This window comes from Micrasema longulum, unplaced genomic scaffold, assembly GCF_059751315.1.
Source record: "Micrasema longulum isolate JH-2025_06_02 unplaced genomic scaffold, ASM5975131v1 h1tg002336l, whole genome shotgun sequence".
NCBI lineage: Eukaryota > Metazoa > Arthropoda > Insecta > Trichoptera > Brachycentridae > Micrasema > Micrasema longulum.
In genome coordinates, this window is record NW_028279486.1 from 39,570 (window position 1) to 111,658 (window position 72,089).

Below are 72,089 nucleotides of genomic sequence, written 5' to 3' on the forward strand. Positions count from 1 at the left end.
ATTACAAATGTAATAAAGTCAATTCGAATTTGTATTTTTAACAATGAACGTTTGTAGAAACTAAGCAGCTGCCTACGTAAAATCATGTTAATTAGATATATTGACAAAATATTGATAAATCTCTTACCGTCTCGTTTTAATACGGGTCTCGCTATAGACGCTGTAAATAACCGTTTATGACGCAAAAAAATGTTGATTGAAAACACGAGTTATCTATTAGCTATAAAGTTGTAAGTTCCATGCTTCGGAAATGTAAATGAATTATTCGCTATGGGTTATTTGGTCGGGAAACACTTAGTCGAACTCCCGAATAGCGTTTTGGAGTTATCCTTTTGACAAGACGAAACTCTTGGCGAACTAATAATACCCGTTTCTTCAAAAGTCGAGTTGGCTGCGCACCAATTCTCCGGTTATTCTGTACTATACGCGATACTCTAGTAAACACGGGAAAATTTAATAACGCTTTTCACTCAAATACTCGGAAAGCTAATTTCACACACATACTCAGTTCATCAAACGTGAAAGTGTAAAGTGGGTTCAAACTTCAAACGTTTATGCAATTGAACATATTAGATATGGCAAATTAGAATATAATTGATATGCAAGATAATACATTTAACAATACGCGTATAAATAAAACTGAGCTTTAGATTGGTACCACTTTCTTGAATTAGTAATCGAAGCATAGAATCGATTTAAAATGACAACATCGAACTACTGAAAAATTAATTCGTTTGAAATCTTCTCTCTTTCTATTGCTATTATGTATACCCTATACAGCGCCATTTTCGTAATATAACACCTCAAGAGCGCTTTACAAAGTGATTCTGATTAATAAATTTAATTGAAGCTTTTAAATATGTAATTTCATTAAAACAATTTATTTTGTTATCACATGCTACGGATTTATTCAAATGATTTAAAGAACAAGTTGGTTTTGATTTTTTTCCGAAACATTACTTCACTCTCACAGCTTCGCACCTCTGTTGGGAGAGTATTCCATGCCATAGGACCGGCGCGGCGACCGCAAATGCGCGTTCAATAACTATATTAACTTTTTTCCTGTCGAAGACATAGCTGATCTAAGTGTAAGACGCCTGTGAGCTAGTTCATCTGGAACGCATAGTTCCCCTTGTTCCATCTCTCCGAGGATACCAAATAGAGCTCTTCGTTACTATGCGAGGCCCTTTTATAGGACATTTTGGATATATGTTCTAGTAGTGAAGTGATCCTTTACACTGAAATATTTCACTGACACTTAAGACTGATCACCTAACCTTACCGTATCTCATAAATTTGGCTGTTTTGAGTAATAAATGCAGTTTAACCACATTCTTTTCTATTTCTTAGAACACTCACGTATCTCTCGAGGCTCGAGGTGTAGCACTTACCTCAGTATTCTTTGAAATCAATCAAGTAATATACCGAGAACACTGCCGTAATTATGATACTACAGTGTTCTTCTCATATTTTGACAGTTAAATAAGCAAATGTCACAAAAAATACTTGGCATTATGACGTCGAGATGCATTAAGTTACGAGCAATTATAAACTCTAAAAAGGTTGTTTTTGCTTTCCTGCACAGCGTATTTCAGCGGGTGCGACATGATCAAGGTACGCTGCGACTAAGTTTCCAATGCGGTGTCATTTGCTTCACCAGATGCGGATTAGACGAAGACGATAAATTACACACATGTATTCTACCTGAGTATCTTGAAAATATTTCAATGTAATTAACCTTTTTTACAGTTTGCCCACCACATACCGCACATCGCATCTGAGGACATAAATTTCATTGGCGTGGTCTACATACATGGAAAAGTTGCTCGTTGCCGAACTAGAAAAGATCCCCGAAAGAGCTCTCTGTAATCTGGTAGCCTTAGCATCTTTGAGCTGAAAGAAAGTAATCCAGAAGTACAAAATATGCAGTTCATTGGATTGAGAAAAGAGGGAAGCGAATTCTTCACTGAATGGGATTAAATTGATTGGACATGATCAATTCGCCGAAATAGTTACATAACTTTTTAAAAGCCCCGAAATTCTTTTTGGAAGCCACCAGATCTGTATACCTGACATGACCTATAACAAGGCCACGGATAGTAGCGAGAAGCCCCATTCGGTAATCACAGAGAGGAGGAACGGGACAAGTCCAAGGAGGTGTTCAGAAGACTGATTAGGATATCCGCAGCAGTACGAAAGGGAATCAACAATATTGAAAGAAAATAATTCGTCATTAAATTTACCATGACTTGTTAAAAACTGCGTAGTCCAGTGATCAGGGATAACCCAAGAAGATTTTAAGCGCTGACGGATTGAAGAAAAACAAAGAAAGGTAACCCTCCCTGAAGGGGAAGATTCCCATCGCGATTGTCAATGATCAAGAAGAGCATTTAAAGTCTTTTAAAAAATATTCGATTGAGACATTCCTTAAGTTGGGAGTAGACGGACGCCACCAATAACAGAGGAACGCTTTCTTTTCAAGTGGAAATTTGCGGATCGTCGCTGGACCTCCAAATCCAAAATAAACAAGCCCGTTAGAGCCTAGAGTACATCCGTCGAGCATGTCCTATATGTTCTAGAAAGAGCAAGGAGAGGTCGCCTCTGTCCGCTTAAAATAATTCGCCTGAAATATTGCAACTCACATCGATACCTAGGAAAATGGATTGGATATAATAGACCGTTGAAGTTTCAAAAGACAACCCCCAGCTGGCTCTGGCCAAGCGTTCAACTTTGTGGAAAGCCATCTTTCCCAAATTCACAGCTTTCCTAGCATTTGAAGTATAAGACAAATTTCTTTTAAGAATTACACCGAGGTTTGAAACCGAATTTGAAGCTCGAATAGAAATGCCCAGGAATTTGATAGAAGGAGGACACTCAAGATTGCCTTTTAAAAGTAAGAATCTTTTTTTTAGAATTAAAAATAAACAAAAATTTAGGTCTAAATACATTTTAACACAATATCCTGTTTACATTATGTTCATCTTTTTAGGTACCGGGGTATTATTAATTTTGCGAATACTGAAACAATGAAACAAAAATTCATCACGGAAATTAGCATACAACGTAATATATTTCCATTTTTCCTCTCCATTTCATCATTGTAATTCAAATAAACATTTTGTTTTCCCGCCTCAATCCTTTATTGCCAAATACACAAAAAATTCACAAGAGGGCCACATTTCCTGGATGAATATTCATAAGCCTTTCATCTCTTAATTTATGGCCGACATTGGTAGGTACTCCATGGAAATACGTTTTAAGGCATCAGCTTCCGTTTTACAAGAATGTATTGAATGACTGCAATTTCCATTTCAAAAGTGGTGGTCCCTGATCCCTACGCTATTCACTTACCGAGCTTGATGAAGAGCCCATTGATCATTCAAAGGATGATTATAAAATTGATCTTTAAAAAAAAGTAAATCATTATCATCATTCTCTTTTCGCACCCAGTGGTGCATGGGCACTGCATTTGCGAACCAATTGCAGTGAGTGTATTTCGATCATTTGTTACATGAAGGTAAGATGTTCAGTCCTACGCTTCAGATCCAGGAACAATGAAATTTTACAGTTTAAACAACTTATAAAATAAATATTTCACGTCCACCCTGCCAGGAATCGAACCCAGGGCCCGTATTATGATGGCAAGTTAACACTTATCTTTAATTTTATCTGCAACGTGAAATTATGTTTCCTGTATGAAAAAAAGAATATGTGAATAATATTTTTTTCTAAAAATCTTCAATTACAGGTTAACAACGAAGATACTTTAAATTTTCATGCAAAAATGTACATTTTTATACATAAATATAGATTTCACTTTATACCGTCTCGATATGTACCGACAAAGATAGCGGTTGTGATCGCGGCCCTGCGCTGCTATTCCAAACGCTCTCGCGGCCGTAGAAAACACTTTTATAGCGCTAAAAAATTCATTTTTACCTCCTAATTTCACCGGTCGCAAGTTTAAAAAGGTTGGGAAACGTTGCAATAAAATACATAATATGATCCCATTTTTTCCCACGAATAGCATTCAGTTAAAACTGCTTTGCCATATTTTCATTGTTAACTACAACAAACAAAAATGGTTTGGGATTCTGTATCCTTATGCTGTAACTAATTCGCTTCGTAAATTCATTCGTATCGTATGAGAGGGAGCGAGAGCGAAATATGGTTTTGATTGCGTTAGTATGAAATGGATAAATGACGAACGAACGAACTTACGAAATGAAATTGTGACAGTCTAAGCCTGCTGAAGCCTTTTCAACCATTTAATCGTCGGGGTCGTAGAACAACGATGGATGTGTGAAAAATTCGACATCACACATAAAGGCTTTATTTTCCAGGTTTGAAAAAAAACAAATAGATTTAACTAATCCAGGTGTAATGATATACTTTTGTACTTTTCAAGTTGTGACACAAAGTTTAAAAAAAAAAACTGCTCTTACATAAAGTTGAAGTAAATCACATGCGTCGTTGTTATACGATCATGACGAAACAAGTTAAAAAAATATTTTTTCGTTCTGCCCAGATAAAGGTTAATTGTACGGCGAAGTTTCTCGAAAATGTACGAAAAAATTTTTTTTTTAATATTTTTTTTTTTATTGGAAGTTCAACAAAGATTCATAAAATACATACATTTTTTAAGTAAGCATTACTAACATTCTTTATATATATCCTCAATAATAGAACTCCACCATCTTTCATAAATTATATAAAATAAGTGTGTAAAATCAATTTAAGTATTAATAAAGATTAAGTTTAGTGAAATATAAGGATAAAGATTGAGTTAAACATAAGAAACTACATTTTTTTTAAGAAAAGAAAAGAGAAAATAAAAACAATAAGATGTAATAAGATAGACTAAAATTAATTTACATCCACAAAAATAAGGACTAGGCATTTGATTTAAGACACATAGTCATAATATATATATATTTTTAATCAATAAATTTGAACTACTTTCTTCCGAACCAATCAAAGATAATGTTGTGATAGGGTTCCGGTTTTCGTGAAGCCAACTCACCAATCAGCAGAACTCACCAATAACAGCTTGTGACGTCACGGGTGGAGTGATTTCAAAATTACAAAGTTTTAAGAAATCATAGCGCTGATCACATTAAATTTTTGGCTTAGTTTAATAGTCTATTAACAAATAAATAAAAAATGTAAAAAACCACACTTCCTTAATAATAGTATTTAATTTCAAGGCTAAATGCCGTGAAAACCGCATAAAATGTACTTTTAAACGCAATTAAAATCGTAATAACGCTTTATAAATATGAAAATTAAACACCTGTGTGCATTCTCTCCGGTAATCCGCTACTCTAATGAAATACATAATGGACAGAAATAAAATCGTCTGATAAACTGATGTGACTTGGCGGCAAACATCAAAGGGGAAAAGTGAGAGGGAAAGGAGACTTGATTCTCGGCGGGAGGAGGGAGGCTAATCGGCGGCAAAACTTCAAAGAGAAAAGAGAATGAAAAAAGTATTCCCTTCTTTTCTTAAGGCGGCTTTACACGCTGGTCAATACGTTCGCCAGTACGCTGGCAAATACGTGTTGGCACACGTGCAGAGGGGGGTATTTGTGGCTGACAGAGCTGCCACACGTGCTGGCATATGCACTGGCGCGAGACCCGAATACTGTCGGTTTTTCAACACAGGTCAAATTCAAATCCAAATGAATTTATTTTACCAAAATAACATAAAATATTTTAGCCGTTATATTGGGACAACATATCAAACCAGGAGCCCTTGAGCAATGGTTCGACATTATTAAGTATAATACTCTACAACAGCAAAAATATATGCCTCTTAATCCTAGTGAATTGATGATGTGAAAGATGTCTATCTTCAAAGTAATAATGTTCAGCTGCCTGACTGCTCTTCCAATCAGCATAAACAAAGGCAGGTTGGTTCTGGAAACCGGGAAGTTAAACTGTTGGAGATAACAATCCGGAACATCAAAATTGATACTCTCTAAAATGGTCGATTTCTCGATAAAACCTCTTATCAGTCTCGTCTGAGTTGAAAACTGTTGGTCATAAGCATGCCCAAGAGAAATGTAGTGGGATATAGCAACGGATAACTAGTAGAGGTGAGCCAAATGAGTAAATTATACATTCGTTCAATTGAACTACTTAAAAGATTCGGTCAATTCGGTGTTGCAGATCGAGTGATACGTATCCTCTCGGTGACAGGGTCTTACCCACGTCTAATAACTACCATACACCCTTGTGTAGAGACATCTCAGAATTTTATACTGAACCCTCTCCAACATGATAGAATATCTCGCCTCGTGCGGACTCCATCTCACCGAGGCAATCTCTAGTCTGGTGCGAACCAACAAATTTTACAGGATTCTGAGTACTGGAATTCTAGAAAACCCTCCCAGTTTGGAGAATAAAACCCAACACCTTCAGTGCAAGGTCATATGTTCTCTCGACGTCAAAGGGCGCTGGCTGAACAGTTGTCAATGCGTTCACACGTTGGTCTAGCTTTAAGTACTTTATAAACTACCGAAGCACGAAAAGGGCACACGTGATTTTTTGTGCACTTTTGACGTCCGCACATTGGTTCGCAACATATTGGCTAGCGTGTGAAGCCACCTTTAGGTTGGTGGGGTTATACTGGTAAGAGTGTGGGGGTCATAGTCTACACACACGTGCAATGATTTCACCTAAAATATCGAGCAACGACCGATAAAGCAAGTCATAATTTTATATTGAATACAATACCTTATATTCTGCAAGACTAACAATATTGCACATAAAACATCCGTCAAGATAAGAGCATTGTCCTGCAGTACATTCATGCCATAGAGACATGAAGAACAAAGGAACGTAACCTATAAAGAGACACAGGGCGTGGTAACGCCCAGAAAGCCCGAAAAATTAGCCCAAGCAAGTCAGCTCTGTCGTACAGCAAATCATTTCCAGCATGTAGTTCAAGTGCAGCCAGGTTAACCCTCATTGCCATTATTCTCAAGCTTTACAACAAAGTGTCGTAACTTATTCAACATGCAATAAACACCACACCCAGCAAAAGGCCAAAATCAAACAAGAATATGGGCGCTTCTGCACACTGGATAATATGTCAGCTAGTACGCCAGCCTGCGTATTGGCAACGAAATCGCTAAACTACCTACTTGTTGGCGAGTCATTCAGTATCTGTAAGTGCGAACCTAAACTAAAGTGCACAAAAAATCGCGCGCGCCCTCTCCGGTAGTTCGTAACGTACTAAAAGCTAGGCTAATGTGCGGATGTGATGACCAGCGCATGACCCATGCCCTTCAATGGGCCTGCCACACACTCGACAAGTGGCATGGAGAGTAGCGAGGAAAGGAGGCAGATACGTAGTGTGGCAACAACGTCATGCCGCACATCATGCTCCTCGTCGTGCCCACCGCTCCCTATTTTGTCGACCGGAAATATGAGCGCGAGTGGTTGGCCACATAATCGCTCGGTCGCAGTACGCACGTGGTACGCATCGAGCGCTCACACAAGACACACGCGTCATTTTTTAATGATGTATATTTCTTTGTATGACATTGATATAATTAGCTGTACTTAAAATGCATAGCGCGCACGCTGTCACAGTTTCATCATCCGTTGTATAGAAAGACAAATGACATGTGCGGAGCGTCGCGATTAATTGCGCGAGTAGAGCAGTGTGTGGGTGAAGAGGGCAACATCGGGCGAAAAGGTGGCAGCGCGAGGAGCAAAGTGAGGAGCAGCGCAAGGACCGTAGTGTGGCGGGGCTATAATGTTCGTCGAAAATCCGACAACAGACGGATCGCGTGAGCGCATGAGCCAGCGTGTGTGCCAGCTCTGCCAGCCTCGAATAGCGTATTGGCCAACGTATTGGTTAGCGTATAGAGGTGCTTTAACAGAATTCACCGTCCCAAAAGAAATAAAATTACGGTTCATTTTTATATTATACGCCTCGCGGTGTAATCATTATACCTACATGCGTCTCGTGTTGCTGGGTAGTGTATAGCGCATATGGCCACCATGCGTGAGAGCCCACAAATATGATTCCCAGGTTATAGTCATCATTATCATTTCCCTATCCGCACCCAGTGGTGCATACGGTGCTGCATTGGAATCGGAAGGTCTGAGAGGTTGTCATGGACAATTGAACTGAATTGAATTAAAGAAATCAGCCAGCCACAGAAAAGTGAAACTGAGATAGTAGCACTTTTGTGAAAGGAGTGAATAATCAAATCTACGCAACATTTAGAATGTTTTTTACTTTTAAAAATGATAAATAATGCAAACATTCGTTTACTTTATAATGCAAAAAATAATTTAATGACATATTTGACCAGTTTTAATGATTTTTAAAGTCTGGCTGACCACAAAACTTAGGATTTGCATTTTGAAGGAACTAGACAGCCCTAGTAAAACTCTGACGATGTTTTCATTAGGGCACTTAATTGTAAATCACTCAATTAATTTTCTATACTTACTTAAAAAAAATGTATTAAAAGAATTTTATTGACAGCCGTCGTAACGTCGACTAGAGAGTGGTTTCCTAGTGAAACTGTGTTAAATGGTGTTGATAACACCGTTTTCCTAGGAAACCACACTCTAGTCACCGTTACGATGGTTATCCACCGCATCACCGTTCACTAAGGCCGTTAAAATACGGGCACCGCTGTCCTAGGAAACCCTAGCTTTATCTTTATTATTATTATAATTATTTTTTTTTTTTTACCTAAGTATGTTAAGTATTTAAATCCCAAAGTTATTATATAGAACAATGTATAAAACAACTGTGTAATATGTATAGTGTATAGATATATTGTTATTATTTCTTTGGTAACAAGTTGTGTTCTTTCAAACGATCACTGAATCAAATTAAATTATAAATACCTCTCTCCCGCTTCCACTCCCACAAAGTCTACTATATACCATTGAGTCTTTCTACTTTTTAAAAAATTCTTTTCTATGAATAAATCAATTATAAATGCATTAATGTTTTTTTTTTTTTTTAATTTATTTATTTATTTAGGAAACGTACAGTACAGTTACAAAGTTTAATATTTTACACAGTTAGACTTAACTCTAATGGACCAGTGAAGTTTCCATATTTTAAAGCAATTATATGTAAGCTTATTAATGAAAGTATAGAAAAGAGAAGGAAAAAAAACATAAATGGAAGTTGTTTAAAAATTTTAATTTAAGTAAAAAAAGATATTTTAAAGTTTATAGTTTGTAGTGAGTATTTACAAATGGAAATCATATTAAAAATGAAGAAAATTTGTAAGAGTAATTAAAAGTTAAGAATTAAAATAAAGAACGAAAAACATGCTCAGATGTAAAAATAAAATAAAATAGTAATATCATTTTAAAAAAAAAGGAAAAACATAAATTTACACATTTATATTTTAAGGGATTCAAAGAAACGATGAGAAGAATAAATGAAATATAAGACAATAAATTTAAGTCAATTAAAAAACTTTATGTTTAATTTAATTTTATGTTAACAAAAGGCATTTGTGCCGTGTACACACTAATAAATGACGTCACTAGTTCTTTCGAATCAACAAATGATAATAGGTTTCCGGTTTACGGTAAGTCAAATGACAAATCTGCAAAACTAATCAAGAAGAAAGGGAAGAGAACTTGAGACCTCACTCAATTTAATAAAATACAAAACTTAAAAAAATCATAGCTTAATTTTTGGCTTAATTTAATAGTACATTGACAAATAATAAATATTTAAAAACCACTGAACTTCCTCATTAGGGTGAAGGATCAATGGTGCTATGACGAAAGAGAATTTCGGAACAGTCAGGGTTTAGCAAGTATTGTTTTGGTAATTTGATTAACATCTGTGCTTTGGAATGCGGATTTTTTATTTTTTGGCTTGAGTGCTGTAGTATTAAGCGATTTTGTGTAGTGGTTTATTTCGATTATATTAATTACTACGTTCTTCTTCTTCCACGAACTATATCCCTTGTTGTCATGCGGAGAAACTGGAATAAGGTTAAAGCGATCGATTACAATGGGAAGTAAACATAGTTATCTTTTTTTAATTTATTTCAACAGAGAGGGTTTTTTTTTTTGAGAAGGGAATATGGAAGTCTAGGCATTTACAGGGCTTATGACCTGTCATTGGCTGGTTTAAGTGGCCACTTTACACACTGTGTAACATTCACCATTCTGCCCATGTTTGAACATCCTTATTTCCTCAACTCTTCCATCTGTTGACTTTTGTGAAGTAAAAGAGCTGAAACGAGAAAAAAAAGAGTGAATGTTACACAGTGTGTAAAGTGGCTACTTAAACCAGCCAATGACAGGTCATTAGCCCTGTAAATGCCTAGACTTACATATTACCTTCTCAATTTTTTTTTCTCTCTGTTGAAATAAATTTAAATATGAACAACTCCCTAGGGAGGAAATCCAGCCAGTCTGCAAGCATTTAGACATAATCAAACATTGTAGAGTTATCTTTGACTGTCTATAAGGAAAAACCGATATTTGTGTACGAAAATGAGTATAATTGCATGAACATTTAAAGCATCTTCGTCAGTAACCTATAATTGAACATGTTTAAAAGAAAAAATGTATATATTAATGTATATTCTGCTTTTCATACAGAAAACTTAATTCTACTTTGTAGATAAAATTAAAGATAAATGTTAACTTCCCATTGTCGCTCATGTGTATTTGATTGACCACAAATTGAAAATACTGCTTAAGCTTTGAAAGTTGCTGTGTTTAGTTATTTTCTGGGTTTGATTGTAAAGAGATATTGCATTTTAATTCAACAAGTTAAAATAAAATTAATAGCGAATATGCGAATCTCAAGAAATACATTAGTCTTTATGAACAGTTTCGGGAAAGGCGTGGGCGCTTTCATTGGGTCGTTTTTGTTACATGGAAGGTAAGGTGATCAGTTTTACAATTCAGGTGCCAGTCTAGGAACAATGAATTATCGGAGCTTAGCTCTACTTATAAAAAAAATATTTTATGTCAACCATATCGAGAATAGAATTGGAGACCTTTTTCATGGTAGGCAAACGCGGTAACCATTTGACCACGTCGCGGAAATTTATACTAACCGTATTTTATTTCATGCTAATTAAAAAGTACGTAAAAAATAGATAGGCAATGAATAGTCCCAAAACCTGGCGAAATAAAAAAAAATATTTACAAAGTTATCAATATTATGTATCTTTTTTGGGTGATACCGTGTATGTTGGATTTGATGCGACGTTTCGGCTACCATTGCTGGAGCCATCTTCAGGGAAAACTGTGTGTTTTATAGAGAAATGTATGTGTTTATGTACTAGTAATTTGTACCGTGTCACAGCCAGCAGTAGGCACATTTCTAGTTTTGTAGGAAAGAATAATTATCACTCAAAAAAGATACATAATATTGATAACAGTGACCGTGAAAACCTTCGCACCTATTTATTAATAAATTTGTTTTTAAACAGCTATTTTATCTAATTAACTTTAAAATTTGTAAAATAAAATGTGTTAAACAAACGTTTAAATTCAAAATTACCAAATATAAATTAGATTGCTTTTACAATTTTTACACAAAAAATAAAACTGCTGTTCGCATCAATAAAGGTTTTAGCTCTTTAACTTCACAAAAATCAACAGCAGGAATAATTAGAGAAATATCTTTTGTCTAATGCAGGCAAAACGTTGAATGGTATACGGTGTGTAAAGTGGTCAAATAAACCAGCTATTACAGATTATAAGCCCTGTAAGTGTGAGTGCCTCGACTTATATATTACCTTCTCTAAAATGTTCTCCATATCTGTTGAAATAGTTAAAACAATATATTCTATAGTGAGTGAATAGATAAGTTATTAAACAACCCTTTGACTTGATCATACCTGAGCATTATTATTATGGGTGGGAGTAGGAAGGGTTGCCTGTAATTATTCCACGGTTCCCCATAATTAGAGAATTGTTGTTACATGTCCGCGCATATAACTTGTCCAAATAGGAGCTTCGTAACAGTAGACAAGTGTCTGCATACGATGTGCAGTATGCGGTGGATGACCACATTAAAACGCGTCGATACTACATAACTACCAAATTTACATAGTCAAATCTCGTCTTTTTAACAACAGACAGAAAATGTGCAATGAGTATATCTGAAAAAAATATAAACTATAATGCAACCTTTACGGAAATTCAAAAATAATTAAATACACACTAAAACTTACTGAACTTAACTGAAACAAAGAAGTAAAATTGAAATAAATATTATGTTTACGTTTATATTACATTTCCTAATATTACAATAAATAAATATTAAACTCCTCGATTCAAAGCACTGAGTTTGCTCACAGCGCTCACAAAAGATTTTGTGCAGAAATTAATTAAATTTTTAGGGTTACGCCCTTTTACCCATAAACGGTTTATATTATGTAATGCTTCTACCTCGTCCTGACTCCCTGACTGGCTATTGTTAATAATGATTTACACATACATAAGTCATTAATGCAATGCATGGAGCATTAAGATTTAAATTAATCAAAGATTAAATCTTGTGTACATTAAATAAGAATATTACACTTCTGTTTGGTATAGGTGCATAATAGAAAATATAAATCCTACTGGGAAGTCGACTACATGTTGAATTAAATTTTCTTTTCGTGTACTATCTATCGATAATAATTTATTATATGATTTGATCAGACAGTTATTATTTTTAAATTATAAAAAAAAAAAATTTAAAAAAAACTTTACATCAGGTATGTTCCTGGAAAAGAATTCTAAGGAATTTTTGGCCACAATCAACGGAGTTTTAAATTTTTAATGCTCAGAAGGTTTCAACATATTTGCAAGCGAATTATTATTATTTTTATTTCGATTATTCATTTGGTCTAAATTTAATTTAATTAATATATCTATTTTTGTGTAATGTTTATCAAAGTAGGGCCGATTCTCAGTCAAATGATCAGCGCGTTTGCCTACCATGCAAGAGGTCTCGGGTTCTATTCCCAAAATGGTTAATATTAAAAAAAAGTTTCTGTACTTGAATATTTCGTAGTTCTTGGACTGGCACCTGAAGCGTAAAACCGATCGTCTTATCTTCATGTATCAAAATTATCACGACGCGCTACGTTTGGAGTAGGTAATTATGAAAACTAAACGTGATAACTAAGATGCTAACGGGGGTGCTGGTAGTGATGGAGTGCCTCCATATTTTATTGTAAAATGCGCGAAATAACTATGTTCCCCTTTAAATATAATATTTAATATTTCTCTCAAGCAGGGATATTTCCCTCTCAAATGGAAAGAGGCTCATATTTTACCTATTCATAAAAAAGGTTCTAAAATTAAAATTATCAACTACAGGGGTATTTCCATTCTTAATACGTTTAGTAAGGTATTCGAAAAAATTGTTTATAAAAGCATTTATCCCATTATTGTTAAAGGAATTCCTCCACATCAGCACGGTTTTCTCAAAGGCAAATCAACCGCGTCTAACTTAATTGAGTTTACGAACTTTGTACTTCGTTGTATGGATAAATGTGAACAGGTGGATGTGGTCTACACTGATTTTGAAAAGGCATTCGATCGTGTGGATCATATCATCCTTCTGAGAAAAATTCTTAACCTTGGAATACGAGGTGACGTATATCGATGGATATCATCCTACGTAAGCAACAGGAGCCAAGCTGTCGTACTCGGAGGTTTTCGATCCAATTTTATAGATATTACATCGGGAGTTCCTCAGGGTTCACACTTGGGTCCTTTGCTCTATAATGCTTACCTTTATGATATATATGCAGTCATCCATAATTCAAATTTCTTGATGTATGCTGACGATAAAAAAATATATTTGAATATTAAAGATACTAGTGACTGCTATAATCTCCAAGACGATCTTCACCGATTAACAGATTACTATGAAAAAAATTTCATAAATGTAAATGTCTCAAAATGTTTACTCATTTCTTTTTCACGTAGCTCCAATCCTATTTCACATCAATATTTTTTAAGTAATCAAGCTATACAACGAGTTGAAAGTGTTCGTGATCTTGGTGTGATTCTAGATAAAAAACTTACGTATGAAAACCACATCGAAAATATAGTGAACCGGGCACACAGAAACTTAGGTTTTGTTATCCGCACTTGCCAAGTTTTTAATGATATTGGTAGCATCAAATTAATTTATTTCGCTTACGTTCGTAGTCTCCTTGAATATGCCTCCTCTGTGTGGTCTCCCCAGTATTCCATACACAAGATAAGGCTTGAAAATATTCAGAAAACATTTTTGAGACATCTCAATTGGAGATCCAGATTTACGGACCTTAACTATAAAACTTCTTGTCATAAACATAATATACTTAGTCTTGAGGATCGTCGTTTGTTATTAGATATGGGTATTTTACATGACATTCTTAATGGACGTCTTGATAGTCCTGTTCTGGTTTCTGAGTTGGCCCTTAACGTACCTGGCTACCGCACCCGTCACACGAATCTATCTCTTTTCCATGTACCCACAGTTCGCACCAACTATGCTCAGAACTCTCCTCTGATTCGCTTGACGCGTAATTATAATTTATTTTTCAATAACATAGACATATTTAATTACAGTAAACTCACTGTTAAAACCAAAATTAAAAAACTATTATTTAAAAAAAATTATGTTTCGTTATAAAAAAAAATATATTTATATTTTTACATTATAATTTTAAATTGTTTCTATTCACTCATATCAAATACACACTTACCCTGTCCTTAAACCTACCCTCACACCCATATACAATCACACACATATTCACATACCTACCAAAACCACACTCCACTTTTTTACACACGCATCCTCACACACAAAAAAAAACTCGCACACATGCACTTCTATAAATTATATTTAACTGAACTGGATTTTTATAATTGTATTTATGTGAAAAACTGATTTGGCTTTATTTTATGTTTTTTTTATTATGTTGTGTATATTTCTTTGTATTGCTGTTGTTTTTCTTAATAAACAAAATAAAAAATAAATAAAAAATAGTACGTCTGCGTCAATGTAGGATATTCTAATATATTTTTGTTTATGATTTGAAATAATATATATGGTTCCGTGGGTAGTGTCTCGGTCTCTGGAGTAGAAAGTCGAACAAAATGTGCAGTTTTATTTTTTTGAATTCACATTCAAAACACACCGACACTATTGAAAATTGAAGCATAAATATAAATGAGAAAATATATAGTAATGTACAATTTAAAAAAATTATGTGAGCTTTTATAATAAAATCCTCTTTTTAATGTTTGGAAAACTTGGAAACATATATAATGATCGGACGTTGGTCTGGTAGAGTAGTGCGTACGTAATGAGTACATAAATATAATATATTTAATAAATAAAATGGGAGGCCCCGAGATCAGAGCGGCCCCTGGCCTTTAATTTCGTGTCCATTAAGCGGTCGCCGATACAAAAAGTAGTTTACAAAATGGAGATAGGAAAATAAAATTCAAATATCACGAGATGAAAAAGCCGACAGGGGCTTAGAAAATTTCATTATTAATAATTATTATTACCTATTATTACTACCAATTTTGATAGTTCATCAACAAACTGATACGTTCCATACCTTTATACAATCAAAAAACATTATGGCTGTTTGAGTCAATTTGTCACAACAAAGCGTTTTATTAGGCAACGCTTAAAAATATTTTTCAACTTCACAAACCTCAAAAGTTAAAAGAAAGTTCACAGTTGACTATCAAAAAAAGCCAAAAAAAATTTTTTTTTACGTATTGTACTATCAGTGCTTTGATTTTTGAAAGTATTGTATTATTTATTTTATTCCCCTTGTGACTTCTCAAGCTCTCATCCCCTTGTTCTCGGCGAGTTCTGCTGATTGGTCAGTTGACATACCGTTAACCGAAAATCTATCACAATTCTCTTATCATTGGTTGATTCGGAAAAACTAGTGACGTCATGCGTTCGTTTTTATTAAAATTTTATTTTATTTTTTTACCATTTTCAAGAAACTTTGCAGTACAAGTTAATGCTTTAATTTTTACTGCGCGCAAGATTATATTTGTATTATATCTAATTTCCTCTAAGGCTGAACGTCCTCATTTGGATGTCCAAACATTGCAGATTTTACACAGTGTGTTAAGTGGTCACTAAAGTGGCTGGCGCCAGTGACAGGCCATAAGCCTTGTAAATGCCCAAACTTCCAGAATGCCTTCTCTAAAGTGCATGCTATCTCTGTGGTAATATGTACGAGTATATCTTAAAAATTCCAAAGGAGGTTAAATCTATTCTTCGTCTTCTGCTGAACTAATAAATAACTAATAAAAATCACTAATAAAATTTAGAATACCCAGGTTTAATGGTAGACTCAGTCATCTTTTTTCAAAATCTCTTCAACAATCGAATCTGGGTAAAAATGAATACATTTATCGAGTATGCTCGTTATATGATAAAAAATTAAGCGCAATAGATCTTTTTAACGAAAAAAATACTGTTTTAAAAAATATTTCAAAATTACGATAGACGTCATAAGAGCAAAATTTTTAAGTTAATATTTTTTTATCTTTTAACTTATTAGTGTTTATTATTTTATTATTAATTATATATATGTACGCGAAATTAGGTGCATTAGTGTATGAGTATATGTTCATGAGTGTATGTATGTGTATATATATATATATGCATGTTCATGTGTGTATATGTATATATGTGTGTACATATGTATTTATGTGTATATATGTATGTGTACGTATATATGTGTATGTATGTATATATGCACATATATATATATATATATATGTATGCATATATATGGATGTGTGTGTATGTATATGTATGTATGTTGTATGTGTACATTTATATGAATTCTTATTTCTTTTTTCATCGTTTTATATTTACTTACTATTTCTACTTCTTCTCTATTTCTACTACTTCTCTTCCTTCCCTATTTTCCCATCCCACGTTCTTTCACCCCTAGCGAACTATACGTTTGTTTCTTTATATTTTTGTTCCTATATGAACAATTGGTCTTGTTTTTTGTTGTTTTTCTTTATGTATTGTTTATTACCATGACTGTGTTGGTTTCAAAAATAAAATAATAAAAAGTAAAAACAACAACATTTGTTAAATTAATATACACATTTAAAAATTAAAATGCTTTAATTGATTTGTATTGATGACTTAACCAGTATAATAATAATGTTTGGATAACTTATATAGCGCCATTTTTGTGAAAATCACCTCCTTTGTACCTAAATAATAAGTCATTTAGTTTTTAGATTTATGTTACTCATCTTTTCGTGTTGATTCCATTTTTGTTTTATGTGAATTATACGTATACATATATTATATTTTGTGTATAGGAAAAACACATCTGTAATTATAAGTATTTACTGGGGGAAGGACCGCCATGAAAGAGGACTCTGAAGCAGAAAACGTCCCTTATAGTATTTACGTTTAGCTTTGAGCTCTATGTCCCCAAAGGCTTTACACTTCCCTTTTGAAGGCCTTTGTTTCCTGAGAGAGAAGGTTTTTATCGTTTACCTTTTAGGACACAAAAGTGAAGTTATGTGAAAGAATGCACCATAATTATATTTTTTCCTTCTATTTATGATTTTTTGTCATTTTAGTTTAGTGGTTAGTGCACTACAATACCACACAAATTACCGGGATAAATCTTAATTTTTAATAAACTTTTAATATGCTACAGTACATAAAATTATAGGACCTTTTTTGCGCATTTGCGCTATCTATTTAGGTTCTAAACAATTATTCATTAACATTGGTATTCTTATGTTTGTATTTTAAGTGTATTCACAGATATAAAAAATATATATTAATTGCATATGACAAAAACAAAGTAATACTGCACACGTGAATAAAAGACATCACTTCTTAAATTAAAACATTTAAGTTTGTAAGTGAAAATTCTTGATGGAAGTTCATTGTAATTTATTATATAAATAAAAGACAAGTGATACTTTAATCCATACTTTAATCCATTTGACCAGTCTAGAAGATTTCGCGAAAGCAATGAAACCGGTCACTGGATTTTCCGAATTTGTGGATTAAAGTAGCGCTCGTCTTTTATTTACATAATAAACTTCTTAAATTAATTATTCTGAATCAAAAACCTGCTATTAAATGTTTAATTTAAACAAACATAATATTATTTATAAATTTTATATTTGAAGCACTAACTTTGTGGTTATTCATTATAATAAAATAAATAAAACATAACTGTTTTTTAACAACTAATTTTTATTTTTCACCTACCGGTTTCAAAGCTTGTTTGATTTGGTTCGGTCATGTGGAGCGAATGAATGATGAAAGAACGGCTAAAAAGATTTATGATGCGAATGTGTCTGGTTGTAGAAGTCGAGGAAGGCCGAGAAAGACATGGCATGATCAAGTACAACAAATTCTCGAAAGTGGTCATGTGAAAAGTCGGAATAATCGACGTGCGTGCATGAGAAGATGTATGAATGTGAAGGAAGCAAAGGAAGTGTGCCAGGACAGAAGGGTGTGGCGTTCTATCCTCTCTGCCTACCCCTCTGGGGAAATGGCGTGATGGTTAGTTAGTTAGTTAGTAATATTATTTAATTTAATTCGTATTTTTCTATGGTAAAAACCTTAAAAACTGTACTCAAGTATGAGTGTTTCATAAAATGTCCTAATATAGAATATTTGGAACAATAAACCATTATTCAAGTTCTATCAAACGCAAATAAAGTTCCTGTAAAAGCTCTGATAAAAAGTTCCTTTGTTTTTTATTCGACTTCTCCGCTTGTTGTGAACAGCTAAGCTTTGTCTTCGAACGACAGAAAAATAACTGTTTTATTGATCACCGGAAAAGAAGAAATAAAGGAAAGAAAAATCTGGGAAAAAGTTAAGAACAAGAACAATAAAACGAGCATTCATTTTTTTATTACAAGTATAAAAAATAAAATAGTTTATATTGTTTTATAGATTATTATTTCCCTCTTTCCCTGCATGTATGTTTTGACCATAAATGGCTCGACTACCACGTTCCCGTACTCCTTTATCGCGATCACGATAATTATTTTTGGGCAATGGATTATGAAAAAAATTAACTAGTCCTGTTGACTTTAAGGGACGATTTATTGAAATACGCTCTAAGAAATAAGGACTATCGATAAAATTGTTTGAAATTTTGAAGAGAAAAGACAGATCAGAAATGCATTTATGTTTAAAAAGGAAAGTTAAACTATGAAAAGAAAAGTCTTCGTATGAGTCAAAGTAAATGGGAGATTTGCGATCCAGAAGTTTAAGGAATCTATTCTGCATCTGTATCCTAACTATTTGTGATATATACATTGTATATCGAGGATTCTAAACAACAGAAGCAAACTCAAGATGGCTGCGAACGTATGCATTATATAAAATTTTGAGGGATGCGGTTGTTTTGAATGGTTAAATGCGAAAAATGTCCTGTCTATCGAGTGTTCCGCTATTTCAGATTTTTAAGGGTGCCCAAGTTTATATGCTCTTTTATGTTCTTTAATTATTTTCTGTTCATATTCATTTTTTAATGTTTTTTTATGGTTTTAATACAATGACTAATATGACCATTAATTTTGTTTGTAGACTATTTTTAGTTTTTTGTAGGCTATTTAAAGTCTCTCAAGTCCGGGGTAACAAATTTATTTATGTTAAATTTTAGAACGAAATCACATTCAAATACCGCTTTAAAACACAAATATTCAATTGAAAAATTTTAGAAAAAGGTTTCTTAAAAAAATGGACCTAATTATTCTGACGTTATTAGTAGCTATTACAAAACCGGACGGAATAAAAGAAAATGCTACACAAGAATTGAAAAATATTTGATCAGTAACGTGTTTACATTGTACGAGTAGGTACGATAATTTTTTATTACGACAAATTACGATTTAAATTTTTTAAAAACAACGGGGTTAGTATAAAACGAAATAGATTTTTGTAGTTAAAAATATATTATTACATTTAGTACCAGATAATAACAATTTTTTCTGTATTTTTTCTCTCGCAATATAATTCTTAAACTTTCCTCTATTTTGAAAAATGTTTTTCTTTTTTGCTTTTTCTCTTCGTTATTTATGTGTATTAACTTGTTATCATGGTTAAAGTTATGCAATTTTATCATTTTTATTATATATGTTTATAAATTATATATGTATATATGTATATATTATATATGTTTATATTATATATGAACATAAATATAAGGAAAAAAATACATGCGTAGGTATCTACCTACGCATGTATTTTTTTCCTTATATTTATGTTCAATAAATAGTTACAATAAAAAATAACCACGAATTCATTAATACTTATTAAAAGGTCAATCCCATCTCAACACAGGACCTTTTGTCCCATGGAGTTGAGACTTGTGTCTCAAATAATGTTCAATAAACTTATGTATGTAAATAAATAAATTCAATAAATTCACAGTTTATAGTTTAAACAATCTTTATATTTGCTCATTATTAAAAATATGAAATCAAACCGTATGTACTCGTATATTCGATTTATGTTGTAATTTCAATGTAATTACTTGAATATCAATTAAAATACTTGGTAAGTTTGTAACGGGGTGAGTAGTTATATTTTTTATCACTTATTTCCCTTTAGAACTTTCTCAAACAAGAGTTTAATTTGAATTTGGGCCTACGCAATTTTACGCAGGAAATTAAAAATAATTTATTTTTGATTTGTGTATTTGTAACCCACATCCACATGTCATCCTCGAATTATATTCAGCAATATAATTTAACTGCTTTGTTTGATTATGTAAACTTGCTTCATAAATAGGAAGGTGGAGATTTCAGTATTCGGGTCTGTTTTTACCGCACGGGGGTAGGCTTAGTGGTACGCGTAATCGGAAATTTCAATCGATTATTTTCTCACATGTTTATTCGAATATATCACAGGTATACTAAAGTAGTCAGTGGCCCCTCATCTCGGGATATTATAAGGAAGTAAAGCGCTTAAAAACGAATTATTAAGACTAGTTACAAAGCAATCGCTAATTATTCGGTTATTTGAAATGTTGTGCTTCTTAAATTAATTGAATAATACGAAAACATAAAAATAACAAAAATAAATCTGCGTCCACCAACATTCGCTTAAATCCTTCAGCCGTTCTTTTGTTGTTAATTCGTTCTTCATTTCCAAACAAAAGCGGTATTCCTTTATTGATTTTGTCGATAGCACGAATCTCAGCCTAACATAATGTACGGATCTCAATATTTGTGCACCTGTCGTGCATAGTTTTACTACATTCGCCTGAGCGATCGCATTTCGACCGCAATCGTCAACTTTCATTCTTGTTTTTCCAATTCTATACTTCGCTACCATACATCAAGATCGGCACCAGGGCTCCATTGTGAACTGCTAATTTTGTCTCCCGCGACAAACATTTACTTGTCGGAGTTAATTTGAGTGCACCGTTCGCTCTGTTTCCGGCACTCACCCTCCTTTCAATATCGTTCTCAGTAGTTTTATCCTTAGTAAGCATACTTCCCAGATGCACAAACATCTCTACGCGTTTCAGTATACCCCATTTACAGTGATATTACGTTTAGTCATACTTTCATTTCTTTCAAAAAACATCACATTCGATTTTTTGAAATTCATCAGCAAATTGCTCCCTTTGCATACATCGTACACTTTTGTCACCAAGAATTGCAGTTTGTTCCTAGCAAGGAGCACGGTATCATTAGCATACAAAGGACAGTTTTCAGTTAAATCACCCATTTTTGCTTTCATTGAGGCGGTATGGGAAATTAATAATAATAAGGAATTAGTGGGACTAATTTAAACTTCTAATAACACGACATTTAATACGATTGGAAATATTTAAAGGCTTTCAATTTCTTCAGTTCTTCATTGTACAATTCAAACCCTTGTGCAATGAGTTTTGAGAATCTGTTGTTCTCCTCATTGATATTTTTACCTTCTTTATCTTAAATTTTGTATGTAAAGCATTGTTGGTTAGTTTTATTGACTTCTTCCTTCTTTTTCCACATCCGCTCCTAAGTGGAGCATGTGGACATCACTAGACGCCTCCAGAAGACCCCATCGCTAGCCAGCACTTTCCCCTCCTCCCACGTAAATCTCACGTCTCTTAGTTTGCCTGAATAAAGCCGAGAGATCTTCATCGACGGCTTTCGTAAAAAGCAACTTGTTAAGGCTCTTCCAAGGCATTTGCAGCACGTATCCAAGCTAGGTCCACTGCCGTACTCTCAAAATGCTCTTTATAGGAGGCTGTTGCGTTCGTTTTCGGACTTCAATGTTATATATGAAATTAAACGTCCTTATGCCTATTATTCTTCTCACGCAATGACTGTATATTTTTATTGAACCCTTAATTATGATAATCTTGTGTTTATTTTAACAATTGATAACAATTTGTTTGGCAACCTCGGATTATCAATTGACAAACGGATATTTTCTCAGATTATTCGATTGAATTTATCGACATCGTAGTTATGCTCATCCCTACTTCGGAGCTACTAAGGGTTGCTGGTTGCCGGTCGCCTCTCGTTATGTAATATACATGACCAATGCGTCGGCCGGTGACAATAAAAGATGGAGGATACCGCTGGGATAATTAAACAGATTATAAAAAATAAAACAGTCGCATATCGTAAAACTTTGTTTTTACGATCGCCGCCATGAGTTTACGAGACAGCTTGACATTTCACATAAAACGAGATTCGAGGAACAAACGTTTCCCGTTAATACGAAATGTATTAATCTAGTCAAAATGTCCGCCGAATACGTAACATCCAGAGAACAGAGAATATTGTAATAGACGTAACAACACTAATGACAGTAATAACTTAATAAACAAATTGAAGCACATGACTAAGAAATTCTAAAACACAAACTTACTTACACTTAATGAAAAAAAATACAATATTATTCATTTTGAATCTAGAAAAAAAGTCATAAAGTAGATGCTTACACAAATAATGAACGACTTACAGAAATTGAACATGTTAAATACTTAGGACTAACAATAGACAGACAATTGACATGGACAATTCATATCAACAATTTAATTAGCAAAGTGGCGACATTATCGAGTCTTTTTTTAAAAATCAAAAACTTTGTTCCAAAAACAGAAAAAATTCTAATGTATGAAGCCCATGTAAAAACTAAAATATGTTATACGCAACTACTATGAGGAGCAGGATATCAAAATGACATAAACAGACTACGAAGACAACAAAATAAAATATTAAAGTTAGTATATGACCTTCCCTATCTAACTGCAACTAGATAACTTTTTAAACAAACTAAGCAATTAAATATAACTGAACTCTTTCAACTAGAATCATTAAAATTTATCCATAAATTAGCCATTAATGTAATTGTAGACGAAGAACTAAAACTTGTAAAAAATTGTAGTCAACATGGACATAATACGAGAATATCAGACAAATACCATATACAACTTTCTAAAACAAAACAAGGACAATCAAGACTAATGAACCAGGGACTGAAATTATACAATAAACTACCAGACAAAACTAAACAAAAGACTCAGACAAACTTTTCAAAAGATGTAAAAAATATTATTTTGAACAACAGAGTATATACCCAGAGCCTAGGCGGATGAAGAATTTTTGAGAAAATTTGAATAATAATTTGAAATAGAACTGCAGTAGACTTTTTTGACTCAACGGCTACTCTCAAGTTCTTCGGTAATTCTCCTGGGAAAATGAAATCGAGTGGAGAAAAGCCCGCCTAGCAGTGTAGTGGTTTTCTGTTCCTGTTCTCTTAATCATTTAAATAAACCCGCAACATGTGATGACAAAATAAATTGTTTTATTGAAAAGTTTTACTAAATTTTTCATATAAGTCAAATTAATATCAACATTCGTAGGATCACCTTGTAAGGAGTATTTTCGGGAATTATATTACCAAAACTGTGCTGAATGAGTTATACATAAAAATAATAGTAATAATTGAACGTAGTTAAGCAGAAAGCAGCCAGCCATAGAAAAGTGAAGCTGAGATAAAAGCACCTTTGTGAAAAGAGTGAATAAACAAATCTACACAACAGTTGGAATGTTTTTGGCTTCAACAAATGATAATCAATGAATGTTTAAGTTTGTAGGTGAAAATTCTCGATGGAAGTTCATTGTTATTTATTATATAAATGAAAGACGAGTGATACTTTAATCCACAAATTTGGAATATCCAGTGACCGGTTTTATCGTTTTCGCGACATCTTCGAGACTGGTATCTTTATTAAGGAGTTCAATGTACTTATACAAGATTAAAGTATCACTCGTCTTTTATTTATATAATTTGAAAAAAAAAAAAATATTAGTTTTTTTTATAATACAAACAAGAATTTTATTATGTATTTGACTAGTTTTTATTGTTTTGAAAATACGTTAAGATTTTTCTAGTGCTTTGGGTGTTTTTTGCAAATTGAGAAATGCCGTTTTTGTGATGGACACCATTTTCAGAGGGTGATTAAAACAATTTTTTGTACGAAAACGGTCTTGCTGTTTTTAAAAAAACATAGAATCGACTTTACTGCATCCGATATCATTTATATTTATATTTTTCAAAATTGTGAACTGGCTGCTTTCTGCATAACTAAGTTCAATTATTACCCTTGGACTAGTACCTAAAGCTTGTAAGACTGATGACGATGGTTGTGGCAGTTCGGTCGTTGTTTTCAAAATGTTCTACCCAGATCTCCTACTTCTCTACCATATCATAATATGTACATGATGCGAGTATCCAATCTACGAGCGTCGTCTTGCGGCTTCCAGGAAGCAGTTTAGTACAACCCACGGACTAACTGGAAACTGAAACCTGGAACTAAAGATAAACAGCGCCCTGCTGTTTTGTTTGAAAAAACTTTAAAGTTTCTTCATAGAGGTTTACCATCGCGACCACCTTTTTAAAACCACGGATTCTCAACGTGAAAAATACGTTTTAAGATTATTGCTTTATTGTTTATTTCACATATTAATCTCAATTCAATAGAGTAGGTACCTATTGTTTAACCCCTAATTATTTGGTTATTATAATATTATGTTTTTTTTCATCTATTGATATATTTTACATACCCCTTAATTTATTTAAAAATAAATTAAGACTTATTATTTCTGGCTGCGATACGATTCCACTTACTTTACTTATTAATGATGCACACTCCTGAACACTTACTCCCACACTAATACACATTAACACACATCTACACTTACTCTCATACAAATACACACAAACACATCCTTTTGTTGTAACACAATTTAATAATATGTATGATTTTTATTTAGAAAATTTGCTGGTCTGTCTTTAAACTGTATTTTAAAAAAATGTTATTATATCATTGTCGACTGTTTGTTTCTTTAAAATAAATAAATAATATCATTATTACAGTAATTGTAATATTTATAATTTGACAAGACACTTCATTATAAAGCTGTATAGTCAATAATTGTGAGATAAATTTCTAAACAAAATCTTACCTTCTTTGATCATTTTTTTTTTCAACGAGCGTATTGTTAGTAGGCGTCTTTACCAGTATTGAAGTTGTCTACTAGGTCCAAAGCCTTACAAGCTCTTCATTTGGTCAATAAATTATATCATGAATTAATGATGTAATAACTTATATTTATATAAAAGTTACCAATCAAAAATACTTGACGCACTTCCACTTATTTATTCGACCAAGTCCAGTCTGAAGATGCCTATTAATAATAATAATAATGTATGGATAATTTATATAGCGCCATTTTTGTGAAAATCACCCCAAGGAAGCTGTACAATAAATAAATATCCCAACACGTCTTGCAGCTACAGAGCGCATGGACGGTTGGGATTCTAGTTCCTCGTCTCCAATTATGATATATAACAATTATGATATATATATGAGCTAGATAACAGAACGTTTTGCAGCTACAAAGCGCATGGACAATATAATTATATTTTTATTTTGAAATTTTTTATTTGACAATGAAGTTTAGAGTTTAAGTGATATTTTAAAATCGAAATAAAAATCTAATTTATAAAGTTGGAAGTTAGATAGCAACAAGTCTTGCAGCTACTGAGCGCATGGACGGTTGAAATTCTATACCCCATTTACTAAATTTAGATATTTGATAGTTGATAACATTTACATAATATGATAGTTAACATCACAAAAAGTCTTGCAGCTTCAAAACGCATCGACAAATGGAATTTCAACAACAAAATAATGATTTTAAAAAGTTAATAATAAGAAATAATTTTAAAAAACGCAATAATAATACATTGAGCAAAGAACTAGTAAGTATGGCAATTAAGTGAACACGTAACAGCATAAAAAGTAAAATGTAAAAAACTAAACAAAGATAGCATTCCTTAACTTATTATTAAGGTTAACAACAGGATTACAGAATGAAAGCGACAGTTGGTCGAATAAATAAGTGGAACCGTACCAAGTATTTTTAATAGGTAACTTAAATGTAAATATATGTTATTGCATCATTACAATGCAATTCATCAAGAATTGTCAGTAAATAACTTAAATCATTATTATGAAGCGCAGAAAACAGTTATGAGGCTCTAGTAACAGCTAAACTCTACAGACTGCTCACGTTTTACTTATTAATTAAACTAAGTACTGACTTTCTCACACAAGAGATTGTCTCTTTTTTGGAGTGGTATTTCATTTCGTTCTTTCGCCTTACTGTGTATTACTTATTTAAAAATGTATTTGTTTGTAAAAAATATTAAATTAATAATAATAAAGAAATAAAAAATCTTTAGTTTCACAGTCATGAATAAAATTCATGTATTATCTTATTTGTTATGCGAAATAGTGAAGTAGGTACTTTAATAGTTTTTAATACTTACCTAATTTCTTATTTTTTTATTATTATTTATTTTCTTAACACAATGGCTACGATATCACACGTCAAACTTATCTATGTATATTCACTTTGCATGCAAAATATTTTTTATGAATTTAATGAATACAAAATAGTTTTGATGAATTTATTGCATAGAAAATTGTGAGTTTTTTCAGTATATTAAAATAACAGCCTTTTTTTACATGGGTAAGATATTTTTAATAAAGAATATACAAAATTAAATGAGAAGTAAAAAAAAGCATGTTTTTTTGTTTTTGCTGGTGATACATCTAAACTACTTAACTATGGATAGCTTCCCCGTTTCAAAACAGTAAATATATATATTTTTATAGAATAATGTTATTTTTGTAATAAATATTATCCACTTTAATTATTTAAAACCCCCTTTGGTAGTGTTCTATCTAATATGTAAAAGGAAATTAAATGATTACATAATGTAAAATAACAAATAATAAACCATTACAACAGAGATGAAGAACATTTAAGAAAAGGTAATATAGAAGTCTAGGCATCTACAGGGCTTATGACCTGTCAATGACTGGTTTAAGTGGCCACTTTACACACTGTGTAACATTCACCATTCTGCCTATATTTGAACATCTATATTCCTTCAATTCTTTCATCTGTTGATGTTTGTGAAGTTAAGCCATTGACAGGTCATAAGCCCTGTAAATGCCTAGACTTCTATATTACCTTTTCTTAAATGTTCTTAATCTCTGTCGTAATGTGTTAATATAAACAGCTCCCCAGGGAGTTGAATCCAGTCCTTGTCTACAAAAATTTGGACAGACTCAAAATATTGTTAAATAATAAACCGTTATAAATTTTAATATAATTGTATAGAATAACTTAGGCAAAGGATCATTCGTATCATATCAAAATTCAGACTTAAAGTTAAGACACATGTGTTCAATTATTTACAAATGAGATTTATGTTTGTATAATCTATATTTTTTTTTTTTTAAATTTTTTTTTAAGGAATAACCCGCTAAGCCTCTATTGTGTGGCTTGTCTGCAGTTGGGATAGAGAAGATATGGAAGGAGGTAATGAAAAATACACCACAACACCCAGAACAATTGAGAAAAAAATCTTTCTTGGATTTTTTTCTTTTAACTGGTGGGAATCGAACCCGCGACGCTAGTTTTAAAGTTGGCCGACTAACCAAATGCGCCACGGCGCCTTTCAGATTTATGTTATGATTTAAATTTATGTTTACATAAGAATATGCTTATTTCTTATTTTTAATTCTGGGTTCTCTAATAATATGTACAGTCCAAGAATGATTTCTCTGAAGTCTAAAAAAAATACCCTTGAATTTTGAATTACCTCAACTTGAGAAGCTTTGGCCAGTCTGAAAAGTGAAATAAAGAAGATTGACGAAGGCGGACTCGGCGTCAAGTTGAGAGTGATTTTTGAGAGAAGTATTTTTGTGATTGAATTCTAAAGAAATATTTAATGACCGGGTTACATTGTCGTAAATAATAATAAAATAGCCAAACTAAATTTTAAATAGATAAATAACGACCAACCGCCGCAGAGGGAGACATTTTGAGAAAAAATATCAAAATAACATAACATGCGTATGGAGTCCGCAATATCAAAATCATAAAAAAACTTAAAAGAATCTATTAAAAAAAAAGTACCTTTTGTAAGTCCCAAATTTCTAACCCACATTCAAATTCAAATTACGAGCAACTTCTAACTCTTTTTCATTTTGATGCCCTGATCGATATAAAATATTAAACTATGAAGAAGATACCAACCTCCTCAATAAAATGCACATAAATGAAGGATCGCGAACATTCAGACATCGAGACATATTCAATCTGACTTTATTTTTTAAACAAAGCTACATACCGCTCACGTTTGGCCCGCATGTGTCGGGAATATAACAAAACATACTTATTGTTATTCTATTGCATCACATGTTATTTAAAATTATACTAATTAATTTTACCATGTATTTTTCATTGTTAATTATTATGGTTGGACACGGGCACAGCCTCAAAAACCTTAATAGTTTCATTGATATTAAAACGAGTGTAATTTTGAATGAATAAATAAATACTGTCAAAATAACAAAATCGACGTATTTCGTAATACTCTCCCAACTTTCAACGAATAATCTCTTGGATATAAAATTTATTTTGTTCAACAAATTAAAATATATATATATTTTTTTGTATTTCTATAGTGGAAGAGGGAGTGGAGTGGAAGTGGAGAATGCATGTGAAACTGAATCGACTTATATCTACAAATTATACGTTTTCAATTACTTATGTATCTTTGTTAATTTATCCTATAAAATAAAATAAACCGAAAATCAGGATCTCCATATTTAATTATTCGTTTATTTTCGGAAAAATATTTTTTTTATAAAACTATTTTCTTCATGAATTAATGTTGACACACAGGGATGGATAACCTATTAAATTATGGTTAAACTTCATTTATGTTTTAATCCAGTGTATACTCATATTCAATGATTTGGAAGTACTAAAAATACTGACGAGCCTATATTTAAACAAAAATAATACCCATCTAAGAACAAGAGAGGCGTCGAAAGACCTCAAAAAATATGGTACGACGTCAAAGCCGCTGTGGGGGGTAAAAATTGGCTGCAAACAGCAACTGACCGAAAGAAATGGAAGGATATGCAAAAGGCCTATATCCAGCAGTGGAGGACAGAACGCATAGGCAGGTTTGAGCATAGGACCATGATCCGTGAGTCCGCAACGCTACCACGAGACCACAGCCCGTTCCTGTAATTACAGTCGTATTTATGTTAACTGATTTTTAATGATAGACTTGTTTAATATCCAAATCACCCAAGATGAAAGTCCACCGTTCAAGGAGATACATTTTATGCGATTTAATGGAAGTTTATATGAACCGTTAGGGTATTTTAATGCCTTCATTAAAAACAGATTAAACCGGTTACACATTGAGAATATTTTCAGTTGGCTTACTTAGAAAATCACGGGTAATGATTCGAGTAAAATATATTTGACTTAAGGTTGAGATGGGCCGGGCACGTACAAAGAATGCCAAATGCGCAAGTAACTAAGGAAGTTATCCAGAGAGTAAAAGAAGAATTGCAAGACCCAGACTGAGATGGGAGGATGACGTAAAAAAGCAGCACATCTTTTTCAAGTTGCTAATTGGAAAATGACTGCTGAGGACAGGAGGAGTTGAAAGCAAAAATTTAAAGGAGGCCATGGCTCGATTTAGGCCGTAACGCCATCGAAGAAGATTTTCATCTATTCAACTCTGAACTACTCTAAATGCCAAGTTTAATGCTTTTTTTTACAGAATATGATTTTCTGTGAAATTTCCTTCCTTTTTTTATAATCTTAAATGCCAAATCTGCAATGCTTTTAAAATAATTTCCGTTTATCCTAAACGTCAAGCATTCATTTAAATCCAAACTATCCTAAACCGCTAGGATACTCTTGAAAATTGTTATTCTTTGAATTCTTCATGGGATTTTCTCAATTTTACATTAACATGGCGCTTACAGTATTCTGGAACGTACCGTTCGTAAAAATGAAAAAGTTGCTCTCCAGCACATTTTGTTTTGGCGTTCGGGATAGTTTAGAATTGGATAGAAGTTTTTTTCTTTGAGATAAAAAATGCGTCCTTTAACAGTTAAAATCTTTTAGGTTACAATGATACCTAATAATAAATTACAGTCTGAATTACGTGATGTGCAATGCAGACTTCAATTGAACGTAGTTATGCGGAAAGCAGCCAGTCCACTGTTTTTAATAAATGAGATATTAGTGTTATCGGCTGCCGTAAAGTCAATTATTTGTTCTGCTAAAAACAGCCAGGCCGCTTTTACAAGAAACTGCAATAATCACTTTCTTATTATTTATGTTCAATAACACCATGCTGTACATTATACTGTTGTATTGGGTGTTAAAGAAAGTTCTGTCCTCAGGGTAATAATTATTCACTATATAAGCCATTTGGCTCTATTTTATCTATTGCATAGAACAAAGGCGTTCCAAATGTTTGGTTTGGTTTTTAGTTTAACAACAAACGCGTAACGGACAGTTTCGGTTTGCGCTTGCAATTTCTCGATCCGAAAAGCTACCACCCGTTGTATTGCTTTAATCTGTAGCTAACTTTTTGGTTAATAATCATAGAATCGTTTTTCTCCGTATTAGCCAGATGCGCGATATTAGTCTAAGGTTGTGTCCCTTTATTTCCAAATGTAGAGAACTAGAGGATACAACAAATCAGTGCATGATTCACAACATCTTCACCGCACATTGCGCTAATATCGCGAGCAGCTTTGGCAGCTCCATTCCCTAGATTGAACGCGAACAGAAGAGGTGTCATAAATGCTTCCTTTCATCTACTTGACATTCCATTTTGAAGGCTTGTAATCAAATAAAATAATACATATATGTAACGTAAAAGCAGAAAATTTTCTTTCGAACGACGTATTTCTTAAAGGAAAACTGCTTATTTTATTTATTTACTTAAACGCCTTTTAGGCTTTAACATGTTTTACATACTAATTTACAAATAAAGACAGACATGGATTTTACAAAGAAGTAGCAAAAAATATATAAATGATTTTTAGAAGAAAAAGAAAAATATCAAAAATATCATCTTTACATATTAGTATAAAAGTGGAAAGAACAGAAGTGCATTTTTAAATATGAAGACAGAAATGCATTTTACACAAAGAAAGGAGCAAACATAAAAATGAATTAAGAAGAGAAAGAAAAATAAAAATTAAATAAAAAAAATAAAAAAATCATTACATATTAGTTGAAAATATATGAGGATACATAATAATACATACATGTATTGCAGTCGAGAACAGGAGTACATTTTTGCGTATAAGTTGTATTAAAATGATCTTAAAATTAGAAGAAGTTAGAAAAATACTTATTTAGAATACATATATAAGTCAATAAATATATGATCTTATAAAATCTTCATATTCTTTAATCCTTCGGAAAAAGATTTGACGCATATTGAATGACGAAGAAACGTTTTACTGAAATTAATATTATCATCTACCTACCAACTATACTCAATGAATGGTTGTATTTCAACCGTTGATGAAGTTTTTCCATACCAAATATGGCCGCCGAATTGGGTGGATTATTTGCTTAGTCATGAAAATAGTAAATTGAGACGGAAATTGATTTGTTCCGTCGGAATGTGTTACGTAGAGCACCTTTTTTATCTTTAGAGGTTCTGATTCAATTCAATATCCCCCCGGCAAATTTCTTGGGAAAGCGTTGGCTTAAATCATTTATAAAAACGAAATAATTCAGTGAAGTCATTGTTTGACTCAAGTTTTCCAATTTGGCGTTTTTTTACGCGAAATTGCGTACCACAGCTTGTTTCTGGGAATATTCGAGAACGTTGAGAATGCAATTACGCCATACATTTTCTCTATTGGTAAAGTTTGTCATTTGTAGTTTTGGTTGTAAATTGTAAATATACCTTTGCATACTGGATACCAAAACGTTACACCTGTGAGGCAAAAGCTACTGAAACAGAAATATGTTTTTTAAAAATAAAAACTAATATTAATTGGAAAATACTTAATCGTGATTTCCTTTTCGCACCCAGTTGTGCTTAGGGTACTGTATTTTCAGTTTAGTGCCGAAAATCAGAGTTTATTATAGTCAATATTATAATATGTTTTGTTTGCAAAATAGTGAAAAAGTGTACATTTTTTTTGTAAACAAAATGCAACGTATTCTGATCATCTGTTACATGGAGAAAAGGTGATCAGTTCTACGCTTCAGGTGCCAGTCCAGCAACAGCTAGCCCACCACATACCGCACACCGCATCTGAGGACATTAGTATCTTTGGTATCCACATACACTGAAAAATTGTTCGTCGCCGATCGAAAAAAGCTGCCCGAAAGAGCTGTAATCTAATACCCTTAACATTTTTGTGATGAAAGAAGGTAATCCAGAAGCACATAATATGCACTTCCAATATGCAGAAAAGAGGGAAGTGAATTCTTAACTGACTGGGATTAAATTGATTGGACATAATCAATTCGCTGAAATGATTACAAAACTTCCAGCCCAGTCCGAAAGTCTAGGAACAATAAAATATTGCAGCAAACCCTACCATTAATTGCATGCATCCATGATTGCATTTCATATCCACCCTGCGAGGAATCGAACCCAGGTCTCAAGAATAGTAGGTGAACGCGCCAATCACTACACAACAATGCGGAATTAACATATCTACTCGATTTCTTTACTTAAGATTTTTATCTAAGAGCATCGAGTCAAAAACGCTCGTTCAGGGTTCTGGTTCCAAAAAAACACATGATCAAATATTTTTAATGCAGCTACAGGTGCATAAGTTCTCCAGTATATATGTGAAGAGCGAAGAAAGCGAGGAAAGAAAATAACGTAAGCAGTTATATTATATCCTTATGTTTTATTATTAATCACTTTCCTGGGTAATAAGGTTTTGTGGTACATTTTTGATAAAAATATGTAAGCACCTCAGTAACACAAGATGCCAGTTTTATAAGGAATGTGTGAAAAAATAAACCGCGATTAAGTGTAATTTACGAGTATCGGGGCTAAAAATAATAACCACGTCGCACCTATAATTTTTCATAATTTTCATTAATGTTGCTCAATAAGACGCGATGTATCAAGTAGGCCGGTAGGCCGGTACGCGGCGGTTAGGAACCTTCTCGTAGCCCGAAGGGAGGAAAAAATAGCTTATAAAATACTTCGACAGCTTTCGATCCGCCTCCGCGGCCAATTTCGTTCATCCCCAAATCAAGATGTTACATCCCCTTGTTAGTATCGAACATCTGCCAAGAGAGGCGAAATATGGCGCCAATCATTATTCAGACATAATTCAGGTGTTATAATCGGAGGCCATTGTGCGGGCTGAAGGCAATCCCACAAGCGGACACGAAAGGGGAATTAGACAGTATTGGACAACACCTCTAATTACTCGCTCTCACCTTACAGCGCAGTTGGTACAGCTTACTGTACCCAATACCACAAAGGTAGGGTTGCCATAAATTACAAACCGGCTTTGAAGACCTGACAGATAAATGTAAAATGACAAACGTAGCGTTAATCTTGCAAGACCAACTATAACAAAACATATAATAAGGAATGATATGTTTTGCTATATTAGATCTTAACATAAGTTGTGCCCGTTATTTTCAAATTTAAAAATTTACATCTAAAGTAAAACAAAATGGTAAAAGTTATACGTCATTCCAAAGAAAAAATTCTGCTCATAAAAATATTATGTTTGCTTTTACGTTACATGTAATCATAGAATTAAGAATAGTCCCAGAAGGAGCGTAGAATCATATTTGAATATATCGGACTGTGTCCAATAATTTCTCCAATATGCTCTACTTTCGCCGCGTGCATTCGTGAGGTCGCAATGTAATGTTGCTTGATGGGAAAAAAAAAATCAAAACACAAATGTAAGGTAAAAAAAAGCAATCTGTTAATTTCTCTAAAATTTTATTGTGCACGCGGAAATATTGATTTACTCAACAGAGTAGATAAGTAAAGGGTCATTTAATAAGAGTAATTGAATTAATGAACTTTAAACTTAACATATAAAACAAGTTTTATTTTACACAAAACGGATATTTTTATATCATGTCAAATAATATTTGATGTTTTGAAGATAATGTCAGTCAAACGTCCATCACAGAGTTGTTTAATCCGAGATCCAATTTTCATTAATTCTCTCATTGGATGAGCAAAGTAGGGTAAAACAAATTACTACCCTGGCAACACTAACGAAATTTCCATTTTGTTTCTTCGACAATCTGACAGATGGAAAAATGATTCAATTTTTAAGTAATGCATTTGTTGTATACGCATTCGTTTGCTAATTACACATAAAATGTGATTGCATCCTGTTTTTTTAAGATCTTAGCAGTATTTCTACACTTTAAAAGGACACAACACGGCATAGTTGAATTCAAATAAGGAGTTGCGTACTGAGCGACGTCTACAAATAAACTAATGGGTCAAAACGTAAACCTACTCATTTATGAGTAGTTGAGTCGCCTTCTGTTTGATGTGCGTATGCGGTTTCTGGACTATTCTTAATTATATGCATGTAATATTTAATTTTATTTCAAGCCTTCAAAATGGAATGCCAAGATGATGAAAATGAGCATTTTTGACACCTCGATCTGTTCGCGTTCGAATGTCGTGTAACCTTTTATCATTTTGTTTTACTTTTGTTGCTCACTTTTATATTCGAAAAAAAATGCACCCAATTTATGTTAACACCCAATGCATCTAACCAATTGTTTAATAACGTAAAAAGCACAAAACACGTATAACATGATATCTTTTCATAAATCTAATGGCATAATGCAGTAATATATTTGAAAACAAAACGTTATTTAATTTAGCATCTATGATTAGAACAAGAATATGTTGGGAACCAAATAAACTTATATTTGAATTTTAAAATTAATTTTACTTAAAACAACTGGCCGTAAAAACATTATAATTCTTGTCAAAGAGGTCGGCAATTAAAAAGATTTATATTTGCATATGCATATGCATACGACGCGACGTGTAAAAGTTTAAATATTTATTGTGGCTTAGTTTAAAAAAAAACCGCGTTTATATTGTTCACTTTTAGTGCCTTGTATGGAGTAAAAATAAAAAAAGAGAAAGATATTATCCTCACTCATAAAACAGGGTACAGAAAAAAAGAAGCTTTGAAGAATATTTGAAGTGTCTCAAAGGTAACACATAACTTGTATTTCAAAAGCGTAGATTCTCATATTCGTTTCAAAATTCGTTTTCGGCCAATTTCTCTCGAATTCCTTTATTCCGCCCGAGAGAACAACAAAATGTCGTAAAAAAGAAACCTCTTCACACGTATTACGTAATTTTCTCATTTTTGGTGCTCAATTTCTTTAAAAATACTGTCGAGTTCGAGGCGGAACAAGAGTGTGATATACGGTGACACGGGAACCGTAAATACGAGACGTAGGTACGGGAAATGGCAACCCTGGCCAAGTAATGGCGGTATCATTTGGTAGCCCATTACGTGATAATGTTAGATAATCTGCAGGGAAATCGCCAACCCATGGCACCTTGTTAGGAGGGAGTTATTCTCAAATCATCGGCTTTCGGTAATTAGAGGTTTCACTGTAACACCATTACATGTGTGCTAGTTAGTTCGGGCAGATGTCTATTGGGAAAACCTTTTGATGTCCCGAATACTGAATAGCATGACATGTGTCTTACTACAAGTTAGAATCGATACTTTTATTAAGCAAAATTATACTGTTCTTTCAAAAACACACGGTGCTATTAAGTCCAAGCGATGTTTTAAAATCGTTCAAGTGGAAAAAATAAGATTAATTATTTAATTTAGGCACAAGCAAAATGAGCACACGTGAAATTATCTTATCACTCTGATGGTCGATTTTTATCGCATAAATTATTTTCACCGTTTATAATTTGTATGAAACTACGATACAACGAAAAACGTAATCGTAGCAGGATAAACAAAGTTGGATACTTAACATTTGACAATTAGTTACCAAAAAAATTAACAAAATGGGAAAGGGTACGTACGAATTGAAGTCTAGAAATTTAAGTAAATGCGCAAATTAAAATTATTAAAGTAAACTTTGAAAATAAGTCTAATTCTTAGTCTTTCAGCAAGTGACCGCGATATTTAGAGAAAAAATTCCACCTGTTGTAATGCGTATGATGTTATAAATTATTTTAATATAGCAAAACAACTGTCCGGCTGTGAAATAGCGTAAATTTTAGGAATGAATTATTTCATTTATTTTTAAACGTGGCGCAAAAAAGAAGTCACTTCTTACCATTCCATAATAAACTTCTAAATATGTACTTACGAGTATGTATCTATTTTAATTTGTTCGAACTCACAACTAAATTAAACAATATACTCTGGACTCCGTAGAATTTTGTACACCTCGACAAACGAACAATTGCATCCGAAATCAGATGGCACAGGTAAATTCTCCATATATTTTAACATTCACGTATCTTGAATTTTTTAACCTCTATCATAAATATTATGCTATACATCCACATTCAAAGATACACAAAGTCATTGCCGTCAGTCACCTGTTGATTTTTTAAAAAACAATCTTCACATTTCTTACATTAAAAATCTATTAGCCGAGATTATTTATATATATATTTTTTAATTTTTAATTTTTTTATTTTTTTATTTGTTTGACTTTTTGTACATAATTTTATTTGTACATTGGCGAGCTTATTGCCAAATGGCAATTTCTTCCAACCAAGCAATAAAATAAAAGTTTTATTTTTATAATTCAAGTTACATAACATATTCAATAGAAAAAAAATATTAAAAAGCTAAAGATATATAAAAATAATCGTAATAAATTACCTTAAATCAAAACTATTACTCAATGAATAAAAGGAAAAAAGAGGAAAGAGGAAAGGAGGAGCGATTAAGGAAGAGAAAGGAGATGTTTCTTCAGAGGTGATTTAAACAGAGATAATGTAGTAACATCCTTGATGGTGGATGGGAGATGATTCCACAGTCGAGCCGCATGGACACTATATGAGTTAGAGAAGAAAGAGGAATTGTGGATGAGTAGTAAGAGAGCGCCTTGAGAATTAGAACGAAGAGGTAAACCATGACCTGATAAGCGTTGAAATTTTTTACGCAGGTATATAGGAGCGTTAGGACTATGAAGTACATTGAGCAGAAGTGAGAGGGTATACCTTGATAAAATACGTTGATGAAGTGGTGGATTACATCTATTTGTCTACAAGGATTTAGACATTGAAATGTTGTGGTTAAAACAGTAACTGTAAGATCTTGATCGTTGGTTAAATGAAAATAAGCTTTAATTATGTAAACGGTATAGCCTAATCCAAGATTTAAAAATAATATTTCATAAGAAAGCTTAATCTTTTAGTTTCAATATCCGGGATTGATTTGCAGCAAAACACCTGCATTTCCTACATCGACGGGGGCGGATCCGTCTACAGTTCACACTATCACTGTTGAAGGCCGTTTACACGTGGACAATACAATATTGTTTTGTCCCAGGACTCGACAATTGTCCACGTGTAAACAGCAATTTGTAGGACAAAATATTGTTCCGAAACATGTTACAGAGATAGACGGGCAAGCTATCTCCGCGGAAAAACGATTCCCCCACCACCGTGCGCGGATGCATTGTCTTTGTATGAACGCGTAGGACAGGACTTTATGACAGTAGCGATTTTCTCGATATGTACGTGTCGCTCCCACACATTTTTTCTGCTGAAAATGGAGGGAGAAAAAATATTTCAAAAAAAATTTAGTTCGTCCTTCCATACATCTTTCATGTCCTAATTTCAATACATCTTTGGATAAAATAAATGACAAAAATAAATTCCATCGTGTATTTATTTTCGCAGCGCTCACGTGAGAACTGCGGATGAATTTTCGTATTATCCCAGCGTTCTGTCCTGCACGGTAGAAGCTGTTCACGAGGCTGGGACAAGACAATATTGTCATATCTATTGTATTGCCCACATGTAAACGATACTAAGATATTTTCGTGGTATAAAATCTGTCCAATCCATCTGGTGCGTCTTTTTGATGAAATATATTGTATTTATCTTATCCTAACCTTTACCTAATTCGTGTAGTTCTTTTCTCTACGTGATTCCTATTAGAACCCTTCGTTAGAACCACACTTCTTTACACATCTCTCTGCTTTCGAAGCATCAAATCCACATGATTTGATTGAAAATTCAGGAATCTTTAATTTTCATAAATTCTGTAAGTTAGATAACCTATTCATGAGTAATAGAACTTTTAAATGTAATATTCACTGATAAACATCACTTAATTTCTTAATGCCCATAATATTTTATGTAAATAAGTAAATACAGTGTAAAGGTATATAAAAAATAATTAATATTCATCGCAGGAATCTAATTTGAACGCATAGAAATCAATGATAATTAAATTATAAATTTTGATATAATAAAACGAAGCTAGCGTGCATTCTTTTATATTCATTTAATATGTTGGCTTAAAGTTGTTTCTAGCAGTGGCGTGCATTATTTAAGCATCAAAATGAAAAGTTTTGTAGATTTATTATGGTAAAATATACATTACGTTAAACTACAATTGAATGTAGTTATCCAGAAAGCAGCCAGTCCACAAAAAAAATATATTAAGTAAGGTCAATTCTATGTTTTTCTAAAAGCAGCAAGACCGGTTTCATACTGGTTGCGCCGATATTATATACTTATGTATTGGTATTTATAATTTTATATATATTTATATTAACCACATTAACATTATTATTATCACACGCACTTGTACCTGTCCCTCACCGCCCAGTAGTAGTTTAGTTAAGAATTGAGCACCGAGTCGTCTAGATCGCTGCCGCTTACCGCTTACTGCTCCGCACCGCGTAGCAGCCCCGCTACCGCATTACGCAAAACCACCTCGAATTAAGTGAGAAGTGAAGTATCCCAGAGCCATCTCCAGCCTCTAGTCAAACCACAAGATAGATCCGGAAGGTAGGAGATTCTTATAACTTTCTGCTGGGATCCAAACCCATCTCCTTAGTTCCTTTTCACCGCACCGCTCCGCATGGCCACATGGCCACTCCATTATTTTTGGTCTTCTCACGGATAAACCATCTCCTTAAAAAATACAGTCCACTTCCCGCATAATATTATTTTTATTTTCTCATAAAATATACAAAAATATCATATTCTATAACATTCAATCATCATCATCATCATTCCCTTTCCGTACCTATGGTGCATAGGGCACTACATTGGTACACCAATCGCAGCGTATCTTAATTATTTTTATTTGTTTTACATGAAGGTAAGGTGATCAGTCTTACGCTTCAGGTACCAGTTCAGGGACTAAGAAATATTCTAGTGTAAAAACACCTTTTTAAATAATATTTCATATCAACCATGTCGGGAATCGAACCCGAGACCTCTTGCATGGTAGGCAAATGCGCTGACCACTACACCACGAGGCCGACAATAAAAATTATGAATGCGAATTGATGTTAGTTTTAAAGGTGGTTCTACCATGCAATATTTTATAGTTCCTGCACCGGTACCTAAAGCGTAAGACTGATCGCATTATACGGGTCATAGTCCACTGATTGATGACACACAGACGTACAATCATTTCACCTGAAATAGAGCAATGACCAATAAAACTAGCCATAATTTTATATTGAATAAAATACAACATATTCTGTAAGACTAACTACATAAGAGCAACGTCCTAGAGTATATTAACTTCATTCCATGGATCCACTACCATGGAGATATGAAAAACAAAGGAGCGTGGCCTATAAAGAGACCACAAGGTGTGGTAACGTCAGTCAGCCCAATCAGGTCAGCTCAACCCAGTCACTCAGTTTCAGCATGTAGCCCTAGTGTAGTCACTTCAACTGGTGTTTATTAAAAGTTGCGTATATTTATTTGCCATGTAATACACCTTAGAACACCAACATCGTGTTTTCTGTCTATCTTTAACTAGGGTAGGAGCTCCGATCCTCGACTACAGCAAAATCCTACAACCCTACCTCCATGTAACAGATAATGTAAATACGTTGGAATTTGGTTTACCAATGCCGTGGTATAACACTGGGAGTAAAAAGGCGAATAGATGATGATGATGTAAATTCCTAAATTGTCATAGTCCCTAAGAATTCCTTTATCCCGGTTGAGATACCTACTAAGCAAGAGGTCTCGGGTTCGACTCTCAACACGGTTGAGAAAAAATACTTTTTTAAAGAGGTTTTTTCACACTAGAATATTTCATAGTCGCTGGACTGGTATCTGAAGCGTAAGACTTATAATAATCTTACCTTTATTTACAGGAAAGGAATGATGATGATGTCTTTTAGTTTTTGTATTTTTTAATTGATATTTTGAATCGCCGCCACTTTAAACGTCAGGTCCGAAAGCGATATCAGGCTCCATGCTCTACACACCATAGTATAACTTCACTATACAGTACACAGTATACAGCCTCGAGAGCACGCCGGCGCAGGCGGCAGGCGGCGGACGGATGTTAAATCAAAGCGAGAAATAATAATAATATAATAAACAGGTAGGTGCGAAGCGGGGGCAGGGCCGCACATGAAAGGGGCCGCGGCCGCCTTTGATCCGCCGCGCGGAGGTGCGAATTATATCGTGACAGGGGGGCTCAAGGAGGGGCTTTATTTAACACCTTTGGCCTATTGTTTCTGCCCGGGGCTGTTCTGTACCTCAATTACAAATAACTATCGACGTGCTTAAAAACATGCTAAGCATTTGAGCGATCACAATGAACAATAATAAACATAATCGCAGCCATAAGTCAACGCGTGTGTAATCTCTAAGTCAACACTCGTGTCGGTTTGTTTGTTGTTTTCCTCGTAAATAAATACAGTTCGTTGTCGAAAAATCGGCGTTTACTTTAAAAAATAATACAATGTATTGCATTTGCAAAATAGTAAGGAGTATCTAATACAAAAAAGTGAAAATTAAATTACAATTACAATGGCGACTGCTTTTCTTTACATTTGGCTTACCAACCGACGGCTTAATGCACTAAATAGCATGATAAATAATAAATAAATAAAAATAGCAGTTTTGGAATATTTTCCATATTTACACCGGTGAAATTCAAATAAGTGATTATTGCGCAGCAGGATTATACGTCGCGAAACGTAAATATTTTCACATTTAATATTAGGTTTTCACGGATGTTGTATTGTGATCGCGAATACGATAAACAACCATGGCGAGAAATTGTTTTTTTTTTTTTAAAAGAGAAATATAAGAGTTCTTATTATTTACTCAAATATTTAAATTTTCAGACCATTTTCTAAAAGTCGTAAATAACTTGTGCTGGAAAAATGAAAATCGAGTTGTGGTAGAGTGGGATTTGAACCTGGGACCTTTACTACCTCGGGACCACGACACATTTCAAATCATCCCTTATTAGCACATCGATAGTTTTTTTGTGATTGAGCTACTGTATTCTATCGTTCTCTACTCTCTTTTCTGTTATGTTATCCGCAGCACTAGTCTATACCACGTCCGCGGTCCGGCATTGTTTTATCATTATGACTCTCGATTACAAAGAAACAGTTTGTAATTAGACGATTTTTGTGAATGTCAATAAATTTAAACAACATTTTCTACTTCAAATGGCCTTTTACACGTCGACAATACAATAGGTATGATAATATTGTCTAGTTCCAGCTCCGTAAACAACCTCGACCGCGCGGGACAGAACACTGGGACGATACGAAAACTCGGCCGCAGTTCACAAGTGAGCTCTGCGAAAATAAATATGGGACGGCGTTTATTACGAGCGAGTTTACGAAAAATATCAGTTATATTATACCAAGATTTTTTGGAATTGTTAAAGAATTAACTAAATAATAAAAATATATCATGTGTGAGAGAGACGCACTCATGTCGAGCAAATCGCTATTGTCGCAAGGTCCTGTCCGCGGGTGTTCACACGAGGACAATGCGGCCGCTGGTGGCCGTGCGCTGTGGTGGTGGTAAACATTGTTCCGCAGAGATGGCTCGCCCCGCTGTCTTGGCGGCGATGTCTCGGGACAATGTTTTGTCCTAAAATTTTATTTATTTATTGGTCGAGTCCTGGGAAAAAAACAATGTTGTATGGTCCACCCGTAAACGGCTTTTATAATTGGAGTATTTTTTATTTGTTCTAAATTTTCAGTTGACGTTATTCCATATACGAGTACATATTAGCAGGTGAAGTGAACTGACAAAATGCTCAAACTTTTGTAATATTTTTTAAAATTGTATCAGCCTTTTGCCTTTTTTTTACTAAACTGCTTTTATATTTCTAATTAACAATGGGTGTTTTGTACATAAAGAATCAGGAAAAAAAGGGTCTTTGAATTTTTCTGATTACAGAGTAATACATAATATACATATAAGCAATGAGTTTACGTCATCTCTAAAATATCAGTTAGTTTATTTCACTTGCAATGGGCTCATATTGTCTGTGTCCGTGCGGATGAAGAATACAGCAAAAGAACTAGAATCCTGGACGAATGTTTATGACTCGATGGCTAATCTCGGCTAAAGATCCCGAATAAAGAAATCGAGTGGAGAAAAGTCCACCTCGAACGGCGAATAATGGCAAATATCCAATCAATTTTGGCTTTAAACGGGTTGTGCGTGGTTAAGCAGACTACATTCAATTCTCTATATCTTTACCTTTTTTTTTTATTTCTTAATAATGTATTTACGAAATCTATCTACTTAGAGTGATGCTTCGATGTCCTATCATTTTTCCTTATGAGACATTGTTTCAATTTACGGAGGTACTGGAGATTAGATAATAAAAAAAAATCTTTTACACATTTCTGATTATGCGGTTATAAGAGGAGATCCCAGCAGAATGCTCGTACGAGTCTTAATTTATACTAATAATTTAATACCAAAAACACGTACGAGTCTTGCTCAGAGAAATTTCTCTTTTGTGGCCCCACGAGTGTTCAATGTCCGGGATGAACATATTAAGTTCTCCAAAATGAAAGCCATTTTCAGGAGAAATGTACAAGTTTGGATTGTGTCTAATGGAAGAGACCACTGCATAGATTTAAATACTCTTAGATGTTTATGTAAATATATGTTAATGTTTTTTTTTTTGGGTTTTTAATAACATGCATGTTTCCACTTTCCATTATGTTGTATCCCAAATCCCAACTCAACACAGGACTCTTGGCATCATAGAGTTAGGGATACGTTATTTGTAATATATATTTGTAAGAATAAACAAATAAATAAAAAATATTACAACAAAAATCTATTACGAAAATTAAAGAAATTATTATGTTAATAAACCACTTTTATTAATGTAATTATTATGTCAATAAACCATTATTATTATTGTAATGATTATTTGGTATTGTAGGTACAATTTCATGGATTTTACTTAAAATATGACTTACATTATATGTTTTATACCTAAGATATTACTTGAAATTATATAAATTATCGGGTTATACTTAAAAATATGCATTATAGGATTACGCTTAAAATAATGTTAGCAAATAGTATTGCTTGCTTTGGATTATAATATAATCTTTGTTTGAGTTGTTAGTATGTACCTAAATATTTAAATTTTATGATCATTCCCTAAAAGTGGTAATTAACTTGAACTAGAGCTGAATAGTGATATTCAAGTTGTAGTAGAGCGGGGTTTGAACCTCGGGCCTTTGATCCGCGAGTCCACATCACTAAAACGTGAAACGTGACCAACATCACTTACAATAACATTTATTGGCTGTTTTGTCATTTAAATATTTTACATCTAAACAGATAAACTTTCATCAGATATTTATCCACAGAATGTGAACCTGCTGTGAATATCGAAATCTAAGCATTTACAGAGCTTTTGATCTGTCATCGGCTGAGCTAGATGGTCACTAAGGATGCGACCAGCTGACAATGTAAGCACGCGCACTTCATCTGTTTCTAATGGGGAACTTCAGCCCTACGGAAAATTGGATTCAAAAATGTTTTCTTGCGCGCGGTAAAAAATAGAGCATTCAATTGTACGGCAAAAATTTCTTGAAAATGTACGGAAAAAAGAATAAAAAATATTTGAATAAAAACGCACTACTTAGAATGCCGTCACTGGTTAATATAAACCATCCAATGATATGAGAGCTTTGAAGGATATCCGGTTTGGTCACCGTAAACGAACCAATCGGAAAAACTATCAGAACAACCTCTGACATCACACGCGGAGTTATTTTACAGAAATAAAAAACTTAGCGCTGATAATACGATACATAAAAATAAATTTAAAACAATTGGTTTAGTTTAATATTATATTAACAAATAAAAAAATAAAAAAAGACACTGAACTTCATTATTGCCTAGAGTAGAAGTTATACATACGTCGTCCATCGTTCGGAGCCATGGTGGAGTGCGGTTTTTATCTTAGTGTAATAAATGTGCTGATGAAGAAGCGGGTGGGTCTTGAAATCGGTAGACATAAAACAATCAGTAAGTAGTTATATAGGTAAATATAATCATATACAAATATGTTATAAATATGGTTTATCTGACTTATCAAAGACCTGTATTAAACTAAAATTAAATCCATTTTTATGAAATATCAAGCAATGAATGCTTCAGTACTTACTTAGTTCTTGGTTAAGATAAGAGATTACGAATTATTATAATATAACGTAGCATAGAATTAAAGCTATGTATGTTACAAGTTACTAATGTTACTATGCTCTTGATATAGACATAATATGTATTATAAATCAGGAAGTCGTTCAGTATCTTAATACACCTACCTAATAAACCATTAATAAGCTTACAAAGCAGGTTTGAACGATTAACAAGTCTAATTAAAAATAATGATACATCAAGATAAGAAATACTTACCTATTACAAATAATGAAATAATTAACTTTGCACACACATTATAGAGTAAAGTCGTTGTGGTATTTAAAATAATAAATTTGAGATAAGAAAGGATTGTGAATATTCTAAAACACTAAAGATTAACTTTATTTCGTCAGCCTCGTGGTCTACTGATTATTGCGTTTGTTTGTTATTAAATCAATAAAAATTGTAAAGGTCATTGAAAAGGTAAAGACAGGGTTGCATTATTATATTGCTTGTGGACCGGTGGCGGAGTGTTGGGGAGCTATCTGGCGCGTACCACCGCTGTGTATTTTAAAATTTTATAAAGCATTTCTTTGAAGTAAATTTAGAATTAGAAGTGTATTTTTTAAAAATAATCAAATAAATAACTATACCTTTGAAGTAAATATAAACCTTGTTCACTACAAGCAAAGCTAAATTAAAAAAATATTTTTAAAGTAACTCCCACACAAAAATATTTTTAAAATGAGGTAATTTTTGTACCCTATTTTTGTACATATTAAGTTTTCCAAAACGAAAGCCATTTTCAGGAGAAGTGTTTAAACTTATAATATTAGAAATCAAACACTGATTTGAGTCTACTGAACACTTTATTTTATTTTTACAAATATAAAAAAAAACAAATTTGTGACATTCGTTTGAAAATGCCCTAACAAGGCGAAACAATTTTTGTTAATTTATTTTGCATATTTTGTTAATTAAAAAACGCATATTTTGTTAATTAAAAAAAATATATTTTATTTTGTTCTAGTTCAGTATGTATATATACATACATGTAATTTTTAAACTTTTTCAATTTTCTTTCCCAGATTGCATAATGTAAACATTATTTTGAATTTATTTCCATGCCTAGTATTCTGTTTATTTTGTTATTTTCAAGTATTTTTCATACCCTTTTTAATTTGTAGTATATCATAATTTTAATTTTTCTGCTTTTGTAAATAATATTATAGTTTAAAATATAAAAACGTCTTTAAATAAATTTGTTATCTGTATGTCCCCAAATGAGTTTTTTTTTTAAAAACTCCTTGGGAATATTGTATATAATTATGTATAATATGTTTTCAATTTAATAAAAAAAAAAAAAAAATTGTCAGGAAGTTTTTTTTTTTTTTTATATATTTGTAAAAATAAAATAAAGTGTTCAGTAGACTCAAATCAGTGTTTGATTTCTAATATTTTAAGTTTAAATATGGAGTTCTACAAAATAAACACCAAACCAATCAACAAGAAGTGTTAAAGTTTGGGTTTTGTCTTAGGGAAGAGACCATTGCGGGAGACTGCTGCGAGACACATTGCATAGATTTATACTATTAAGCTTGTTCAGATGTTTATTAAAATTTATGTTGATGTAATAATATTTTATTATCATACTTTAGTAATATGTATGCTTCAGCTTTCTATTATGTTGTATTCCAACTCCCTCAAAAAAGGCTCTTGGCCTCATAGAGTTAGGAATAAGTTTTTTTTGTAATTTATATCTTTATATGAATAAATAAAACAATTTTTTTTATTAGTGACACAGCCAACGTAAATAGTTTTAAAAACACCTTCGTTTATAATAGCGGCAAAATTATTTACAGTAAACCTCCGTAGGAAGGAAGCGACAAGCCTTACCAACACTTAGGGTCGTATAACTTGTTTGAATTACTCTGTTTATTGAGGAAACGATATAAAAGATAAGAAACAGGCACCTACAAAACTCGTAGAATTCAATTTATAACGTAAACATCTATATTTCTCTATGTATCAATTGAATGACGGGAACACGATTTTTCAATTAGATCGCTCTCTTTGATGTCAGCTGTAGGTAGTAGGCACTGTGATCTTTCACATGTATATACATTTCAAGACTGGTGATAAATAATGATCAAAGAGACTGGTCAAGTGACTTCAAAAATACACAAGTTAATCGCATTTAACATGATTTATATAAGAGCGCTTTGAGAATAATATTAATCACATATTCCGTACTTGCTACTGATTGCGTGTCTCATAAACTATGGATATGGCGCCGATACAAGTTGCTCAAGTAAATAAAGTGATATTTATAATACAACATAATATATGGCAGTAATCATTACAAAAATACAGGCCGAAGGACGTGTTTTTTTTAACTTAGGCCATTAACAAATGATCAAAATAACCCCTTCCTCGCGAATAAAAAATAAAAAAAAAGTTTTAATGAAGCTTTGAAAAATAATTTCGTTCCGAATAATGTGAAAATTACAAATTTTTAAATATGTGTTATTTGTTTCTGGTGCTTTTCCATAAACAATATTTTTTTTAATTCATTTTGTGCACAAAAAAATTAATTGTACTGAACAATTTGGATTTATCTAGTACGACATAAAAACTTCGACAAACTTTGTAATTATTTTTTGTATCTAAAATAGCGTTCGCAAGAGGACAACACAATATTGTCATGTCCCAGCATTGGACCAGCAATTAGCAATTAGCAATTTAAAGGACATGACAATATTCCGAAAGTTTGTTACAAAGATAGACAAGCAAGCTAACTCCGCAGGACAACGGATAACCTCCAGCACTGCGCGCGGCCTTATTGTCCTTGTGTGAACGCGTATGGGCATGACAGTAAGACAATAGCCACTTGTTTGGCGCGTGCGTATTGCACACGCGCATTTTTTTCTAGTCGGTTCGTGTTCAACAATTCCAGTACATCTTGGTATAAAAAGTAATATTTTTCTCGAACTCGGTCGCAACGCATTCTATTGGGTATTTATTTTCGTAGCGTTCCAAGTGTGAACTACGGCCGAATCATTGTATTCTCCCATCGTCATGTCCTGCGCGGTCGAGGCTATTCGAGGATAAGACAATACTGTATTTTTCTGGTGAGAACGCTACTTTATTCATTTTAGCGTCGTATTTTTTTTAATTCGTTCTTAATTCGCCACAGTAGCGTTTAGCGGTCCCAAAAAGCACTTTCGCATTTTGCACAGGAGCGTAGCGGATGATGGAGTAGAACCTAATTATGTCCTACCAGCTCAAGTTACCTGTTACCTGTTACAGCTTCCCAGAGTTGCCGCCATAAAGGACTGATTAAATTAAGCCATAAATTTGCAAGCGGTGCTTTGTGCAACTTTCAAACAAAACCGAACGACCGTGTAAGTGAACACAAATGGTTTTACTGAACACAGAACGCAGCCCTCATGATATAATATGCACTTTAATTAAATCCCTTTAAATTTCTCTTCTATTTTGCATCGGTTGCTATTTGCACCAGCGTGCATGCGCAGTGTGCCATTAAATGTACACATACACACATAAACCCGTGAATATGAAAAGTAAAAATGTTTATTTTAATCTTCAAAGTCGTTTAATATATTTTTAAAAAAATCTGTTATTGATTGACATATATGGCTTCTTTGCAAGAGCAACATATGAATGAAATATTTTATTAATTTATTTTTTCCACTGCGATGGGTATTAAATTTTTTAGAATCAAAAAAATATTTAATGAATCAATGTCAAATTAGAATTCATTAGTTTCATATTTTGAATTCTACATAATGAGAACAAAATTGTATCGTAAATATTGGTTGTATTCATAGAATCACTCTGTGAAGCGCCCCTGAAAAATTATTATATAAATAAAAGAGTAGATGTAATCCATAATAATATTTAGAATTCTTCTGTTTGTGTTAATTTTACCGAGAGTAGAACAGTTTTCTAGTTCTTCTATTAGCTTAGCTTTTATTGATCGGCCTATTGGAAAAGAGATTAGAGGGTTTTAGTAAAGAGATTATTGGTAATATTACGAAGCATGGGGTATTATTGTGATACAAAGCGTAAATTTTAATAGTTTCCTTCCGAGAATAAATGGAGCTTTCTCTAAGCCGAAGGAATCAATATCCTGCCTTCCTAGCATATCTTTCCATAAGGGTTTTCCCAGATAACTCGGCCAAACGGTAATACGTATTACAAAGTTCCCCGGGGGATATAATCCATTACCAAATTTCCTTTGAAGTTCGCCCATCATTGACCACTTGAGTCATATAAACAATAATTCAAATGAGTTGTTTCTTCTTGAATTTACATGATGTATGGATTTATCGACTTTCGTTATAATTTTCACATCAAAATGAATAAATAAGATAAAAAATGTGGTTAAGTTATAACGAACGTTGTTATTCATATGTACCCAGTTTATTTTTAAATGTATATATAGACAATTAGATTTTTTATGTTTATATTAGGGCACGTATTATAAATGTATCTAGAATTCAATAGTTTTAAAGTTTTAGTTAAACATATTAAAAATAAAAACCATTCATTAACTTTTATGTATTGTGTGTAAAGCAGGTGAATCAAAATTGATTTGTTCGAATGACGCAATCCATTTTACTTCTACTTAGTTCTACTATCCATTTGTATAAACCCATTTCAACATTTTCTCATTACTTATTGATTTAATTGACAGTAGAAGTAGGTAATATATTAAGAAAACAGTAAACCTCTGACCGAAGAACGGTTTTTTTTTCTGTTTTAATGCTGCAGAACACCGTTTATTTATTCTTTTTAGTAACACATTATTATAAATTACCCACTAAGTCGACTTTTCTGTGAGACTCAATTTTTAGGACAGGGTTATTTTACACAATAAAGGTCAATTTATATTTCATCGTTGTGCCGGCAATCTTTGTAAAAATTGTTAAAGAGATTAATAAAACATTGTACTTTTTGATGACCGATTTTCTTAAACGTATTTTAAAAAGGAAAAACGCGTGAAGTGATGCAATAACTTATATTTCCATATAAGTTATTAATTTAAAAAATACTTGGTACACTTCCACTTATTTATTTTGACCAATTAGCGCTTTCACCCTCTAGTGGGCATCTTCAGACTAGTGGGTGAGGGTGAAAGCGCTAATTGGTCAAAATAAATAAGTGGAAGTGTATTTTAAGTATTTTTTAAATCAATAACTTATATGGAAATATAAGTTATTACATCATTACAATGGAATTCCATCAAGAATTGTCAATAAATAATTTAAATGAAATAAATATTTAAGTGTATTTTGTTGGATCAAAATTTAATCTTAATAAGAAATTAAAAATACTCTTAAAAAATAAAAATCACTTAAAAGGTACTGCCGGCGCAACGACGATTTGTGACGATTTGTGACGATTTGTGTCGAGGCAATGACTTATTTATATTAGGGGAGGGGTTGAGGGGGTTCAAACCCCCGCTATCGAAAAGTAATTTACACTAGCTATATTCAGTTTGTTTGAAAACCCGTAGATGCCTACTGACCTTTACCATTATTATAATATGAAATATGAGATACTTAAAACAAAGCTAGGCCAAATACATAACGGGTCAATGGGAACAAGAGGTTCCCACGGAGCCATTCTATACTTCTCTAGAACACCCCCCATGTGGAGGCTATAAATACGCCAGTGTGTCGAGGTATTTTTAATAACTTTATAATAATATATTAATAAATTTAAACGGCCAACAGGCGAGATTAAATTCCATCTTCCATATCCATGTACATATTACTTAATATACAATTATGTAGATATGTGTTTAAAATTCTGAATTCTACACGGTTTTGAAGTTCTTTCTGTGTAGTTATTTTCAATTTCACGTCACACAGACAAAACGATTGAAAATAATCATTATGTCATAATATAACCTTTCAACTTTGATAAAGCCACTCCTCTTTTACTTTGATGTTTTCCGACAAAGGGTTCCGACCGATTCTCCTTAAGCACCGAACTTGAATGGAAACATCACAAGTTCTGGGAAAAAGTGATTGTAAAGTTAAGCCCACAAATTAAAAGGCATAAAGCTATTGCCATTTCGCCTAACGACAATGTGCGCTCCTTTTTAAAAGTGCCTTCTAACAGGTTTATTACGAAATATGGGAACATAAGAAAAATGGTTTGATGTAACAAAAATAATTATCTGTTACCGAGTAGTTTTAGATTAATTGATTGTAAAATTTATAAAACCCTAGACTCAAACATTAAAATAATTTGGGTGTATTTAACCCTTTGATCTGCCACAGCCCAATGCACCCCTACCGAGTAATTCAATAGGCAATATGCACCTCAATATATATATTTATTTTTTATTAATTTTTTTATTAACATAAACGGAAAATCTGCCTTTTACAAATATTTATAATATTAACATATTTGGCTTAATTTTGTTTTCAGAAACATTAATATTAAAAACAAGATTAAAAAAAAAAATCACACAAAAAAATTAAACAAGATTTATATTTTAAAAAATACAGCATATTCAGCATATTCAGTAGAAAGTTTAAATAATAAAACATTCTACAGTAAAACAACAAGAAAATCATAAGTACTGTTTCACACAGCTAGGCAAAGTGAACATTTTTTTTTATATGAAATGCATGAATATATAAATATAATTACCATTCACCATCTTTGAAAAAGTTCAAAAGATTTGTTCTATGGGAACAATACCCTACACTAAATATATCAGATACGTGGGAATAACTATTGCCGAGTTCATAAAGTCTATTTAATACTGCATTACAAGTATACACTGTCTGTGAATTGTTGCTACAAAACGGTGGCACCTGTCTAGTCATTCTTCCAGGCACCCTGAAGTTGATGAGAGATAACAGTTCAGGGCAATTTTATTAGTAATAATGATTTTTTACAGCAGAGGATTAAAAAAATAGCGTTCCGAAAAGTTACCAACGTTGTAGTATAAAGCCATGAAAGACAAACATACAGAAATGCGTAAAATGTATCTTTTGACATAAGCAGATGTGAACATTAGTGATCGACCTAAACGAGATTTTCAGTCGAAATCGAAATTAAAACCGAATTTCAACTTCTGTTCTAGTTTTAGTCGAAACCGAAACTAAAAGTACTTAAATCCGTTAAAAGTCGCTTCAAAACGCCCAAAATAAGGCGTTTTCATTGTTAAACCTTACGAATTCATTAAAATAAGTGTTAAATACACAATGAAATAAAATACATATATACATGTTTTAAGGCTTAAAACATTAAAATTTAAACGCTTTTTAGTTCGGTATTATGTTATACATTCATATGTAACGTACATGTAACCGTTCTTCAATGTACGAATGAACGCTATTGAAACTTTAATATAGAACATTTATGAAACAACTGTGTAATATGTGTAATATGTAATTATATTATTTCATAATTTTGTAATAGAACACTGTATGTTAATTGTATTTATGATTATGTTTATAAAAGGCATTTGTGCCGTGTATTTTTTAATTTAATTTTTGTTTATTCAGAAAAACAACAGCAATACAAAAAAATATACACAACATTATAAAAAAAACATAAAATAAAGCCAAATCAGTTTTCCACATAAATACAATTATAAAAATCCAGTTCAGTTAGATATAATTCATAGAAGTGCATGTGTGCGAGTTTTTTTTGTGTGAGGATGCGTGTGTAAAAAAGTGGAGTGTGGTTTTGGTAGGTATGTGAATATGTGTGTGATTCTATATGGGTGTGAGGGTAAGTTTAGGGACAGGGTAAGTGTGTGTTTGATATGAGTGAATAGAAACAATTTAAATTTATAATGTAAAAATATTTTTTTTTTTATAAAGAAACATAATTTTTTTCAAATGATAGTTTTTTAATTTTGGTTTTAAAAGTGAGTTTACTGTAATTAAATATGTCTATGTTATTGAAAAATAAATTATAATTACGCGTCAAGCGAATGAGAGGAGAGTTCTGTGCATAGTTGGTGCGAACTGTAGGTACATGGAAAAGAGATAGATTCGTGTGACGGGTGCGGTAGCCAGGTACGTTAAGGGCCAACTCAGAAACCAGAACAGGACTATCAAGACGTCCATTAAGAATGTCATGTAAAATCCCCATATCTAAAAAATAAATAAATAAAATAAATACCTAATTTAACTATAAAGGAATTACAAAAATATAAATATGAAAGATCTTGGAACTACTGACTATGCCAACAAATCACAAAATCAGTCGAGTTTTTATTTTTTATGTTAGACACTAGCAATACACCTTTTATTTGAATGGACAACAATCTAACATTTCAAATTTTGATAACTTTCCACCCGAGTACCACATGCCGACGGCTGGTTTCGGTTGAGCTGAAGTTTCCGGCAATTTTTGTCAGAAACCGAAACCGCGGCCGAAACTGGGAATTAAAAACATACCTTTAATATAATATTGCACTATTTTTGTATAAGTATTATTTACATAGATGCAAGAAAAAAATAAGTATTATGTTTTTTACTATATTACATAGTATAATATAAAGAAGTTCATTATGAGACATCGTCTGTCGCTCAAAAATGAAAAAAATATTTTTGTCTTCAGTTATTAATAATTTTGTTATGTGTGTTAAAATTGTAGGTTTGAATGTTTTTGATTATTTTTTCTGTTTGCCACGTTTTTAAGTACCTACTTTTTAATTTATTTTGTTCATTGTTTTATATGCACGCGGATTTTGTATGTTATTTTTATGATTTTTTTATTGAATTTTGTTAAAGGCATAAGCCGTTAAAAAAAAAGCAATTGTATTTACATTAGTTCAACGCGATTGCGCCCCAAAATTAATTATGTTTTTTCGCTAAGTTAGACCAGATGTAAAAAATTAAATTTGGCAGTCTTAAAACGAGATAATCAACATTGGTTTGACAAAGTCACTTATTAATCTGAGAGATTATTTCCTATCACAGCATACCTACAAGTCAACATAACAATGCACGTTTAATTGTGATAGTCAGATTTGGAAAATAACTTGAGACATATGTTAACTTAAGGTTAATAATTTTTTTTCTAAGAATATGAATATTTGATGTAATAGAATATAAATATTTGATGTAATAGAATGTTAATATTTTTGAGTGAATCTACGAGCAAAGAACCTACGACAAAGTCATTTGAAATTGCATTATCTCCTTAAAAAGCTTTTAAGATGATTGGGTTATGGCAAGAGGAAGGAAGTTATATTTCATAAAGCAACGTTTGTCAAAGACTTTGTCATGTTGTGCTCCGCGGCGTATTAATTTTCAATATGTATGCGCAAAAAAAGGTCGGAGTTTTCCTTACGTCCTTTAAATAAACTACGAAAAACGAAAAATCCGTTACGTCATAACAAAATATGCTTTCAGTACGAGGTACGAACATTACAATACCCTCCGAATCAATTCGTTTTATGTAAACAATGATAACATATGGAAAATTACATTTGTACATGAGATATTTTTAAAATACCCACTAGATATACGTATAAAATAATTTATTCTGATATGGGAATGTTATGGCAGTTTTATATTGTGCCAAGGTAGATGCAGAATACAGTTCTGTCTGTGAAGTAAAACCAAAACATAGACAAGTGATTCAAGTTTTCGACTTGATGGCTACTCTCAGGTAAAAATCCTGGTAAAGATAATCGGGTGGAGATAAGTCCGCTTCGTAGTGTAGTGGTTGCCGCGTTCGCCTACTATGCTTCAGGTGCTAGGTTCGATTCCTAGGATGGACTTGAAATATTGGCTTATAATGCGGTTTTAAGATTTTTGATAAAAATAAAGTTATTTGATTTTTACAAAAATAAAATTATTAGATTTATGACATAAATAATGGGTAAATAGGTGCGAAGATTTTCACGGTCACTGTTATCAATATGTTTCTTTTTTACGTGATATCATGTGTGTTGGATTTGTTCTGAAGTTTCGGCACCAATGCAGGAGCCATCTTCACTCAGTTTACCCTGAAGATGGCTCCTGCAATGGTAGCCGAAACGTAGGAACAAATCCAACACACACGGTATCACCCAAAAATAAACATATTAAAATAATGGGTAGTTGTTTTTTAGTATGAGCGAAACCGACAATAAGACCTTCGGACTTTAAAATGGTTTTCCAGTATGTGTGTCATTATGTATTGAACATGCTATTTTATTTAAATTTATTTCAACAGAGAGGAAAAACATTTTTGAGAAGGGAATATGGAAGTCTAGGCATTTACACGGCTTATGAGTTGTCATTGGCTGGTTTTAAAAAAAAAAAAAAAATTATTGAAATTTTTTGTTTTTTTACAATACACATAATAATAAAACAGACTATTAAAAAAATAAAGCACAATTACATATCAATGAAATATATATTAATAGAAAAATAGTAAACAAAAAATCCCACAAAGGCATGGCCTGTTCGTGGGTATACAAGAAAATGTTAATGAATTTTTGCTCCTATGGTAAATAATGGACAGTTGTAATATTTTTGAATAACATAAGAAATAAAAAAAATTCTGTAAATATAATATGGTATTTATAGTAATTAAAAAAGGAAATAAAAAATATTAAAAAAAAATACAAAAACACTCCTTATTATTAAAGGGCAACAAAATAAATCATAGAAAAAAAGAGTTCATATCTTTAGTTTGAATCCAGGATAGTGCATGTTTTTTAAAAGAAGGAAAATTTTGAAAGTTTTGAATCAATGAAATATTATCAGTAATAAAATAATTAAAAATTTTTGGGCCTATAAAATATGCATGTCTCTGTGCGAGCCTCGTTTTACAATAAAGTATTTCTAACACACGATTCCTAACACCGGTTTAAGTGGCCACATTACACACTGTGTAACATTCACCATTTTGCCCTTGTTTGAACATCCACATTTCCTCAACTCTTCCATCTGTTGACTTTTGTAAAGTAAAAGAGCTGAAACCTTATCACGTGGGAGAGATTTATCCGGCTGAACCAAATCACCTACTAGGCAACGCCTGAAAACAATTTTCCAATTTTTATACTTCTTCTTTTACTAAGTAGTTGATTCAACAATTTTTGAGTATGTCCAAATGCTTGCAGACTGGCTGGATTTTCTCCCTAGGGAGTTATTTATATTTAAATTTATTTCAACACAGAGAATCTCACCCACGTGATAAAGGTTTCAGCTCTTTTACTTCACTAAAGTCAACAGATAGAAGAGTTGAGGAAGTGAAGATGTTCAAACATGGGCAGAATAGTGAATGTTACACAGTGTGTAAAGTGGCCACTTAAATCAGCCAATGACAGGTCATAAGCCCTGTAAATGCCTAGACTTCCATATTTCCTTCTCAAAAATGTTTTCCCTCTCTGTTGAAATAGATTTAAATATTAATAACTCCCTAGGGAGGAAATCCAGCCAGTCTGCAAGCATTCGGACATACTCAAACATTGTTGGATGTCATTTTATTCAACAATTTTCAAAATTTTCAAATTTGAATTTAATGTAAAGAATCTCTTAATTAATTCGTCACGATAACTTTAAAAGCAATTTTGGAATTCTTGTGATTTTTATAATTTAAGCTGACAACATAACCTAAAACATGGATTTTACAGAAAACAGCCAGATCTAATATGAAGTGAAACCTCATTCAAACTTTGAATGTATAACTGAACGTGACATTCTGTATTAAAATATGTTTTTTTACTTCAGGTATTTTTAATCAATGAATTCAAATAATAATAATACTAATAATAATAATAGAAACCTAGATTTCGGAGGCATTGATCTTCCCATCAGCATATATACCGAAAGATTTTTCTAGTGTTGCGGGCATAGAATTAAGAATAGTCCTGAAGGAGCGTCGAATCATATTTGAATATATCGGACTGTGTCCAATAATTCCCCCACTACGGCTTACTTTCGCCGCACGTATTCGTGAAGTCGCCGGGTAATGTTGCTTGATGGGAAAAAAAATAATCATAACACAACGTAGGGTAAAAAAAAAGTAATCTGTTCATTTCTAAAATTTTATTGTGCACGCGGAAACATTGATTGACACAACAGAGTAGATAAGTAAAGGGTCATTTAATAAGAGTAATAGAATAAATGAACATTGAACTTAAAATATAAAACAAATTTTATTTGACATAAAACGAATATCTGATGTTTTAAAGAAAATGTCGTTCAAATGTCCCCCACGGCGTTGTTTAATCCGAGGCCTAATTTTCACTAGTTATTTTATTAGATGAGCTAAGTAGGGTAAAAAAAATTCTACCCTGGCAACACTAACGAAATTTCCATTTTGTTTCTTCGACAATCTGACAGATGGAAAAATAATTCAATTTTAAAGTTATGCATTTGTTATACACACATTCATTTGCAAATTACAGATGAAATGTGATTGAATCCTGTTTCATTAAGATCCTAGCAGTATTTCTAAACTTTAAAAGGACACAACACGGCATAGTTTAATTCAAATCAGGAGTTGCGTACTGAGCGACGTCTACAATGAAACTAATTGGTCAAAACGTAAACCTACTCATTTATGAGTCGCCTTCTGTTTGACGTGCGTATGCGGTTTCTGGACTATTCTTAATTCTGTGGCTGCGGGTGTTTTCCGCAAATTGAGAAATGCCGCGATCAATACTATATTTATATCGGGCTGTGGTCCCGTGGCTAGTGTCTCGGACTCACGGACCAAAGGTCCGTCGTTCGAATCCCACTCTACCCCAACTTGATTCCATTTTCTAATAGTGAGTTATTTACAACTCGTTGAGAATGCCCCTTAAAATTATATATTTGGGTAATTCATAAGAACGCAAATATTTCTTTTAAAAAAAAAAAATGCTATTTTCAAAAGGAGATATTCCAATTTTTGTATAAAAGCGGCCTGGCTGTTTTAAGCAAAACATAGAATTGACTTTATTGCACCCGATTACCCAAATGTCTAACTGCTTTCTGCATAACTGCGTTCAATTGTGAATGTATATATGGCTAAGAAGCAGAACGTTGATCTGCATATCTATCTGAAGTGTAGTATTTATTATTATGTAATACGTACCTATACCTAGTAATGATTAAGTCCAGGTGGAGTGAAGTACACAGAGGGTTGTTTATTTTATACTATATGATATAGGTTACACCTACACTCACACGTGTATGTAGTTACATAAGGGTGGGTTATTGTTCGCGCGTTTTTCGATTTAATTTACATTTTCGCCGGTTTTATGCGTTCCCAGGGAATAAAGATGTTCCCATGCGGATCAGAGGATTTCAAGCATTCAGAAATTATACTTAAAAATATTATTTATTGAATCATTTTTGTACCCTAAAGGATTAACGAAAGAAAGAATTAAGGAACGACATGGTCAGGAAACAATATTTTGTAACTAAATGAGATAATTTCAATCCATAAAGAACTTTCAATGTAAGAAAATGATTATTTCGATAGTACATGTTAAAATAGCGTATCTGGGACAACTGATATTGTTTGCATTAAATCAAAATGGCAGATTGTTATTTCAATTTAAAAAAAACATTTTAATGATGAAAGTGGTCCTCGGTGTTTTACTCATCTATAAAATAGGTTATCAGTAGCGTGCCTAGGGTTTACGAGTAAGGCAAGCCCATATATATATTTTTAATTCACATGTGATGTAATTCCCTGACGGCCTCCTAGTATAGTGGTCAGCGCATTTGCCTACCATGCAAAAGGTCTCGGGTTCGAATCCCGACATGGTTGATTTGAAATATTTATTTAAAAAGGTGTTTTTACACTAGAATGTGTCATAGTCCCTGGACTGGTACTTGAAGCGTCAGACTGATGATCTTGCCTTCATGTAGCAAAAATGATCAAGATACACTGCGATTGCAGTGCTCTATGCACCATTAGGTGCGGAAAAGGAATGATGATGAATTCACTTTTGTGAAAACATGATGTATGCTTTCTTCACTACAGTTGTACAGTCTACAAAGCATCCAAAAGGTATATTATGACGAATAACAATATTTTATGAAAATATGCATAGGATAATCTTTCTGAGTTCGTTTAAATAAATTAAATAAAGAAAACACAATATTATTTAATATAAAGTAATTCCTTAAATATCAACTATTACCAGTAAGTAACATTAATAAAATATAGCATGCGTAGAGTTGAATAATAGTCATCGGAACCCATAGATACATAAATATAATAAAGATAAATTATAATTGATATAGAATATTGGAAAAGGAAAAGGAAAGTAGATAGGCAAATAAAAAAGAGACGTCGGCCATCTCCGAATTCTTTTTATATCTGACGTTTGCACAAAATGAAGTAAATTATCATAAATCTTAACCAGTACGGGTCTTCAATCAATTAAGATAAAAATAACCGTTTAAAATTATCAAATTCCGTAAAAAAGAGCATAATAAACAATCGTAAAGTTTGTTCGATCCGAAATACAAGAGGCGCTCACTGCCAACTTTACCTTAAAGAAGCTGGCTTCAGATTCCCATATAAAACTCAACATATACAGACAAACATTTTATGAGTTTACTGTTTGTTTACATGCGAATTGCACCGTGAAATAAGCCCCATAAGAACCCCACATGCGTAAGCGAGATAAGAAGACATGGTGTCGTTCGCGCACACGGATTTCATACGGTTCGGATCTCGGGATGCGTAATTGCGTACAGTACCAACGTCGAACAGATCTCTAATTCTCATTTGGCGCGAAATTTAAACAACGAAATGAATTATTTTTAAGCGTTTGGTCCAGATTTGGTAATTTTGAAATAAAATTAATAGGCAAGCCCGGCTTATGGGCTTCTATGGAAATACCGCCACTGTAGGTTATTGCGATAATTTGTGCATATTTTAACATCCAAACGGCAAAATGTGGAATCTCGTGTTTCATCCTCTAAGGTACATATTTGGCATTTACAGGTCATACTTCTTTACAAACAGTGTAAGAATCACCATTTTGCCATTGTTATATAATAATATAAAAACACATCCTAACAGTATCCTGAGTAAATTTAAACTCAGCGTAAGCTTGAGGTAAGGTCCAAGATTTTTTTAAAAATTTATTTTTTTATATTTTTTATAGAGTCTTTATTCAATAAAATATACATATTATTACAATATTAATACATTATAAAGAAAACAAAGTATTAAGATATATTTTGTCCCGATAAACTATTCAATACTAGTTTGTCATCGGGTGCTCAGACATTAGTTTTAATTAATAATCAAATAAGAAGAGTACAGACATAATACTGTATACGTATAAAATAATAAACATAAAAATAGTTTAAAGATATATTTTTATTTTTTAAGTAAGAAAATAGAGTAAAATAATACAATTAAAATTAAAGAATAGTAATTTACTTAAATATATTTTAGTTATAAGAAAAAAAAAATAGACACATATATAAATAGTGTGTGCTCATAAATGTAATCAAAACAAGATAAAGAAATAAATTAAACAAAGTAAAGTAAATCGAGAATTTCAATTCATATCTACAGAAAAAAAAAATAGTAAGAAAATTAAAAGGACATATTAAAATTAAGATCTAAAAAATGTAAATGAAATATGAAAGTAAGAAAGTAATAAAAGAAAAGAAAAGGTTAACCCAAGAAAATAACAAAAATGTATTCAATGAGGGATAAAAAATAAAAAAAATAAATATAAATGTAAAAAAATAATAATAAATAAAAAAAAATTTAAAAAAATGTATTACATAAATATTACATAAATAATAAATCAATATAGGAACGTTTTATCTACTAACCACTTACGTAATAGAAACTTAATTTTATTTTTACAATGACATGTTTTCATGTCAAGTGGCAACAAATTAATTACTTTTGGAACAATATAATCCAACGTACGTTGTCCATATTTATTTTTAAATTTTGGTACTACTAGGCCATCAACAGATGTAAATCTTGTTAGATAGCTGTGTTCTAATTTATTTTTATAAATCGAGCTGAACATCTGTTGGATAATAATTTTGCTCCATAAAATACCCTTAACTGGTAAAATATTTAATTTATCATACATAAATGGGGTATTATTCCTCTGATTGTATACATAATTGGGTGCAATCAATTTGACAAGTGCATTTTGAACATTTTGTACATATTTAATGTTTGTTGCACAAGAATGTCCCCAAGCAGTGATCCCGTATCTTATTATAGATTCTCCCAGAGACAAATATACTAATCTAAGTGTGGAGAGAGGAACTAAAAACTTTAATTTGTGTAGTTGACTAACTACAGATCTTAACCGTTTGCATGTTTTCATAACATGAATATTCCACTTAAAAAAGTTATCAATTTATTCTGAATGAAAATTTTTGGCACCCTAATAGTATCAATTCTTCACCAATTTATACTTTTACCAGTCTGACGATGTCAATCGACAAAACTGGACAGAAAAGATACTCAAAAAAGAGCCACAGGTCATTCTAATAATAATAATACATATTCACTTCACTTCTGTTCCCTAGTTCGCCCGCACCTAGAGTATTCCTCTGTTATCTGGTCTCCATATTATGATGTTCACATCAAGAATATTGAATCAGTTCAACTACGATTTTTGAGAAAGATAAGCTGGAGGTTGGGCTTATTCAGAGACCAACATACGTATAATGAGTTAGAAAATACCTTAAATATATCTTCTCTTCAAAACCGTCAAAATAAATCCTTTTAGTCCTATTTAAAATTCTCAACTCACTTTTTGATGCGCCTGAACTACTGAGATCAATAAAATTAAATATCCCAACTCGAAACCTCAGACAAAACTTACTCTTTTATACCGATAACCATAGAACTTACTATGTTTTCATATGTTGATATAATAATATAAAAACACATCCTAACAGTATCCTGAGTAAATCTACACTTAGCATAAGTTTGAGGCAAGGTCCAAGATTTATTATTCGGAATGAACATTTTTGGCACCCTATTAGTATCAATTCTTCAACAACTTATAATGTTAACCAGTCTGACGATGTCGATCGACAAAACTGGACAGAGAAGATACTCAAAAAAGAGTCACAGGTCATTCTTATCCATCGCTGCTTCTATTATTCCAAGAAACCGAAACTTCAGAAATGCCGTATAATACTTAACATCTCTGACATAATCAGATTAGTTCTGTTGACGTACGGGTGGTTCCCCCGGTAATACACTTAACATCCCCTGGGACCTGGGACTAGGGGAAGGGTGATGGCACCAGAACAGGAGTACAGAGAGCAGAGGGTGCGAACTGTTTATCGGCTACACGGGGAAGATTTATTGGATCCATTTACTCCGTTAAGCACTCTCTTCTATCGCGATTTTGTAATGAATTTTCATTGTTTGGACCCACACATACCCGTTGATGCAAATACGAATAATAATAGTAAGGAGTAGTATTAACATGCAATATTCACACACACACACCGCCCCGCAAACAAGATAGGGGAAGACCAAGGTTTGGTGATACAATATTAAAAGTTCATCTGTAAATAGTAAAAATTTATTAATATATTACAACAGAGATGAAAAACATTTTTTAGAAGGTAATATAGAAGTCTAGGCATTCAAACCAGCCAATGACAGGTTATAAGCTCTATAAATGCCTTGACTTCTAAACATTCTTCATCTCTATTGTCATATATTAATATTAATAACTCGCAAGGGTGTTGTATCTAGTTCGTGTGATAAAAGAAATTTGAAAAACTCAGAATATTGTTGATAAAACCAGCTGGTCCAAGAAAAAATATAAAAATTGAAAAGTATTTTCAGGCAGTGCGTGTGAAATACTTCGGTCAGAATCTCACTTGCATCAAAAAAGGATTCGGCTTTTTAACTTCACAAAGATCAACAGATGGAGGAATCGAAGAAATATAGATGTTCAAACATAGGCAGAATGATGGTTACCCAGTGTGTCAAGTGACCATTTAAACCAACCAAGTACAGGTCATAAGCCCTTTAAATGTCTAAACTTCTATATTCCCTTCTATAAAATGTTGATAATCTCTGTTGTGATATATTAATATTAAAAACTCCCAAGGGGGTTGAATTCAGTTAATTTTTACAAAAAAATAGACAAACTTAAAATATTGTTTAGAAAAAATATAACTCAGAAGGGAATAAGAAAAAAATGGAGAATATGGAAGTTTAGGCACTTACAAGGCCACAGACCTGTCAGTCATAGACTAAGGTACAATGACTGAGATTATAATCAATAAAAGTTGTTTTTTTTTAAATTCTTCTATTATTCATCATAAGATATTTTTGCAATGAAAAAGAGGTCACAAGACCTCTAAATCGGATCTGGGTGAGTAGAGGGGGTTTTCAATTTCATGTATGCCTTGCTGGGAGGCGGACGCGGTATTCATGCACTGTAGCACAACGCGCTACCCTCCACACAAAAGATTGACAGCATATTTTTGTATTTTTTAAGCGTCCTATTACACTATTTTGCCATAAATATTAAAATAATAAAGTTTTTTTCAACTTATGTTTTATTTAATTCATTTTTACTCATGTTTACCATAGAAGAAAGTAAATTAAAAAAAATAACATTAGATATTTGTACAATAGGTACCGAATTCGAAAAAAGTTCGAACACACAATTCTGAACGAAAAACGAGAAAAACTGTAAAATTATTTTCGATGACGAACCCTTTGAATCCAAGTAAAAAAAAATATAACAGCTTTCCCAAACTGAAAAAGTTTTTTTGCCAAATGAAACATTTTTTTTTCTTTTCTAAATAACATCTCATTTATTAAAGTAGAATATGTTTTTAGTAACGATTTTTTTTTAATACGGTAATTATTTTAAGATTCTGTAATTACAGTACGTAAAATGTATTTGTGTTGATATGTAATATTCCTAGTTGAATTTCATTGATAAAATATTTTTTACTTCGTCTCATTGATAAAAAAAATTTTAGTTACAACAGAAATCATATGGAACCCATATAAAGAACATTTATTAAAACAATCGAGAAAACTTTTTTTTAAACTTTTTTTTAGCCCATTTCAATACTTTTAGGCTTTTTAAGCTGTTTCGCATAATTAACAACGTCTCTGAGGCTGAGGAAACGGAGTCTGAATTATCTTCATACAAACGTATCGTTGTATTTTCTCCCCGGATTACGGCACTTGAGTGGTGTTTTATTTTTACATGCTATAAATATTTACCATAGGCTTGACTCTATTGTATTTTTTTATTAATTGTTTTTATGGGAGCTAGGATCATCCAAAAACCTATAAATGCGCCCAATTGTATCTACAGTCTTCGGACGTACGGAATACATATATGTTTAATAATTTTGAGAAACGGAAAAGGTACCGATACAGAAAATGTCATTATGATACTTAAAAAAAAAACAAAACCAGTTCAATTTTGGAGTGCGCAAAACGAGACAGCGAAACCGCAATTGTGTCGATTTTAGTAAGGCATAATCAGTCCGACGTGCTGTTGTCTTTTTCGCACAATATCGGGGAAGTATATGCAAGAGTGCAACAGAAAAACGATGCTCAAAATTGTCATAAAAATTTTGGGGTAAATATTTTTTTCTTTGTGCATAAATGCAAACAACGAAATGTTGCTTTCATTTATGTATGTATATGTAAAAACAATAAATACATAAATAACTTCAATACGAGTACTGCAGTAACCACAACATATATCGTAGTAAGTAAATGTTAGTAAATAACAGCATTTATCGATACTGTTCCTGGCCGATTACCTTTCTTTCCTATCCTTCCCTTGACCCATCCTTATGGTCCCTACATAACATCAAGATAGAAGAAATTCTATATTAGAAGATTCGGATTTAGAATAAAAACAAAACAACATTTTTCACACCATTTAAATTGGATAAAAAAGTGCTTGGATTCGTCGCGCTTCGTCGAAAATATTGTTACATTTGAACGTAGTTATGCAGAAAGCAGCCAGTCCACAATTTCGGAAAAATGAGATATTGATGTTATTGGGTGCAGTAAGGTCGATTCTATGTTCTGCTAAAAACAGCCAGACCACTTTCATATAAAAAACTGTATTAATCACCTCCGGAAAAAGGTGTCGATCACAAAAACGGCATTTCTCAATTTGCAGAAAACACCCACAAAACTAGAAAAATCATAAGGTACTTTAAAAATCTTTTAAACTGGTCAAATACACAATAAGATTCTTGTTTGTGATATATAAAAAAACTTATGCATTCATTGTTTATCGTTTGTTGAAGTCAAAAAATTCTAAATATTGTGTAGATTTTATAATTCACTCTTTTCACAAAATGGCTATTATCTCAGTTTCACTTTGCCATGGGTGGCTGCTTTCTGTATAACTACGTTCATTTTATAGTGCATTTTGTCATCCAGTGCCCGAAATTGAAGAATATTCACATCATATTGAAGGTAGGTATCCATTCCATGTTCCAATCCTTTCTTCAAATATTTCCCTATCACAAAACTGAATGAAATTCATTTTTCATTTACAGTCCGCCTTTTCGTTAACAGTAAATATATTTGTTTTTCCAAAATACGGAAAGAAAATTAATTAAAAGTACTTACGGTAAGTGCACGAAGTCTCATCACGAGTTTCCTCAACCCTCACACGGATTCCCTAAAAATATAAATACCACAATTAATTACAAATACTGAAATAAAAGGAAGCTACTACCACCAATCGATAAATATAAAAATAATTAACATGTTAGGCGGCTGCCGTGGTCCGTGGTGTATTGGCTAGCCTGTTAAAATAAACAGCCTTTCAAAAAAAAAAACATTCATTATGGCTTTTACCATTCTTGGTAATATTAGCCAGAAACATGAAATATTCACAAATGTTTAATAGGAGCAAAACAATATTACAGAAAACAAGGCAGAAAAATTAGTTAAGCCTTAAACAACTTTAAAATACATAGATTACTATTTTTTATAGGTAAATTCGAAGTGAAATTGAAGTCATAATTATTATTATTTATGTAAAATTATAATTTTTCCAAAGTTGTTTTAACTACGGTTATTTATTCCATTTTTCGCCAGTCATTTTTTATTTATTATAAACAGTAATCAATATACAGAAACAATAATAAAGGTAGCAGACATGGTAGCGAACACGGAGGTAGTGAAAAACATGGTAAAAATTTAGTAAAAAACATAGTAAAAAAATATTTTAAAACTCAGTAAAATACGTAATCAAAACAAAATACATGGTAAGAAAAGTATACATGGTAAGAAAAATAGTAAAAGACATAATAAATAATAAAAAAATAATAAAAAAATATGTATAGTTACTTCGTAAAGCGCTCTTAAGGTATTATATTACGAAAACGGCGCTTAATAAGTTGTCCACAATAATAAATTCCGTGTTCAATTTCCGATGAAATTACAAAAACTAAATGTATTTTTTTCTAAAGCCGTTGCTTTAATTATTAACGTTGCTTTGAAATAAAAATGAGGAAGTTCAGTGATTTTTTTATTTGTTAATAGACTATTAAACAAAGCCAAAAAAAATGTATTACGTATTATCAACACAATGATTTTTTAAAGTTTTGCATTTCAGAAATTACTCCGCATGTGACGTCAGAGATTCTCTTGATTTATACACACCTACCAGTGACGTTGTTTAAAGTGGTTCGTTTTTATTAAAATATTTTTTATTATTTTTTTCGTACATCTTCAAAAAACTTTGACGTGTAATTTAATGCTCTAATTATAATTTTTTTTTTTTATCTAATTTCCCGTAGGGCTGAAGTTCCTCATTGTGGCAGATAGAAGAAGAAAGATATGGCCGATCATAGATAATTATTACTATTCTTTAAATAAATAGCCAGTTAGGTAATTTAAAACCAAATAATACTTTCGTTTTCATCAAAAAGGTCGAAATAAGCAACCCATTTAGTCAATTATTTAACTTAATTTTGACTATTTCGCTGCAACTGGCCCTTAATATATCATTTCAGTCATATTTTAATCAATCTGCTTCTCAGGATGTCCGATTTAGACATCGCAGCACCGGCTGGGCAGATGTGGATGTGTAAGTGAATGGTGCGGGAGGGGATAGACCAGAATGGGAGGGAGGGTTGATTGATGAACATTCACCCCATCTGACAGTCCTCCCCATCTCCCACTCTCGGCCGCCAAACCAGGGATGCACAGCCGTTAATTTGTAAAGCCGTTAATGAAAATATCAATTTATTATTCGTAGGTACAATATTTCGATGTTACTAAGTTATTCAAGTGTAGGTTTAATTATGTAACAATAATAAAATATGTATTTTAATTCATGTAATTATTTGAGTGTGTTCATTGTACATTTGGACTCATTCAATATTGCCCTTTTAACACCACAGTAAAAATCCACCCTGTACGAAAAAATAACATAGGGTGGATTGTTAGTTTTTACGTTATTTTATTTATTTAGTGACAGGTAAACGCACTAACCAGTACGCCATGGAACCGATTAATCTCCACTGAATTTCTTGATAAAACGAAAAGAAACAATAATGTATCCACCCACCCTAATTTTACCGTGCCGTGTGGATTTAAACTTTAACCGATGAGGGTGAAATAAGCCCATTGTTGATTTCAACTTTGCCAGTTGCATAGCAAAAAGTTAAGAGGTTATACGATGCTAGACAATTTTGAAATGTTTTTCTGTCACTCTCGCAAACGTTTCGTGCAAAAATGTACGAAAAGGGCAACTGCACATCGGACTAGTTTTACTCAACTAAAATCTGCAAAATCGACGTTTTGCAGTCCCGTTTTCCGCACTTTAAAACTGAACCAATTCGGCAATTTTTTTAAAGAATGAGAATCGAAATGAAATTGTCTGTGTCGTCATCTTTTGCTTTTTTTAAATTTATTTATCATATTTGTATACCGTACGTCTGAAGACGGTAGATAAATCTAGGCGTTTTTAAAATATATTTGGATGATCCTAGCTCCTATAAGAAACCATTTATCAAAAAAGCAAATCAACAGACACGCCAATAGAAAATATTTATTGTGTGTAAAAAAATCATTGCTCTCGTGCCATAATCCATGGAGCAAATTCGAGATTACTGTTGTACGGAGAAAAGTGAGACGGCATTACTAATTTAAGTAAAACACATTAAAAAAGTTTAAAAAGTGTAAGGTTCCTCTAGTTTAATTTTTCGAGCCTACTATTCGTCCCAACTCAACACAGGACTTTAGTCACATGGAACGGCGAAATGTGTTTTAATAAATAAAAAATAAATAAAATTATGAATAAATAAATTAGCAGTCGAAGTACTCCTTCAACATCCCTGGAATCGTTTGAAAAATCAATCGGTTTAGCTTGTAGTACTATTTTTTTGCTGCAAAAATAGTTACTTTGTCGGTTTTTAATTACTTCATTAACCGCGATTTTAATTCGAATTAGCTCTGGTGCTTTTATTATCCGAGTGCGAGTTTAGCGTGTTGTATGAAATTAAAATATCTGATGAATAATTAATGAAAAGATACGGATGTTCTAACATAGGTAGAGTTGTTACATACTGTATCACATTTACCATTGTGTTCACATTTTCATCATTGTTTCTCTTTCCACATTTGTAAACCAAATGGAGCGTAGTTTGATCTTCTGTTATGAGAAGTGATGAACAGATGGAATGATGAACTTGAGTTTAATCCAGTTAGATAGTTAATTACTCAATTTATTTAATAATGTGTTAAGTGACGCAGACCAGTCAATGACAAGTAATAAGTTTCGTTAATGCCTAAACATCCATATTCCCTTTCCAAATTGGTTCTCCATCCCTGAAATTGTATAAATTTCTTATGTGTTTTTACCGGTTAAAAAAAAAAACATTTGTAAGTGCCTCGTAAAAATATAAACCTTGATTATTTATTATGTATTGAATAAATAAAATAGAAAAAAAAAATACATCGTATTTGACGATATCAACAGAGAGAATAATAAATTGAAATGCTTGGTAATTCAATGTTTTCATTTAATTTTAATTCGTCACCCGCGCAAAATAGTGTCGACACATGTGAGGGATGAGTTTACAAATTAGCAGTGATCCTCCCCCAAGTCTGCACCCTGTTCCGGCTTACTTTAGTCAGCTGTCACAGGACTAGAGATGTAAAGTAGTAAAATTACCCCGGTATTTTGCGGTAATTTACCTTTTTAGTGATATATCGTGATTTACGGTAAAATATTGAAAAATTTTAGTGTCTGACGGAAAAATAAAAGGTTGCTTTACGGCAAATCGTAACCACTTTATATCTTGCAGAATAAGCTTTTCTCTATCTTAAACAAAAGTACTTGATTTTAAGCGCCTCCTTTTCAAGGTGGTAACGCAGTACAAGATCACAAACAAATGGTCTTACTGAGGGTCACCACGTCAATCAATACTACTAAACATTGAAACCTTTTAATTTACATCAAAACAGCAATATTCGTGGCATGTCACTGCGCTAATATCATAATTGTAACTCTTGAATGTATTCGATTTAATTACACAAAAATCATCTAAATCTTGAAATTTAAAAAAATAAATAGCCCAAAAAAAGATAACGAAATAAAAAGTTTTGCAGTTCCTAATTTATAAAAAATAACGGTAAACTTCAGTTTGTACACTCAATTTTACTTTGACTGGTACATTTGCTTTAATAACGTTAAAACTGGGTGTTTAGTTTAGGTTAGATAAAATGAGTAAAAAAAAAAAAACATGAAAAAAGTTTGTACGTTCCTGGGAAAAATTACCGTATTTTTTAAATATAAATTAAAGCAAAATATTGGTAATTTTGGACAGCTATTTTGGTAATTTTACGTCCCTTCACAGGGCGTAGGCACTCAGTACTGGTGACTAGTGACTTGTGACTGTAACTACCATGGCTCTCCATTTCACACAACGGCTGTGAGCAACGCTTACTAACGAAATTAACGTTTAGCTCGTTGATCTAGAAACATGTCCATTGGGTACTCAGTGATTTGATAACTGAAAATAACATATAGTGTTTATTTTTATGGTTATTGTAATATTTATAAGGAGTGTATATGAATATTTTAATACTTTGTGATGATTTTCTGCATAATAAAAGTTCATTTTGATAAAATTGTAAGCTAATGAGATCATGCTTTTACCATCTGAGTGAAAACAAATTCATAGGGAAAAACTTGCCCGTTGATTTTGCTTTAATGGTATCTAGAGTCAAAGCAGCAATGAATGACCATTTAAGGTTCAGCTTGTACTGAAGTCCACATTAAAGATATACATTTCATTCAAAGCCCTGCTCCAAAATGTAACTATGAAAAAAAAATAACAATAAAAAAAATAACTATGCACTCCAGATGAGCTAGCTGACGCCTTAGGCATACATCTATGGCGATAGGAAAAAATGCATTCGTGTACGTAACCAGCGCACTAAATTTGATGACCGTGCATTTGCGGCCGCAGGCCCTATGGCATTGAATGCTCTCCCAGCAGAAGTGTGAAATTGTAAGACTGAAGTGGTGTTTCGGAAAAAAACTTTAAACCCGCCTGTTCTGAATCATTGGAATAAATCCGTAGTAAGGGATGACAACATGAACTGTTTTTCTCAAGTTCTACTTAAGTTATCAATTTAAAGTCAATTTAAAATCGATGATTATAAAATCAATTTGTAAAGCGCCCTTAGAGGTATTATATTACAAAAATGGCGCAATATAAGATACCCATAACGATAATAATAGTAAAAAAAATACTTCTTGGTTCAACTTTTGTATTTTTTAAAAAAAGAGATTAACAGATAGAAAATTTAGATTTAAAAAATGTTTATATTTTTACTTTATTTCTTCACGTGTCATGTCGAGTCCCCCCGACGTTGACGACCACTTGTGAGAAAGCTTCCCTTTCCCTAGCAGTACAAAACAGCTTCTCCACAGTTCTAATCCTGGTCTTTGCTCGGATGTTTCGAAGCCAGGAAAGCTGTTTTTATTTTTACTTTAAATGAAATTTAAAAAAAGTTTTTTTTTTAATGCAGCATTCATTGTAAATCAGTATAAATTACAATAATAAAATATCCGGAGATTCTTTGTGTTAAGCCAAGACCAAGACAAAAATAATATTAAATTGTTGAACAATTAACAACATCGAAAAAAGTAAATAATTAATCAATGAATGCAAGTAAAAGCAGTGCGGTAGTGATAAAAAAATCGTAATTATTTCAATTTAAGTATGATATTTTGAGCGCAGCACTGCCATCTGTTGAAAATAACGCAAAGCTTTGTCGTTTTAAAATTAACTGAATGTCAGATTTTTCAATAGGTTTAAGGTCATACAGCACTAAAGCGTCGCTGCACTTATGCTGCGCTGCGTGACAAAATTTTGCATAAATGCCGCGCGGTGAAGCGCAAATGTAATGCTGTTTGTTTAATCCAAAACAGTGAAAATAATATTTCACATTGCAGCAACACGCCGTGCATTTCTGCGCAGTGCCGCTCTAGTGCAGCCTTAAATCTAAATTCTAATTAATTTTCGTTATTGTTGGAATTCAATCGGGTTGTGGTCCCGTAGTAGTGTCGTGGATTCACGAATTAAAGGTCCGAGGTTCAAGCCCCTTAAAACTTGTTTTCCATTTTCCAAGCATAAGTTAATTTTTTTATTATTTTAAAATTGATTTATTAACCCTTACGGATTATTACATTCATTTTACAAAACTAATATATTTTTTTTTATTCATTATCTGTTGTTGATAATAATATTTTTTACATTTTTTGAATTTTTTTTCCGAGTCTTTAGTTTAGTTTTGTCGGGTAGTTTATTTATTTAATTTTAATTTAAAAAATCAGAAATTCCAATTGCGATAACGAATAAAAAATAATATTACGCAGTGTGTAGTGGCTGAGTAGTGGTTTAAATAAACCAGCCAATAACAGGTTATAAGCTCTGTAAATGCCTAGACTTCCATATCTCCTTCTCGAAAATGTTATCCATCTCTGTTGTAATATTTTGAACTGATTAAGAATGATCGCTTTCTGATGAGCGAAAAAATTAAGAATTTTCACATTTTATTATGAGCAAAAAAATAATTTTGAAATACCCTT